We start from the raw sequence: 64,609 nt of genomic DNA on the forward strand, positions 1-64,609 counted from the left end.
GGGGTACATAGCGACCCCCTTTTGTTAATGTTTAAATTTGTGTTTTACGTTGTCTCATATGTTTTCCCCTATCCCTCTCCTTCCTCATGTGTTGCCCTTCTGTTCGACCCTACCCCCCCCCCCCCTCACCCTCCCAGGGGGAGACAGGAGGCACATACCCACCCCCTACACCAACTTGTAAATGGCGAACCTAACCTTTTGCTCTTATAACACTAAAGGCCTAAACAGCCCGCAGAAGAGAAGACAGCTTATATACCATCTCCATAGAAAAAGGGTGATGGTTGCCATGCTACAAGAGACCCATTTCAAAGCGGGGTGTGTGCCAACCTGCTCCTCCTCCTACTATCCCTCCTGGCTGCATGGCCCTGACCCCCTGAGAAAGGCGGGAGGAGTCTCCATCGCCTTACATAGGACCCTTCAGAGCCAGCAGATCGACTCATTGATCGACCCTGGAGGCAGGTATATTTTCCTTAAGCTAGAAATTTTAGGCACTGTAATCACTTTTGCCAATATCTACCTTCCAAACCAGAACCAAGTTCCAGCCACAACTAGAATACTGAAGGCCCTAACCAACTTCGCGGACGGGACGGGAGTGATCCTGGGCGGAGACCTCAACATGGTAATGGACCCAGTCTCGGACTCCTCTTCGGGTAAGTCCTCCGTCTCCCGATCGGCAACTAGGGCCCTCAAGAAACATTTAGACACACTACAGCTAGTAGATCTCTGGCGAATCTTGCACCCAGAGAAGCAGGACTTCACTTTCCACTCAGCAGCTCACAACTCCTACAGCAGGATAGACTACCTCCTGATATCACATAGTCTCCTGGATAGCGCCCCGTCCTGCTCCCACGGAGATATTCTGTGGTCAGATCATGCTCCTGTATATGGAGGCTTAGCGGGGTGGGGCCCTACTCCAAGATGCCAATCTTGGAGATTAAATGACAACCTCCTGAGGGACCCCACCTGCGTCGCGGCACTAAGAAAGGAGATAGAAACCTTTAAAGAGACGCATCGGCTAGACCAAACCCCTGCGCCAATAAAGTGGGAGGCACTTAAATGTACACTAAGAGGAGTGCTAATCTCCCAAGGCGCCAGACTTAAAAAAGAAAGATCCGCCACCCTCTCAGGCCTACTGGCATCCCTGAGGGCCAAAGAAGCTGACAATAAACGCCAACAAAGCGAAGTCTTGAGATCAGAGATCTCCTCTATCAGGCAACAAATTCTTGGGATCCTAGACCAAAGATCCCTGGCCCTCAGAGACAAGCTCAGAAGAGGGTCCTTTGAATATGGGGATAGATGTGGGAACCATTTGGCCAGAACCCTCCACCCCAGGGTGCCTCTCTCATATATACCCAAAATTCAATCCTCCAATGGCCACATAATACACAACACCAAAGGTATCCTAGAGGAATTTAATCCTATTACGATAAACTATACAACATAAATGCAGGCTCACAATTCCCGACATCACCCCCCTCGAGAGAAATAGATTCTTACTTATCCAACCACGCCCCCAAGAACCTGACGCCAGCGGAGGCAGACGAACTAGAACTAGACTTTTCTTCCCAAGAGCTACTTTGCATAATCCAAAATCTAAAGGCAAACAAAAGCCCAGGGCCAGATGGGTACACTGCTAGATTTTACAAATTATTTGCTGAAGAGCTCTCTCCAATAGCCGTAGAAGCTTTCAATGCAGTAAACAGAGGGCACCCGTTCCCCCAACAGGCGTTACAAGCTCACATCGCTATCATCCTTAAACAGGGCAAGGACCCCTCGGCCTGCGGAAGCTACAGACCAATATCCTTAATAAATGTCGATATAAAGATGTTCGCCAAGCTGATAGCAACTAGACTGCAAAATCATATCCCAAGGCTGATCCACTTGGAACAAGTCGGCTTTGTCCCGGGCAGAGAGTCACGAGACAACACCATCAAGACAATGTCCCTGATAGCCAGAGCCAAAGAATCAAAAGCCCCCTTATGTCTCTTGTCAATCGACGCCGAAAAGGCGTTCGACAGGGTGAGCTGGAACTTCCTCTCCGCCACCCTGGGGGCAATCGGACTAGGACCACGGATGCGCCAGTGGATCATGGCGCTCTATAAAGATCCCACGGCCAGGATCAGGGTAAATGGGACCCTGTCAGATCCGCTCAAAGTTAGCAACGGGACAAGACAGGGGTGCCCCCTCTCCCCCTTTTTATATATCCTGACCATGGAGACTTTAGCTAACGCCATCCGAAGTAATGATTCAATAAGAGGCATCAGGGTCGGCTCCGCCGAACACAAAATGGCACTATTTGCCGACGATTTGTTGCTGTACCTGTCCAACCCCCGAGTCAGTATGCCCGTTCTCTTAAAGGAATTTGAAAAGTTTGGGAGGGTTAATAACTATAAAATCAACGCGCAGAAATCAGAGGCCCTTAACGTCACATTTCCGCAGGCCGAGGTCTCCCACCTGAAAGCGGTGCTCCCGTTCCGCTGGGTCAGCTCGAACCTAAAATACCTGGGAGTTAACATTCCGACTGACCTATCACACTCATTCAAACTAAACTTCACCCCTTTTGCCGAAAACCTAGAGAGGGACCTGGGCAAATGGAGCCCCCTATACCTCTCCTGGAATGGCCGGGTAAACGCAATTAAAATGGACGTTCTGCCCAAATTCCTTTATCTATGCCAAACTATCCCGATAGGGCTCCCAAGAACCTTCCTGAAAAAAATCAGATCCTTGATTACCGACTTTGTTTGGAGGGGACGTAAACCGCGCATGCGATACTCGCTGCTGACGAGGAGTAAGGAAAGGGGAGGCCTGGGCCTACCGGACTTCTCCCTCTACCACAAGGCTAGCATTGCAAACTGTGTTCACGACATCATCAAAAATAGAAGATCTAGACTCTGGGTCGACATCGAACACGAGGGAGAAATAGATGGTCTGTACGGAGCCCCTTGGATCCCCCCTAAAGGGATAAAACATATCCCCAACATCTCTCCCTTCGGTCTACTCCTATTCCAAGCATGGGCGAGTTTCGCCCCGAGACACGGATTGGTCACTGTACCAGGCCCTCTAACCCCGCTACTGGCAAACCCCTCATTCGACGCAACTTTAAGGCAGAAGGGCCTGCTGGCTACCCCAGTAGACCCGATCCCCAGAGTGAGGGATGTAGTGTCCCAGACGGGCCTGAAACCCATGATCGAGATCCTAAACCAGAACCCACCCCAGCCAGGATTCTGGCTTCAGTATTTGCAACTGAGAGGATTTGTGAGCTCGCTGACACCAAAAGAAAACCTGATGGCGCCCCTAACGGCGTTTGAACAACTCTGTTTGTCAGACCTAAGCCAGAGGCACATGATTTCCACACTCTACAAGTTGCTACTGGATCGGGAGGCGGAGGAGGAGACTCCGAACTACAGAGGGGCATGGGAACGGGAACTAGGGGAGGACTTTGCTGATGAGGATTGGAATAAAATCTGGACCCTAACCCATAAGCTCTCCTCAGCAGGCAAAGTCCAAGATCTTAATTACAAAATAGTCTCTAGGTGGTATAGGACCCCCGACCACCTCCAAGGGATCTTCCCCCAGGTATCTCCCTTGTGCTGGAGATGCAGTGGGAGCAGAGGCACAATGACCCACATATGGTGGGAATGCCATCCAGTGGCCGACCTCTGGGAAAAGGTAACCAAACTCTATAACCATATCAACCACTCAGAGGTGACCATGTCTTCAAGAATGGCCCTGCTCTCACTGTTCCCAGGCAGCATAAGAACTGCTAAGTCAAGCATCTTAAAACACTTCATATTAGCAGTGAGGAGACTTATCCCGAGGTTCTGGCGATCCTCAACTGCCCCAACCAGGGGCATGTGGGTGGAGGAGCTCCATACCCTCATGAGATTTGACGAATTGGGGGCCGACGACCCGAAATCCTGGGAAACATACTATAGGACGTGGCAACCATGGGTCGCGTTTAGAGACTCAGACGACCTCAAATGCTGGATAGACTACGGATCAGTCGGCCAATCCTCCACTCGGGCTAGCGACTAGAGGTAACTCCGCCCGGGATTGTTGAAACTATGTGAATAAAATACTTTTGAACGAAAAAGAAACCACTATTAACCTATTTTCAGTGCTACTGCCTCAGATCGATCAGGCCTCACTGAGGATTGACCAAATCCACACAGCACTAGCTCGACCCCCAAATCCAGACCTCCCTAGGGATGTCATTCTCAAGTTGCACTACAGCGAGGTCAGAGACCAGCTTTTGGCGGCGGCTTCATATCTTTCACCATTACCGGGTAGGTCATCCTTGGTTCAACTGTATGCTGATATTGCTCCTTCTACGCTAGCGAAGCGGAGGTCCTTCAGGCCAGTCACACAAGCCTTGAGCTCGGCTAATATCAGATACAAGTGGGGATTCCCATTTGCACTTCTCTTCCAACATCATGGATGATCATACTCGGTGAGATTCCTGGAGGAGGCATATGGGATTCTAGAAAGGGCACAGATCCAGGTTAAGAGACCCCAGGAAGTTGGGCGTTCACGACGCCGTCCTAGACGAACTTGGATCACCCCGCGCCCCCTGCAAATCAGATCTTGACCATATAATCGGGGCCTGGGAGATAGCGAGCCCAATCCTTTATAAAAGTCGATCATATTTGGGCCTGCTCCTGTTTTTTGTTTCTGTCCTTTTCTTCTCTTTTTTCCTTTTTTAGAGGAGTAGGAGCTGATTAGAGAAAGACTGAGAGATGGGATCCAAAGGTGATAGCCATGCTATTAATGTTGGGCTTGGTCGGGGTGGGGGCGGGTCCTGTGGACCGATCTGCAGGGGCCGCCGCCATGCCGATCAAGAGTAATTGATTATGCCAATATGCGAGTTATTAAGTACTAGTCCAATGGTGGATTGATAGTTGCTGAGTAGTTCAATGATGGTCGGCTCCTTGAGTGGAAATACCAATTTCATTCTTGTTCGCAAGGGTCTTAGGACCAAGGTTACCAAAACATTTGTTCCAAATGTAGTTCCCCCTTGCACCAGGTGGGGGAGAGTTGCATCATTTATATGTTTGAAGGTTAATTTTTTTCTATTAAGGTTACAGGTCGTCAGGTACTCGACATGTCTGTTTGGAGGACAACAACAAGGAGGGCAGAGGGTTTCTGGAGAAGATACTAAAGCGCGCCTAGACCAGGCCACCTAATGGTATGTCTAATTTCACACAATGTGAGGGGGTTTAACTCCCCTAGTAAAAGGAAAATAGCTTTCCTGATGTACAGAAAACACAAACTGGATGTAATCTGCGTCCAAGAGACCCACTTTTCCCACAACTCCGCCCCCAGATACTTTACCCAAAATTACACTAGATATTATACGTTCACAGCCACTAAAAAACATAGAGGTGTTTTGACATTGTTACATAATTCATTCCCCCTCCAGGTAGAGCAGATAGAATGTGATCATGAAGGGAGATTATGCATTGTTTTGAGCAACCTACACGACCAACCAATAGCGATAGTCAATATGTATGCTCCCTCGGAAAACCCATGGCCCACACTGCGATTATTCTCTAGGAAGCTCATGCTATATCCACAACACAAGATGATTTGGGCGGGTAACTTTAATTTTCCCTTTAGCTCGACTCTAGACAGATCCAGTGACAACCCAGATAGATTTTTGGTGTCACAAAAAAGGGAATGGGATACTAAATTATCTCAGCTCGGGCTAGTGGACACTTGAAGGGAGCTTCACAGAAAAGAGAGGGGTTACACCTTTTTCTCGACGTCAAGCCAAACATACTCAAGAATTGATTATATTATGCTATCCACATCTCTTCTGCCCCTCCTAACGACCACTAGACATTACCCTTGTGTCTGGTCAGATCATGACCTTGTGTTGTGTGAGATAAATGATGACATGTCCACAGAAAATGTATTCAGATGGCGACTGAACGAGGCCCTAGTTCAGGATCCCATTATCTCAAATCAAATCTCTAGTCAGATCTCTGAGTTCTTTAGTCTTAACACTAGCCCAGAAGCGAAGCCTCAATGGGTATGGTTGTCCCATAAGGCATATATTCGGGAGCAGCTTATTCGGTTGTCTTCCCAGAAGAAAAAGGAAAAATCACAAGCTTTTCAGGCTCTGGAAAGAAGGTTATTCCTCCTGGAAAATTTTAATCAACGCACCCCTTCACGGGCTACAACCAAAGAGATCAGAGACACCAAGATGCAACTTAACGCCCTCCTGTCAGAAAAAGGAGAGTAAGCACTGCAATGGACTAAATATAAATATTATAAATACGCCAACAAACCAGATAGGTTATTAGTAGAGATGAGCGAGCACCAAAATGCTCGGGTGCTCTTTACTCGGGACGAAATTATCGCGATGCTCGAGGGTTCGTTTCGAGTAACGAACCCCATTGAAGTCAATGGGCGACCCGAGCATTTTTGTATTTCGCCGATGCTCGCTAAGGTTTTCATGTGTGAAAATCTGGGCAATTCAAGAAAGTGATGGGAACGACACAGCAACGGATAGGGCAGGCGAGGGGCTACATGTTGGGCTGCATCTCAAGTTCACAGGTCCCACTATTAAGCCACAATAGCGGCAAGAGTGGGCCCCCCCCCTCCCAAAAACTTTTACTTCTGAAAAGCCCTCATTAGCAATGCATACCTTAGCTAAGCACCACACTACCTCCAACAAAGCACAATCACTGCCTGCATGACACTCCGCTGCCACTTCTCCTGGGTTACATGCTGCCCCCCCCCACACGACCCAGTGTCCACAGCGCACACCAAACTGTCGCTGCCCAGCCTTTAGCTGCCCTCATGCCACGCCACCCTCATGTCTATTTATAAGTGCGTTTGCCATGAGGAGGAACCGCAGGCACACACTGCAGAGGGTTGGCACGGCTAGGCAGCGACCCTCTTTAAAAGGGGCGGGGCGATAGCCCACAATGCTGTACAGAGGCAATGAGAAATATAATCCTGTGCCACCGCCATCAGGAGCTGTACACGTGGGCATAGCAATGGGGAACCTATGTGCCACACACTATTCATTCTGTCAAGGTGTCTGCATGCCCCAGTCAGACCGGGCTTTTTAATTCATAGACACAGGCAGGTACAACTCCCTATTGTGAAGTCCCTGTGGACCGACAGCATGGGTGGCTCCCTGGAACCCACCGGCGGTACATAAAAATATCCAATTGCAGTGCCCATCACAGCTGAGGTAGTAATGTCGTGCTTAATAAAGGTGGGCTTCAGCCCACACTGCATGCCCCAGTCAGACTGGGGTTCTTTACAAGTGGACAGATGTAGGTTAAACTCCGTGTGCACCTACAGCATGGGTGGCTCCCTGGAACCCACCGGCGGTACATAAAAATATCCCATTGCATTGCCCAACACAGCTAAGGTAGTAATGTCGTGCTTAATACAGGTGGGCTTCGGCCCACACTGCATGCCCCAGTCAGACTGGGGTTCTTTACAAGTGGACAGATGTAGTAGCAACTCCCTGTGGACCCACAGCATGGGTGGGTGCCAGGAAGCCACCGGCGGTACATAAATATATCCCATTGCATTGCCCAACACAGCTGAGGTAGTAATGTCGTGCTTAATACAGGTGGGCTTCGGCCCACACTGCATGCCCCAGTCAGACTGGGGTTCTTTACAAGTGGACAGATGTAGGTTAAACTCAGTGTGCACCTACAGCATGGGTGGCTCCCTGGAACCCACCGGCGGTACATAAAAATATCCCATTGCATTGCCCAACACAGCTGAGGTAGTAATGTCGTGCTTAATACAGGTGGGCTTCGGCCCACACTGCATGCCCCAGTCAGACTGGTAATATGTACCTTAACAGTAACCTCGTTGGTGGTAATGTGGTGGTGACTGCGGACCTGGTAGCGCGGTTTTATGTAGTTGGTTTTCGGAATGTGGCCAGGATTAAGTGGGCCGTGGCGGGGGGATGGTGGTGGTGCTCTCTTGTTGTGTCGTTAAAGGTGAAATTCTTGGACTGCCACCAGACGGACCAATGCAAAGGTATTTGCCAAGTATGTTTTCATTGTTGGAGGAGGAGGGGGATGTTTTGGAGGCACTATGTGTCCTCTACACGTGTCCGTGGTTATATGCACCTTAACAGTAACAGCGTTGGTGGGAAATGGCCTCGCCGCCATCATGTCTTTGTGAAGCCTCTGTTTCCACACCCCAGTGACATACCATTAGCAGCGGTATAGGCAGAGCCCAGAATTATTAACATTTCAGCGGTACCATTAGGGACAGGCCCCACTAACATATCACTAGCAGCAGTATAGGGGGAGCGCAGTCTTAGTTCCATTTCAGTAATAGTAGCACTCAAGACAGGCCCCAGTAACAGTCCCATTGCAGCAGTTTAGGGAGATAACAGTCTCTTTCACATTTCAGTAGCTGCAGTATAGACAAGGCCCCAGTTACATTTATGTAGCTAAAGTGTAGGCCAACCCCACACACCTTTCTGTACCATGAGTGCAGGCGAAGAACATAGAAATTACTATGATTACACTGTAGGTGAGGGTCCAAAAAAATTGGTGTACCAACAGTAGTAATGTACCTCAGAAAAATTGCCCATGCCCAACCAAGAGGGCAGGTGAAACCCATTAATCGCTTTGGTTAATGTGGCTTAAGTGGTAACTAGGCCTGGAGGCAGCCCAGTTTAACGAAAAATTGGTTCAAGTTAAAGTTTCAACGCTTTTAAGAGCATTGAATCGTATAAAAATTGTTTAGAAAAATTATATGAGTGAGCCTTGTGGCCCTAAGAAAAATTGCCCGTTCGGCGTGCTTACGTGAGGTTTCAGGAGGAGGAGCAGGAGGAGGAGGAGGAATATTATACACAGATTGATGAAGCAGAAATGTCCCCGTTTTGGATGGTGAGAGAGAACGATGCTTCCATCCGCGGGTGCAGCCTACGTATTGCTTAGGTATCGCTGCTGTCCGCTGGTGGAGAAGAGAAGTCTGGGGAAATCCAGGCTTTGTTCATCTTGATGAGTGTTAGCCTGTCGGCACTGTCGGTTGACAGGCGGGTACGCTTATCTGTGATGATTCCCCCAGCCGCACTAAACACCCTCTCTGACAAGACGCTAGCCGCAGGACAAGCAAGCACCTCCAGGGCATACAGCGCGAGTTCAGGCCACGTGTCCAGCTTCGACACCCAGTAGTTGTAGGTGGCAGAGGCGTCACGGAGGACGGTCGTGCGATCGGCTACGTACTCCCTCACCATCCTTTTACAGTGCTCCCGCCGACTCAGCCTTGACTGGGCAGCGGTGACACAGTCTTGCTGGGGAGCCATAAAGCTGTCCAGGGCCTTAAAGACTGTTGCACTGCCTGTGCTGTACATGCTGCTCGATCTCCGCACCTCCCCTGCTACCTGGCCCTCGGAACTGCGCCTTCTGCCACTAGCGCTGTCGGATGGGAATTTTACCATCAGCTTGTCCGCCAGGGTCCTGTGGTATAGCAACACTCTCGAACCCCTTTCCTCTTCGGGAATGAGAGTGGAAAGGTTCTCCTTATACCGTGGGTCGAGCAGTGTGTACACCCAGTAATCCGTAGTGGCCAGAATGCGTGTAACGCGAGGGTCACGAGAAAGGCATCCTAACATGAAGTCAGCCATGTGTGCCAGGGTACCTGTACGCAACACATAGCTGTCTTCACTAGGAAGATCACTTTCAGGATCCTCCTCCTCCTCCTCAGGCCATACACGCTGAAAGGATGACAGGCAAGCAGCATGGGTACCGTCAGCAGTGGGCCAAGCTGTCTCTTCCCCCTCCTCCTCATCCTCCTCATGCTCCTCCTCCTCCTCCTGAACGCGCTGAGATATAGACAGGAGGGTGCTCTGACTATCCATCGACATACTTTCTTCCCCCGGCTCTGTTTCCGAGCGCAAAGCGTCTGCCTTTATGCTTTGCAGGGAACTTCTCAAGATGCATAGCAGAGGAATGGTGACGCTAATGATTGCAGCATCGCCGCTCACCACCTGGGTAGACTGCTCAAAGTTTCGAAGGACCTGGCAGATGTCTGCCAACCAGGCCCACTCTTCTAAAAATAATTGAGGAGGCTGACTCCCACTGCGCCGCCCATGTTGGAGTTGGTATTCCACTATAGCTCTACGCTGCTCATAGTGCCTGGCCAACATGTGGAGCGTAGAGTTCCACTGTGTGGGCACGTCGCACAGCAGTCGGTGCACTGGCAGATTAAACCGATGTTGCAGGGTCCGCAGGGTGGCAGCGTCCGTGTGGCACTTGCGGAAATGTGCGCAGAGCCGGCGCACCTTTACGAGCAGGTCTGACAAGCATGGGTAGCTTTTCAGAAAGCGCTGAACCACCAAATTAAAGATGTGGGCCAGGCATGGCACGTGCGTGAGGCTGCCGAGCTGCAGAGCCGCCACCAGGTTACGGCCGTTGTCACACACGACCATGCCCGGTTGGAGGCTCAGCGGCGCCAGCCAGCGGTCGGTCTGCTCTGTCAGACCCTGCAGCAGTTCGTGGGCCGTGTGCCTCTTATCTCCTAAGCTGAGTAGTTTCAGCACGGCCTGCTGACGCTTGCCCACCACTGTGCTGCCACGCCGCGCGACACCGACTGCTGGCGACGTGCTGCTGCTGCTGACACATCTTGATTGCGAGACAGAGGTTGCGTTGGAGGAGGAGGAGGGTGCTTTAGTGGAGGAAGCATACACCGCCGCAGATACCACCACCGAGCTGGGGCCTGCAATTCTGGGGGTGGGTAGGACGTGAGCGGTCCCAGGCTCTGACTCTGTCCCAGCCTCCACTAAATTCACCCAATGTGCCGTCAGGGAGATGTAGTGGCCCTGCCCGCCTGTGCTTGTCCACGTGTCCGTTGTTAAGTGGACCTTGGCAGTAACCGCGTTGGTGAGGGCGCGTACAATGTTGCGGGAAACGTGGTCATGCAGGGCTGGGACGGCACATCGGGAAAAGTAGTGGCGACTGGGAACTGAGTAGCGCGGGGCCGCCGCCGCCATCACACTTTTGAAGGACTCCGTTTCCACAACCCTATACGGCAGCATCTCAAGGCTGATAAATTTGGCTATGTGGACGGTTAACGCTTGAGCGTGCGGGTGCGTGGCGGCGTACTTGCGCTTGCGCTCAAACACTTGCGCTAGCGACGGCTGGACGGTGCGGTGCAAGACATTGCTGGATTGGGCCGAAGACAGCGGAGGTGAGGGTGTGGGTGCAGGCCAGGAGACGGTACTGCCTGTGTCCTGAGAGGGGGGTTGGATCTCAGTGGCAGGTTGGGGCACAGGGGGAGAGGCAGCGGTGCAAACCGGAGGCGGTGAACGGCCTTCGTCCCACCTTGTGGGGTGCTTGGCCATCATATGTCTGCGCATGCTGGTGGTGGTGAGGCTGTTGATGGTGGCTCCCCGGCTGATCTTGGCGCGACAAAGGTTGCACACCACTGTTCGTCGGTCGTCAGGCGTCTCTGTGAAAAACTGCCAGACCTTAGAGCACCTCGGCCTCTGCAGGGTGGCATGGCGCGAGGGTGCGCTTTGGGAAACAGTTGGTGGATTATTCGGTCTGGCCCTGCCTCTACCCCTGGACACCGCACTGCCTCTTGCAACCTGCCCTGCTGCTGCCCTTGCCTCCCCCTCTGAAGACCTGTCCTGAGTAGGCGTTGCACACCAGGTGGGGTCAGTCACCTCATCGTCCTGCTGCTCTTCCTCCGAATCCTCTGTGCGCTCCTCCCTCGCACTTACTGCCCTTACTACTACCTCACTGCAAGACAACTGTGTCTCATCGTCATCGTCCTCCTCACCCACTGAAAGGTCTTGAGACAGTTGCCGGAAGTCCCCAGCCTCATCCCCCGGACCACGGGAGCTTTCCAATGGTTGGGCATCAGGGACGATAAACTCCTCTGGTGGGAGAGGAACCACTGCTGCCCAATCTGAGCAGGGGCCCGAGAACAGTTCCTGGGAGTCTTCCCGCTCCTGAGCATGTGTCATTGTAGTGGAGTGAGGAGGCTGGGAGGAAGGAGGAGCAGCAGCCAGAGGATTCGGATTTGCAGCACTGGACGGCGCAGAACTGTGGGTGGATGATAGCTTGCTCGAAGCACTTTCTGCCATCCACGACAGGACCTGCTCACACTGCTCACTTTCTAATAAAGGTCTCCCGCGTGGACCCATTAATTGGGCGATGAATGTGGGGACGCCAGAAACGTGCCGCTCTCCTAATCGCGCAGCAGTCGGCTGCGATACACCTTGATCAGGAGCTCGGCCTGATCAAGGTCCTCGGCCACGTCCACGTCCTCTAGGCCTACCCCTCAGCATGCTGTATTACCAGTGATTTCCCAGGCAGGAAATAAATTGGCGCAAGCCTGCAGGCCAAATAGAATGTTTCCCTTTTTTTTTTAAAGGGAAGGCCCACTGACTATATTCAATCAGATAAGAAATGTGTTCCACAGAACTGCAGTGTTATATGAAGTGTAGCAGAGCGGTGATTTTTCCCAGGCAGGAAATAAATTGGCGCAAGCCTGCAGGCCAAATAGAATGTTTCCCTTTTTTTTTTAAAGGGAAGGCCCACTGACTATATTCAATCAGATAAGAACTGTGTTCCACAGAACTGCAGTGTTATATGAAGTGCAGCAGAGCGGTGATTTTTCCCAGGCAGGAAATAAATTGGCGCAAGCCTGCTGTTAAACGTAGCTGGCTGCGTATGATTTCTTTACGTTCTCCACCCACCACACACGTACCCAGAACGCTGAGGACTGTCAGAGGCAGGCCAAATAGAATGTTTCCCTTTTTTTTTAAAGAAAAGGCCCACTGACTATATTCAATCAATAATATATGTCTTCTGGCCCTGCCTACACAATTCTGTCCCTGGAGTATTACTGCAGGGCGTAATGCTCTGCACAGCCGATTTTGAAAAAAAAAAAAATGCAACACTGCTAACAGCAGCCTGCACAGTACTGCACACGGTTAAATGTGGCCCTAAGAAGGACCGTTGGGGTTCTTGAAGCCTACACTCACTCCTAACACTCTCCCTGCCTAACCACCACTTCTGTCCCTGTAGTATTACTGCAGGGCGCAATGCTCTGCACAGCCGATTTTGAAAAAAAAAAAATTGTGCAACACTGCTAACAGCAGCCTCCACACTACTGCACACGGATAGATGTGGCCCTAAGAAGGACCGTTGGGGTTCTTGAAGCCTACACTCACTCCTAACACTCTCCCTACAGCAGCTCCAACACAACAGCACTTTCCCTCAGCTAACTCACAACTAGAGATGAGCGAACGTACTCGGATAGGCACTACTCGTCCGAGTAATGTGCCTTATCCGAGTACCTCCCCGCTCATGCTGAAAGGTTCGGGAGCTGCCGCTGCTGACAGGTGAGTCGCAGCGGGGAGCGGGGCAGAGCGGGCGGGAGAGAAGGAGAGAAAGATCTCCCCTCCGTTCCTCCCCGCTCTCCCCTGCAGCTCCCCGCTCCGTGCCGGCACCCGAACCTTTCAGCACGAGCGGGGAGGTACTCGGATAAGGCACATTACTCGGACGAGTAGTGCCTATCCGAGTACGTTCGCTCATCTCTACTCACAACGCATCTGAGGCGAGCCGCGGGAGGGGCCGATTTTTATACTCGGGTGACATCTGATCTCGCCAGCCACTCACAGCAGGGGGGTGGTGTAGGGCTTGAACGTCACAGGGGGAAGTTGTAATGCCTTCCCTGTCTTTCAATTGGCCAGAAAAGCGCGCTAACATCTCAGAGATGAAAGTGAAAGTAACCCGAACACCGCGTGGTGCTCGTTAAGAGTAACGAGCATCCCGAACACCCTAATATTCGCCCGAGCATCAAGCTCGGACGAGTACGTTCGCTCATCTCTAGTTATTAGTGGCAAAATTGCGAGACACACAAAGGTTAAACTCAGTATTTAAAGGGGTTGTCCCGCGCCGAAACGGGTTTTTTTTTTTTTCAACCCCCCCCCCCGTTCGGCGCGAGACAACCCCGATGCAGGGACGTACAGACAGCTTACCGGAGCGCTTACCTTGATCCCCGCGCTCCGGTGACTTCTATACTTACCTGTGAAGATGGCCGCCGGGAACCTCTTGCTTCGTGGACCGCAGCTCTTCTGTGCGGTCCACTGCCGATTCCAGCCTCCTGATTGGCTGGAATCGGCACGTGACGGGGCGGAGCTACACGGAGCCGCTCTCTGGCACGAGCGGCTCCATAGAAGACTACAGAAGACCCGGACTGCGCAAGCGCGGCTAATTTGGCCATCGGAGGGCGAAAATTAGTCGGGCTCCATGGGAACGAGGACGCTAACAACGGAGCAGGTAAGTAAAAAACTTTTTATAACTTCTGTATGGCTCATAATTAATGCACAATGTATATTACAAAGTGCATTATTATGGCCATACAGAAGTGTATAGACCCACTTGCTGCCTCGGGACAACCCCTTTAAGCTATATACCCCCCATAATACCACTACTACCAACCCAAATAAGATTTACAACACATTTACCAACTTTCGTGCTTTTCTATACCAAGAACACAAGGGAGGCAGGGAAAGCCTAAGGAATGAGTTTATGGAGTCCCTCCCGATCCCCACCATTTCCCAAGAACAAAGGGAGTCCTTAAATGCAGACATCACTACAGAAGAAATAGCAGACACGATAGATAAACTGAAACTAGGGAAGGCCCCTGGGCCCAGACGGCTTCACAGCCATTTATTATCAAAAATACAAAGACATATTAATCAAACCCCTGCAAGGTATGTTCCAGACCCTGATGGATGGAAAAACTCCACCACAGGAATTTCTGAATTCTAACTTAACAGTGAAATCACAGAGGTGAGGAAAAAGAAAAAACACATATTCACTGAAAAAGCCAAAAATACAATACCTGAAGGTCTGCAAAGCAGACACGGTCGCCATAGGCACGATCGCCATAAGGCAGGCACAATCGCCGTAGGGCAGGCGCAATGGCCTTAAGCCCTGAAGATATGTAGTCAGCCAGACAATAATGTGTGGAGGAGCAGCTTGTTCCTGGCAGGCTAATATGCAGTCACCCACTCAACCCAGCCCAGAATGGGGAGGAGTGACTGCATTGTCTTATCAGGGTTAAAATTCTAAGTACAGCACCAATCAGGCCCACCCCACTTGCCCCGCTGCCGGCCGTAAAGAAGAGACACCACACAGGGATCTGGTATCATTCCTCACACGGGACATGGCTCTCGGCTGTGCCAACGTCGACGTCGCGCTTTATTACAGATTACATGAGATCTTATACCCTTTGTCCCATCCCCACCAGGGGGTGATGGGCTCATAACCATATATGGGAAGTCCGGATTTGCGGACTGAGACAGTGAAAATCATATAACAGTCATTATCTTGATACTGGCGCCTCTGGCTTACGTACAGAAAATCACGTATTCAATTAACTCCAGTACAAAGAATCACCCACTCAATTCTAAGAAGTCCGGATTTCGGCCTAAGACAGTGAAAGTTATGTACATTTGAACATCTTGATATCTTGTTTCTGGGAAAACGGCCAAGTACATGCGTCCTTCATGTCTGGTTCTTTTTTGCTGTGTTTCTAGAACATCTCTTGCAAAGCCTTGGGATATCTGATGTAAGGCGACATATAAGTTTTTTCTCTTATTTGGAATTGAATAAAACTTGCATATAGGTATAAAACATAAAAAACACATATGGCAATATATATATATACCCTCACAGTCTGGCTGACTACATATCTTCAGGGCTTAAGGCCATTGCGCCTGCCCTACGGCGATTGTGCCTGCCTTATGGCGATCGTGCCTATGGCGACCGTGTCTGCTTTGCAGACCTTCAGGTATTGTATTTTTGGCTTTTCACTAACTTAACAGTGATCCCCAAAGCTAACTCTTATTCTGAAGAATTATAGACCCATATCTCTTTGAATATAGATTATAAAACTATTCACTAGCATCTTAGCGACCCGTGTAAGTCAACTCCTAACTAATCCATTAAGATCAGGTGGGGTTCACTCCACATAGACAAGCCCCAGATAATATTAGGAAAGTTCTTAACATTATTGATCAGACACAGAAGAATAACGGCTCCTTAACCCTCCTAGCTTTAGATATTGAAAAGGCGTTTGACTCCTTATCCTGGAATTATTTGTTTTTTGTATTACAACAAATGGGATTTGGGGGGGCATTTGTATAGGCCCTTAGATCCTTCAACTCCTCTAAATCCACCCTCCTAAAACTCCCTACGACTAAGGAAACTCCTATCCCAATTAGGCGGGGAACCCGTCAAGGATGTCCCCTCTCTCCTGCGTCTTTCGCATTAGCAATGGAACCTTTAGCGATTGCAATACGACAAAACCCCAATATAAAGGGAGTTAACCTGGGGAAAGAGGAGTACAAATTAAGTTTATTTGCAGACGATCTTTTGCTCACCATCACCCAGCCGTTGACATCCTTGCCGAACCTGATGAGCCTACTTGATGAATGGGCGGCCCTTACGGCACTAAAAATAAATTCCGATAAATGTGACATTGCCAATGTAAATACACCACCTTCTGTTTCAAAATTAGTGGACTTAAATTTTGGCTTTCAACAACAGGCAAACTATATCCCATATTTGGGAGTTAACCTGACCACCTCTTTATCCACCCTATACAAATGAAATTATCCCTCCCTGATATGGAAACTCTCTTTAGAGCTGCTGAAATGGGATGACCCAATGTTATCCTGGGTAGAAGGATACATGTTGTTAAAATGAACTTTCTTCCACGAATACTATATCTCTTTCGAACCCTGCCCATTCCAATCCCAAGAGAAGCTCTAAATAATTTCCAAAAACGTATCTTTAGGTTTATCTGGGCCAATAAACACTCTAGAAAAGGAAATAATGTTATGTACTACCATAAGAGACAAGGGGGTCTCTCTGTACCTAATTTGAGGAAGTATTACTCAGCCGCTAGAACAGCACAATGGATTGAGACTTTGGCCGGAGACGGAGCCCAGCTGTGGGTGGATCTGGAAGCATCGAGTATAGCCTCACACACATTCCCAGACTTGATATGGTCTAATGGCCCTATGGTTGCTAACTTACATGGCTTGAGTCTATTTACATATTATTCACTATGTACCTGGAGGAACATCCGCTTTAAATATAAACTTTCAACTAATCCTTCTAGATTATTACCTCTGATTCCAAACGCACCATTTCCACCAAGCTTGGATCTGGTCCACTTCCAGTGGTGGAAATTTAATGAAGTAACTAGCCTCCACCACTTGATGGAGTGTTCCTATCCTCCTCCATCTGAAAATTATCGGGTCAATCAAGTTTTCCATTTTCTATGCTCACTCCAGCTACCTCAGGTTCTTCCAGATATAACTATGTTTGAGAGACTGTGTTTACGAGACCCTATGAAAAAGGGCACTTTGTCTTTTGGTGTATAGTATCCTGAACAACCCGACGGGAGATGGCAGACTACCTTATATGGCAAGATGGGAGAAAGACCTGGATATTAATATGTGAATAGAAAGGTAGGGCCATTGCTGCGAAACAGTATCTAAAGGCAGCCATAAGGTAACTTTAACCCATTCCCGCTGCAGGGCGTAAGTTTACGTCCTGGGAGCGGGGTACTTCCCGCAACAGGGCGTAAACTTACGTCCTGGAGATAGCGCGGGATCACATATGATCCAGCGCTATCCCGCAGCGGGAGCCGGCTGTCACTCACAGCCGGCGTCTCGCTGCAACAGCGGGGGGGGCATCAGAGATGCGCCCGCCACTGTTAACCCCTTCCCTGCCGCGATCTAAGTAGATCGCGGCAGGGAAAGAGTTCACAGCGGGAGCGCGGCTCCCTCTGTGTCTCCGGCCAGAACTCGCGATGTCATCGCGAGAGCCCGGCCTGTCACCATGGCAACAGGATGCCAGACACTGGCGTCCTGTATTGCCTATGCCTGAGATCGCTGTATGAGCGATAAGGCATGGGAGAGCAGTAGTTCTGCCATGCCTTATGACAGCGATCATCAGGGCAGTGGTTAAAGTCCCTCAGAGGGACACAAACAGTGTAAAAAAAAGAAAGATTTAAAAAATGAATTAAAAAAATGTAAAAAACATTTTTTATGCTTTTTCTCAGATTAGCATAAAAAAAGGTAAAAATAAAATAAAACCCCACATATTTGGTATTGTCGCGTCCGTAACGATGCATACAATAAGTTGCACATGCTTTTGACTGTGCACGGAAAAAAACGCTAAAAAAAAAGCTAAAAAACTGAGGCAAAATGCTCATTTTTAGCATTTTGCCTCACTAAAAACGCAATAAAAGTGATCAAAAAAGCCGTATGTACGCCAAAATGGTACCAATAAAATCTACAGCTCGTCTCGCAAGAAATAAGCCCTCATAGAGCTCTGTACATCAAAAAATAAAAAAGTTACGTGACTTTGAATGCAGCAATTTAGAATAGAAAAAAGATTTTTAAAAAAAAGGGTTTTTATTGCAGAAAAGTGGGAAAACCTAAAAAAAATGTTAGAATTTTGGTATCGTTGTAACCGTACCGGTCTGCAGAAAAAATGGAAAGTCTCATTTATGCTGCATGATTAACGGTGTAAAAAAAAAAATTAAAAAATCTATGGCAGAATTTATGCGTTTTCTCTCTCTGCTATCATTAAAAAAAAAAAAAAAATTTTACAATATAGTCTATGTACCCAAAATTTGCATCGATGAAAACTACAGTTCGCCATGCAAAAAACAAGCCCTCATACGGCCGCGTCGACGGAAAAATAAAAAAGTTATGGCTTTTGATAAACGGAGAAGAAAATCCGCCAAAAATTGTTGCGTCCTTAAGCCCAAAATAGGCCATGTCATGAAGGGGTTAATGGAAACCGCCTTAAAAATTTTGCATCGTACTCATTTGATACCGATGAGATTGCATAAAATTTACCCAACATCTTCACCCTTATGTTTTAGGGGTACAGAGGAGGGAATCCAGCTACACATTTGGTGGACGTGTCCAGAGGCAGCTAGGCTAGGAGATCGCCAACCAGGAGTCAGATACCGAGCACATAAATTAATTCAAAGTATTTGCATGGCGGCTAGAATTCATATCGCAGTCAGATAGAAACAACAAGATCTTTCCTTTCAAGATGTGATGAATAGAATTTCACAGATTGCGTTGTACAAAAGATTAAATGCTATAGGGTCGGATTCGTTAGAAAGTTTTGGGCAGGTATGGGGACCGTGGATAGAATTTGTAGATTTTCCTGGATTCAGACATATCCTCCAATCGACCTAAAGTGACTGGGTACACCAGTTAAATTAAAGATATGTTGAGTGAAGTGAGTCTGTCAACCTTATAAGAAAAGAACTCTGTAAGAACGACGACCTTGTTTGAGTTTGGTTAAATTTTTATTGTTATAAGTTATAAATTTAAATACAGTGGATATTTTAATCTCTGGATAAAATAAATAAAATCCGAAACTAATAAAGAAGAAGGAGATTACAAGAGAATAAGTATATCTAAACTATATGTATAAGTTTTTTAATATCATATTGAATACAAATTCAAATGTTAAGCCCCCTGCGAGGGGATTTTTGCTGTAAAAAGGGATATATTTATCAATATGTGCTTCTTTAATAAAAGTTATTTGAAACTAAAAATACAATCCTCGCAGAATCTGCTGCAGATTTCTGCAGCAGATTCAGCGCGGATTTGCTTTAAATGGTATTTTTTTCTTGCATGCGGATATCCCCACCTATAGATAGCAATTTGGTTGATCCGTGCGGTATCCGCACTAAAATGGAGCATGCTGCGTTTTTTTTCCGCGCGTGAAAAACGCAAATCGATTAAAATGCCATTTGGGGGTGCAAAATTCAACTTAATTGACTGCAGATGGCCAATGATATTCCTATGAGCAAAATTTCACCCGCGGAATCCGCAATTCAATTTTGCTATCGGACATAAGGCCTAAGGGTGGCTTCGCATACACGCGCACAAAAACACACGTCTATTACAAAATATGCATTCCCTATGGTGTGTTCACATGTCCATGTTTTATAGGTGTGTGCCTGTAAAGAAAGGATATGTGTGCACAATAGGGAATGCATGCATTGTCTTCAATGGAGCCTCGGCTGCTGCGGGTGGCTCCATTGAAGGCAATGATCTGCCAGCACCCCGTAATTGTTTTTCAGGGAAGGGCTTTACATATAAGCCCTTCCCTGAAAAACAAGAGTTTTAGTGTAAAAAAAAACAACTTACCTGTCCGCCGCTGCCGTGTCCCCGTGGGGATGAAAAACTAATCTGCCGCATGCGGCAGATGTTTCTTTCATCCCCATGAGGAAAAAGAATTCCCTGCTGCACCTGCCACATCTGTGACAGATGCAGTGAAGGAATTCCTTATCCCTGTGTGGATTAAAGAATTCCCTACCGCAGCTGTCCTGTAATTGTTTTTCAGGGAAGGGCTTTAAATATAAGCCCTTCTCTGAAAAACAAAGAAAAGTGGTGTTAAAAGTTTAAAAAAACATACTCACCTCCCTTTAGCTGCCGGGGGCTCAGCCGCCTCCTCTTAGCGCAGTCCCTGGCTCTTCTAAGCAGTTCTTTCAGCAAGCGGGGATTTAAAATCCCCACCTGCTGAAAGAGCTGCTAGTGATTGGCTGAGATGCTCAGCCAATCAGAAGCTGCTGTATGTAGATCGCGGCATATAAAGTGTTCATAGAGGGAGATGCCGGATACTAGTGACCCAGCTTGCCATGGCCTATGATCCCTATTGTAAGCGATAAGGAATTCCAGTACAGAAGTACTGCAATGTATTACAAAAGCGATCATAGCTGCCATGGTTCAAGTCCCCTACAGTGACATAAAAAAAAAAAAATCTTTCGCGATAAGCTGATGTGCTCTGCCATGTTACTTTCAGTGACATACCGCTGCCAAAGCTCTGAAAAGTTCCTCTAGTCACTGCAGCAAGTCCTCTCCTATTGACCAGGAAACTCATCTATGGAAAGAGGGAATAAGGCAGCCATAGTGAACTTGAGGTCCTGTGCTACGCACAAAGGGCAAAGTCACCTACAAGCTACACTTCCAGGCAGAGGGACAGGAATCATCCTATACGTGGCCTGGAAAGTAGAAATGAAATCCTACTGACAATTCCTTATTATAGAGATTTTCTAACGGGGAAGGAACCTGCTTGTTGAGCCACCTCGGAGAGTAAAAAAACACACTGATTCTAAGTGCTTTGGCTTGCTTAAAAGTGGAGGCTAATTGATTGATTAGTTAATTACTGCTTATTAACCTGTCTCCATTTGGTTGTACCTAGGAAATGTAACCCATTTGTGCTGCCGTAGGATGATCAGGAAATAGTTTTTTTTCATTGCCCCCCCTCCCCCACGAAAAAAATAATAAAAGTTATTCAATACAATATATGTAAAAATGTATGACCACCAGAATACTGGTGGAGCTGTCCACTGGTTGCCTCTCTGTGGGGTGACGTCACCCGACTGTATGCAGCGTTCTCCATGATCCCAGGACCTATCTCTCGGGCCAAAAAAGGCCTCCTAAGACATTTCATAATGGCCATGCGGCACATCATTTCTCAGAACTGGAGGAGGAAGGGGGCGATCCCGAGAGTTACCTGGGTTGAGGCGGTAGACTATATTAAATATATGGAGGAGCTAAGGAGTTCTGATCTAGAGATGGGTCCTGAGGCCGCCAATGCCACTTCCATTTGGGCGCCGTGGATAGACTTCAAGGGATCCTCCTCGCTCCCTAGGTGGCTGAAGGAGGGAGCCGTATAAGATGAAGAAGAATAGCAATAACAACAACCATAGCAAGTCGTAAAGATAGCTAAGGAGCTTGAATGGGTGGCTGCCCAAACTCTGAAAAAAGTCTGATTTTCCTGCACCGCACGTCAACTTTACCAGGTGACAGTACCTAAGTCACTGGTCTGAGGTTGGTAGGGTTCATTTTATCAGACCATTTCAGTATCCTTTTCCCGAAAACCTCTAGAGCCAAGACCTAATTTACGAGCAAGGGGAAAAAATAGTACAATGATACCACTTCTGTAGCAATATTAGGAATATATACCCCAACTGGAAAGGGTGAAAAATTGGCTTAAAACATAACTTTTATTTTAAATAAAAATAGGTGCTATTATTAATATTTAGAATAGAATTTATGTTCTATGGTAATTTTTAACCCTTTCCAGTTGGCTAAAACTGAATTTGTAATAAATGTAAGATTTTTAGGAATCAGTCTAGCTGACACTTTTAGGACCCTTTTCACTAAGGCCTGTAAGGTAAGTCCCATCTTGCCACACATCTCAAGGTGGTAGATCTCATTCCAGCAGACCATTTCAAGAACCACCTTTTCACTAAGAAAACTAGGGATGCAATCCATTTTGCCATAGCAGCAAGCAACAAGCAAAACAAACCAACTGCCCTAGCCTAGACAGGACAGAAAAAAACCACAAGGTGAAAATGGCTAGAGGGCCTTATTTTAGCTTCAAGATGCTGTAGGTCACATGTGTCAAACACAAGGCCCGCGGGCCGAATCCGGCCCGCTGCCTCGTGTTATGTGGCCCGCGGCGTGCCAACGCCGCTCACCACTGAAGCGATTACCAGCTGGGGTGCCACAGCTCCCCGCTGGTAATCGTGCTATCATTGCTGTTCCCAGCTCACACTGACGTCAGTGTGCAGCCAGGATCCCCCTCTCCAAGTCCCCTGCTCTTCAGTTCCGCAGGAGAGGACTCGGGGAGGAAGCATGCCGAGTGCACACACTGTTGTCAGAGTGTAGCCGGGATCAGCGCGAGCAGAAGGAGAGTGGCGCTGACTGCAGGGAGCAAGTAAGTATAAGGGTTGGGGGAGGGTTAATGCTACTGCTGGGGGAGGGGTTAATATTACTACTGCTGCTGGGGGGGGATGGGGTAATATTACTGCTGCTGTGGGGGGGGGGGGGGTAATTAATATTACTGCTGCTGGGGGGTTAATTAATATTACTGCTGCTGAGGGGGGGCTAATTATTACTGCTGCTGGGGGGGGGTTAATTAATATTACTGCTGCTGGGGGGGTTAATTAATATTACTGCTGCTGGGGGGGGTTAATTAATATTACTGCTGCTGGGGGGGGGATAATTAATATCACTGCTGCTGGGAGGGGTTAATTAATATCACTGCTGCTGAGGAGGGGTTAATTAATATTGCTGCTGGGGGGGTTAATTAATATCACTGCTGCTGGGGGGAGGGTTAGTATTACTGCTTCTGGGGGGGAACATATTTGGTATTTCAGCCGCACTTAAGCAGCGCTGCTGATTAGACCCACCTGATTGGCTCTTCGGCACCACGTGACTACACTGCGTGCACGCGGATTGCCTTAAGCAGCCGTGCACTACACACTACAGTTAAGCAGCCGTGCACTACACACTACACTTAAGCAACTGTGCACAGACCCCCCTTTAGGGTTAGGGTTAGCACTAACCCTAACCCTAAAGGGGGGTCTGTGCACAGCTGCTTAAGTGTAGTGTGTAGTGCACGGCTGCTTAAGTCAATCCGCGTGCACGCAGTGTAGTCACGTGGTGCCGAAGAGCCAATCAGGTGGCTCTAATCAGCAGCGCTGCTTAAGTGCGGCTGAAATACCAAATATGCTGGGGGGGAGGGGGTTAATATTACTGCTGCTGGGGGGGGGTTAATATTACTGCTGCTGGGGGGGGGTCATATTACTGCTGCTGGGGGGGTATAATTACTGCTGGGGATGATGTTGCTGAGGGGTTATTACTAGTGAGGGGGTATATATTACTGTGGGGGTTACTATTACTACTGGAGCCACTGTGGGGTACCCTGTTACTACTGGGGCCACTGTGGGGCTCGTTATTACTAATGGGGCCACTGTGGGGCTCGCTATTACTAATGAGGCCACTAAGGGGGTGAATATGGTTACTGGGGCCACTATGAGAGTCACTGTGACTACTGTGACCACTATAGGGGTCACTATTAGGGCTCGTTCACATGGGTGTAATCGTATTTCCATCACACAAATACGCTGCGTATTTGCAAAATTGAAAATCGCTTATGCCTGTATATTTGGACACACAAAAAACGCAGATGGGCGCACTGAAATGGTGAGCAAATATGCAGTGAATACAGAGGTTTCCTGCGCATTCACCACGTATTTGCGCGGCCCATTCACTTCAATAGCCTATCAGGGATACAACAAAATAGGTCATGCTGTGTGACAATATACATCATGTGAATGAAGTCATTGAAATCAATGGCTTCTATTCACTGCATATTATGTACGCAAATACACTTGTGTGAACGAGCCCTTACTATACTGTCGTACAGTCGGCCCTTTAAAGGTCACCATAAGCCCGATGTGGCCCTCGGGGAAAATGAGTTTGACACCCTTGCTGTAGATAATTAGTGCTTAATTTGCTTCAATAAAAACGTAATCTGTTGTACTAGGACATGCGGCATGTGCCATATTTAGAAAGTAAGAGAACCTTAATATATTTGTAGCCCAGATAGATCTGTCAAAAACTTCTGGGGTTTGATTCCTAGCAGTAGACGTAAAAATAATGGAGATTGCGTTTCAAACTTCCCTTTGCTATCAAAAGGAAAATATCTATCAATTTTCATACAGAACATGGATAATAGCAGAATGACTGTTACCTGGGAGTAAAGTGAAACAACTTCATAGAAGCCTGCCGTGATGAGATTCATCCATTCCTTGGTCACATTGTCAAGTACATTCTTCTCCTGTCTGGGTAAGGGCGGTTTCACAACTGATGCGCGGTTCTGCTTTCCTGCTTCTTTCGGGGAGCAAGAATGGGGAATCCCTGTGGCCGAACAGCGCTGAACAAAACCCATTGACTATAATGGGGTCCGTTGAGTTTTTGCTCAGCTGCTCGGATTTTAGAAGGCAGAAAAGGCGCTGTATGCAGCGCTCTTTCTTCCGGGATTTAGAGCCAAATCTGCGATGTACCCACCATCCGAAGGTTCCAACGCAGATGTGAAATCTCCCTAACTTACTGCTGCCTCCAGTAGTATCTATATTTGTACATTATTAGAATGCATTTAACCATTTAAAAGATCCTACGCAAATTATAAATTTTTATAATCATGAAAAGTCACAAAATATCAACTCCACTTACATGTTACGTTATGCAACCTGTTTTGTTGTGTCTTTATTCATCTGGATTTGTGGCAATACTGTATTGACTGCGTGGCTCCGAGCCAAAAAAGGCTGTGATATTATATCTGGCATACACCAGATTGATTTATCAACAATCCGTGTCTTGCTTTTCAAGCAATCACATTCTTACATCTCTCACATAATCCTCATGTGATACTGAGGATTTCAGAGCCATTAAATGATCACTTTCAATACTAACAAACCAAATGCATGAAGCTGCAAGGGAGAAAAGGATCATTCTGAGACATGGAACAACGGAGGCACCTAACCATGAAACTAGGTAAGATGGCTAATGAGTCTATTCTGTGGTCAATTCTGGGATTCATTTTAGAAACAATATGTCTGCTAATGACCTTGATTGTAAACATGTATACTCGGGTCTCGTGTATCATATTTGCTTACTATTAATTACATAGCTTGAAAATTATATTTGAACGTTTCATAAGTCATTGTCTTTGTTTTGTTATATAACGTTAGTTATATGCATACCGTTTCAAATCCTTACATTACAATCACACAGTATATTCTCCCTTTTTGTTATAATATGGGGGGAAAAAAACAAAAAAGCTAAATCTAAGAATTAGTGTCAGCACCAGGAAAACTTGAGAATATGTCAGTGCTCCTTTGACTTGAGGGACTTGTGGAGATCTGGGTAAACATGCTATATAGTCAAGACACCACATACATCTAGAGCCAACCCACCATCTATTATGAAACAAAATCTCTTATATTGATGTTATTATTTATTAATAGCACTTTACAGTTTAAGCACGTAAATATAAATGTAAGCTTTAAACTGCTGCAGGTTGTGACACATAGTATTTAGGCTACCTGAGACCACCTACAGAGTTAGTTTCAAGCTGAAGTTTAGCAGATGTTTCAGTTCTGATACCATTATTCATCACGACTATCCAATAGACACAAGCTCTGTAATTTCTCTGATTGTTTCTTTACATTACAGACGAAAGTCCCTTTTTAAAATAATTTCTGAAAGGCCCTGATCTAATGGAAGAAGTAATGTTTGCCAACATCTTGAATGGTAAGTCCTTCATTAATATTCATATTGAAGTATATATCCACTTAACCCCTTAAGAACCAGGATTTTTTGGTCCTAAAGAACCAGATACTTATTAGGGATTTTACTAATGAGATGGTTTTACTGCTCTATTTTTTTTTTCTTCAGCTGCCAAAATTATTTTTACTGCATCTTTTTCCTCCGGGACATGTAGGGTTATTTTTACTGACCTTTTTTCCGTTTTCTAGTTTTATTAAGGGTAAAAAGCTAAAAAAAAAAAAAAAACTTTCAAAAATGTCTAGTTGTTTATTTTTAAAATTAGTATATTTACGCAAATAAAGCACAGGAGTGGGTTCATCGTTTTGTTTTGAACGTTTTGATATATCATTTGAATAGTCTTGGATTACAGGGTGCATATGGTTTTCGTTTGTATCAGCAGTGAGTCATTTTATTTTTTAGATATATATTTTTAATTTTATTCTGTAATTTTTTTAAACATATTTTTGCAGCTATATTTTTTTCAAATCTGTGTCCCCATAACATAATATGGGACTTCTGGAGGTAATTCACATTGTCTTTTTTTTACACGTTTCCACTGCAGTTGGGGCATCCATAGGAGTCTCAGTTTCCAGGGAAAACATACCCCTGTAGTGACAGGAGTCAGCAGCAGAGCTGATCTGGGTTGCTGGGACCCTGCAGCTCTGCCTTGGCAGGGGGCACCCAGCTGTCACACTTCCACTTTTTCTCTTTATTACATAATGCTCATTGAGCGAAATGTAGCCTGTAAAGGAGAAGGCAGAAGTGGTTAAAGAATGCTTCTGCCTTCTCCCCTGGGTCCTCGGCTATGACCAACAGCCAGAGCCTGACCTGTTCCTGCTAGATTGCAGTAACCGGAGTTTTAATCCTATGCCATATTTTTACTATCGACTGGGATTAAAGCCCAGGACCAAGCGCCATAAATTTAATTTGTTAAGGATAGTTGCACACGGAGTTGTGTCTAAGAGGAGTTGTGTGAATTCTTCCTATGAAGAATTCAAAACTATAAAGCCAAACCAATAAAATCATATACGATATTCAAAAACATATCAATGTTCAGTTACATAAGGGTTATGAAATGAGTAACTATTTCAATGGATGTCAAATAATATTCTGAATGGTTTTAACCCCCTTTGTGAGGAAGCCTGTTTGCATCTTAGTGATGGAGCCAAATTTTGGAAATCTGATATGTGTCACTTTAACATAGAATAACTCCGTAAAGGTTTTGCATATCCAAGTGATTCTAGTATTGTTTTTCGCCATATATTGTACATAATTTAGGTGGTGAAAATAGACCGATAGAATTTATGCATATTTATTAAAAGCACCAAAATTGCGAAAATTTAAAAAAATTTATTATTTTTTCACATTTTCAATTGCAACATCTCAAATATCTGCAAATATACAGTACAATTTTTTGATAAGATATATATTTCCATCTGTTTTTTTTGTACAGCACACATATGAATGAAGACTTGTACCCCAAAATGGATAGCCCTGTATGTCCTGTGTTCAGAAACATACCCATTGTGGCCCTATCTTATGTCTCTATGCACAACAGGGCCCTAACCGAAAGAAGTAGTCGGTGGCTTTCAGAACGGACATTTTGCTTGAAGGTGTTTTAGGCCTCATTGTACGCTTGTAGAGCCCTTGAGCTACCAAAACAATGGAGAACCCCCACAAATGACCCCACTTGAAAACTAGACCCCTTACCGAATTGTTGTAGGGGTCTACTGCGTATTTTGACCCGACAGTTTTTGAATGAATCTAAGCAAAATAGCAGGAAAGAATTATGATTTTCATTTTTTTAGCAATTGTGTCATTTTAAAAACGTTTTTTTTTGTACAGCACACACATGAATGATGACTTTCACCCCAAAATGGATTCCCCTGTTTGTTCTGTGTTCAGAAACATACCCATTGTGGCCCTATCTTATGTCCATATGCACAACGAGGCCCAATTCTAAAGGAGCATTAAACTTCAACTGTTTTTTTTAACTTTGACATGATTACCATTATCCATTGAACAATGGCGATCTCGTGCCCGGGGATCGCTCACTGCAGCCCTCGGTCACTGCTCCAAGCTCTTGGCTACTTTTAGGATTTAGTACTTACAGAACATGTGGATAGGCTTATAATGGAGGGAACACCCGTTGGATTTCAGGGCACAACTGAATTAATTCCTGGCCCCATTGCTCACTTGTGCAGAAAAAAAACGGACTCCCTAAAAATAATCCCTCCCCTCCTCGCCCTTTTTGGCGTTCCCTAAATCTTAGATAAAACTAATAATGAAAACTGGGTGGTATGTCCGAAGACAGGGGTAATTACGGGGGCCTGGTTGGGATGGGCACATGGGGCAAAAAAAATGGGTATCCCTCCTCCTCCCATGCTTTTTGGGGGTATTTCTTGATCTCAGCGGCAGGGATGGGGTGTAAAAAGTGTCACTCTGTGAGGCTTCCTAAGCTTGCTGAGGTGCGGAGGTCGCACACAGAAGACGCTCAACAAGCTGCTCCTGGAACTGCAAGAAGGCAAGCATTCTCGGGGGCTTCTTGTAAATTATGTATTACAGGTAGTGGTCCAAATAATACCGTATGTGGAATTTGCTTGTGGAGGCCCGCAGCAGATCCCAGCTGTGAGCCCGGCCATGGCACTGCGCACAGCTGCATAATGTACTGCGCATAACTGCGTGCTAACACAGGTGGTCATGTGCAGTACACCTTTTTTTTTAGTTTGTATTTCCCGCACAGTCGCTTAGCAATGACGCAGATACCCACAGCACGTACACAATGTAGTTGCGTATGGGGTAGGAGTATATCTGCGACCATGGAGCACAATGGGCTCTATGTTGCGGCTATCAGTGGTAAAATAGAACATGCTGCGTGCTGTTGTCTGCGAGTGAATTACGTAATTCCAACCCACTAAAGTGAGCAGAATTGTGTAATCCAGTACATTCGATTGATCCTCTTATTACTGCGGATCAGATGTATGTGGATTCCTTATTTCTTATCCAGTCGTGTGAGACTGGCCAAAGGTAGATCGCTACCTTTTTATCATGTGACCGGGGACCGCACAACAAGGCCCCTGGTCACTGATCCAGGCTCTCGGCTACCGTTGGTAGTCGGGAGCAAAGAAATTTTAAATTTCCTAGGCCCTCCCCGACTCCTGCGAACGTGTCTGGCATTTTGCGCATGCGCAGAATTCAGGTAAGGTCCGTGGCGGAGGATTGCGTCGGGGTTCAAATACGGAGGCCTCCATTTCCTTTCACCGATCGCATCGTCAACTTTTTTTACTTTTACGTGATCACCATTATCCATTGGATAACGGCGATCCCTGTGACATCTCCATGCTCTCGACAACTTTGGTAGCCAAGAGCAGGAGCACTTTAAATTTCCTAGGCAATTCTTGACTTTTGTGCATGCGTCCACCCTTTTGCTGATGGGCACTTGCGCAGAAGCCAGGGTAAGGTCCACGGATAAAGATCCCATTGTGGGAGAAATCCGGGGACTTTAGTTATGTAATTTTATCTCCCCTTACAGATAACTTTTTAAACTTTTAAGTTTAACTTTTTTAAAATTTTACATAATCACTGTTAACCAATGGATAACAGTGATCATGTGAACGGGAACCGCATACAGCGGTCCCTGTCACATCTCCCTGCACTCGGCTATCTTTGACAGCCGGGTGCAGGGAGATTTTGAATTTGCCTTTGATTTGGCCTTCTGCAGGGGGTGGGGGTGAGGGGGATTTTCAGCTGCCCCCATGGATTGGATCCATGGGTGCAGCTGAAACGTTATCTATTTTAAACTGTACTTTTCCGTGATCACCGGTATCCATTGGAGAGTTATCACCGGGAGCCACTTTATGCGATTCCCGGTCACATGATCATTGTTATCCAATGCATAACGATGCTTATGTTAAGTAAAAAAAAAGGGTAAAAAAAAAAGAAAAGAAAAAGTTGTTTCATCTCCCCTCTTGGATCATATCCATGATGGGAGATGAAATTATGTACCTAAGGTGCGCGGATTTATCCGCGGACCTTACCACGGCTTCTGCACCCGTCGCCAAAAAGGCAGATGCATGTGCAAAAGCCGCAGATTGACGGGGCAATTTCAAGTCTCTCTAGCCAAGAGCCTGGAGATCTCATGGGGGGCTGTGGTACACAGTTCTTGGTCACATGATCGCCGTTATCCAATAGATAACGGCAATCATGTAAAAGTAAAAAAAGTTAAAGTTTTACCTCCCATCACAGATCCGAACCGTGAGCGGAGATGAAAGTACTTTACTAAGGCTTCTGGCGATGTCCTCTGACAAGATCCTTATCCGCGGACTCTTCACCAGCTTTGGCGCATGCGCCCATCGCCAAAATGGCAGACGCAAGCGCAGAGGCTGTGGAGGACCAGGGAAATTAAAAATCTCCTTTCTCCTGGCTACTAAGGGTAGCCAAGAGCCTGGAGCAGTGACCTAGGGCCGCGGTGAGCGATCCCCGGTCACGTGATCACCATTGTCCAATAGATAAGGGCAATCACGTAAAAGTTAAAAAACAGTTGAAGTTTAACGCTCCTTTCGATTTGGGCTTTGTTGTGCATATGAGCATAAGATAGGGTCACAATGGGTATGTTTCTGAACACAGAACATACAGGGGAATTCATTTTGGTGTGAAAGTTCTCATTCATTAGTGTGCTGTACAAAAAAAGGTGTTTTTAAAATGACACAATTGTCAAAAAACAAAAATCATAATTTTTTCCTTCTGTTTTGTTTATATTCATTCAAATACTGTGGGGTCAAAATACGCAGTGAACCCCTAGAAGAATTCGTTAAGGGGTCTAGTTTTCAAAATGGGGTCATTTGTGGGGGGTTGTTTTGGTTGCTCAAGGGCTCTACAAGTGTGCTATGTGGCCTAAATCACCTTCAAGCAAAATGTCTGTTCTGAAAGCTATGAGCTGCTCCTTTCGGTTTTGGCCCCGTTGTGCATACAGATATAAGATTAGGGGCACAAAGGATATGTTTCTGACACAGGATAAACATAGGTATCCATTGTGGGGTGCAAATCTGCATTTTCATGTGCACTGTAGAAAAAAATCCTGTCTTTCAAATGACATATTTGCAAAAATATGAAATATTTTTTCTCCTCTAAATTGCATTAATTCCTGAAAAGAAACTGTGGGGTCAAAATACTCATGACCCCCTCAGTTAATACATTCAAAAGTGTATTTTTAAAAATAGGGTCATTTGTTGGGGTATGTATCACTCTGACACCTATGAGCCTTTGCAATGTTGGCTTGGTGTAGGAAAACAAAATGTTCCTCAAAATGTTAATAACCAATGTTAAATCTGTACGTTTCCTTAAAGGTTAAAAAACTAAAGCTTTGCAATGTGCATCCAGAATAAAGTAAACAGATGGAAATATATATCGCATCAAAAATTTGTACAGTATGTTTGCACATATTTGACATATTGCAGTGGAAAATGTGAAAAAAAATTACAATTTTTTCCAAAATTTCCCAATTTTGGCGCTTTTAATAAATATACACAAATTCTATTGATCTATTTTTACCGCCTAAATGAAGTACAATATGTGGCAAAAAAACTATGTTAGAATCACTTGGATATGCAAAACTTTTACGGAGTTATTCTATGTTAAAGTGACACACGTCCAAAATTTGGCTTTGTCACTAAGACACAAACAGGCCTCGTCACTAAGGGCTTCATCTAGGTAATAACTTAGGGCTTTGAACTATTTTTCAGGCTAAAACATCTATACATAAAGAATATATTATTTTATAATAGGGGTCAGTATTGCTATATGTAAACAAGACCCATTCTTTGGTTTTCTTTTTTTTGTAATATGTAGAAAGCAAGCAAATTTCTCCCATTTTTGAATACTTTACCAACAATCACTAATGAAAGAATAGAAAATATATCCCATATGCTTACCTACGTTTGCAATAAATATTTCAACATATAGTTGGGATAGTGTCCCAGTCTCTTGGATCAGCAGGCCATGGGATCCCATCATATTGTTAGTAATGAACTGGCTGCTGGTACTTGCCTTCTTCCAAACAGTGATAGAGGCAAAAACCATTGATGCAGTAGGATAGTAAACAGAGACCATATCCACCAAGAAATTATTGTGTTATCCATCAGCCCTGTAGTTTCCTTTTTGTGGTAGACAACGACTGATAATGGGAAAGCTTAGGGTGCTTTTAGACGGAATAATTATCGTAAAAAACGTGAGCCAACGACTGAACATCGAACAAGAAACGTGCATTTCTTGCTCGTTGTTTATTTTGTGCAGCATAAAAATCATTGTTGGCTCGTTCATTCCTGGTTAAGTTTAAACACTAATCGTTCAACGTTTTACTCAACGATACTGAATGATTCTCGTTGAACAAGTCAACGTTGAATCTGTCTAAACAGGTTGTACGAGCCCGAAAAAGCTGGTGATGGTGTCAGAAGCTTGTTCCTTTGTGCAAACAGCAATCATGCCATCTTATAGTGCCCTTAGTTTTCCTATCTGAAGTCAAAGACAAATGTCCCACTTTTGATTTCATAGCAGAGGTCCAGAGTGGCTATATAGTTGCCATCCCTATATTGAATACCCTTATGACTCTGCAAGCATGCAAGTGGCCATGCTAGATAGAGTACTGGAGCTATGCACTTCTCTAAACTACTCATCCTCCTCTCTGTAACAGACATGAAGTCAGTGTATTCCTTTTTCTCCATCGTGAACTCTTGCAAAGATATAATATACTCTTCCTCCTTTTCTTGGACAAGGAGCAGACAAACCTCTTCTTTTAGTTCTTTTTACACAGATAACCGTGATAGGTTGCCCAACAGTAATTTGCATACAAGAAGTATCACTGAGTCGCACAAGTTACTCATGATCCATATTTTTGCAAAATAACATGCATTTACGAGTATATTGTGAAGTTATACTGTTTGATGCCATCAATTCTTCTTTATTATGATGTATTTGAAATTTTCTGAATTCCTATACTTACCTCTTAGGTGGCCTACCCACCAGTCATGAAATGCAATTGGTGTGGGATCAATGGTGGGAGAGGGGTTGTTAGGAGGCTACATCCTCCAAGAGAGTGTGAGGGTAAGCACAGTACTGCTTACCCTGCCTGCCTTGACACAGTCATAATGGCTACTTAGAGCTGCCACTAGGGGGAACTCACTGCATACAGATTTAAATAGCTCCCATTGAGTTAAGTGCTGTATTGCATGAATCCAAATGCAGTTAGCTCTCCCTAGTGGCAGTTACTCGCATTCAGAATTCTCTCATTCATCTATAAAGATATAATATGAAATCCACAGAGTGGCCTTTAAAGGGATTGTCCGAACTAAATGATCTTTATAAAAATGGGTCCCCTATATGGCAAACACAATAAAGCACCCTTGATAACTTCTCCTGGCTCCCTGCATATCTTACTCTCCTTGCTGACATAGTGTTTACAGTCAGTTAGCCTATGCCATCCCCTGAACAGGCTGCTGCAGCCAATGACAGAGCTCAGCAAAGCTTTCTGTGATCTGTCATTGGCTGCAGCAGTAGGTTTACGGGACATCATGTCTTGCTGGGATCGGGGGAGGTAAGTGAGCGCTTTATTATGTTTGCCATACAGGGAAGCCATTTTTATAAAGAACATTGATCTTTAAGTTTAATAAAGGCATAAAACACTTGGCACAGTTCTCAGTGGGTCCATGTCTGAGTTTTATTATGATTAGAGATGAGCGAACGTACTCGTCCGAGCTTGATGCTCGGGCGAATATTAGCGTGTTCGGGATGCTCGTTACTCATAACGAGCACCACGCGGTGTTCGGGTTACTTTCACTTTCATCTCTGAGACGTTAGCGCGCTTTTCTGGCCAATTGAAAGACAGGGAAGGCATTGCAACTTCCTCCTGTGTTGTTCCAGCCCTATACCACCCCCCTGCTGTGAGTGGCTGGGGAGATCAGATGTCACCCGAGTATAAAAATTTGCCCCTCCCGCGGCTCGCCTCAGATGCCTTGTGAGTTAGCTGAGGGAAAGTCCAGTTGTATTGGAGTTGCTGTAGGGAGAGTGTTTGTAGTGAGTGTAGGCTTCAAGAACCCCAACGGTCCTTCTTAGGGCCACATCTACCTGTGTGCAGGCTGCTGTTAGCAGTGGATATATATTTTTTCTTCTCAAAATCGGCTGTGCAGAGCATTGCACCCTGCATTAGGGACAGAAGTGGTGGTTAGGCAGGGAGAGTGTTAGGAGTGAGTGTAGGCTTCAAGAACCCCAACGGTCCTTTCTAGGGCCACATTTAACCGTGTGGAGTACTGTGCAGGCTGCTGTAAGCTGTGTTGCATATTTTTTTTTCTTCTCAAAATCGGCTGTGCAGAGCATTGCACCCTGCATTGATACTACAGGGACAGAATTGTGTAGGCAGGGCCACAACACAGTTATTATTCATTGAATAGACGCAGTGGGCCTTTCCTTTTTAAAAAAAAGGGAAAAAAGTATATTTGGCCTGCCTCTGACACTCCTAAGGGCTCTGGGTACGTGTGTGCTGCGTGGAGAACGTAAAAAAAATCAGACGCAACCAGCTACGTTTTACAGCAGGCTTGCGCCACTTTCTTTCCTGCCTGTGAAATTCCTTGCTCTGCCATAGTTAATAACTCTGCAACACTAAAGTTCTGTGACACATTTGCAGGGGCACAACACAGTTATTATTCATTGAATAGACGCAGTGAGCCTTTCCTTTTAAAAAAAAGTGAAAAAAGTATATTTGGCCTGCCTCTGACACTCCTCAGGGCTCTGGGTACGTGTGTGCTGCGCGGAGAACGTAAAAAAATCAGACGCAGCCAGCTACGTTTTACAGCAGGCTTGCGCCACTTTCTTTCCTGCCTGTGAAATTCCTTGCTCTGCTCTAGTTAATAACTCTGCAACACTAAAGTTCTGTGACACATTTGCAGGGGCACAACACAGTTATTAAACTTATTATTCATTGAATAGACGCAGTGGGCCTTTCCTTTTAAAAAAAAGGGAAAAAAGTATATTTGGCCTGCAGGCTTGCGCCAATTTCTTTCCTGCCTGGGAAATACCTGCTCTGCCATAGTTAATAACTCTGCAACACTGCAGTTCTGTGACACATTTGCAGGGGCACAACACAGTTATTATTCATTGAATAGACGCAGTGGGCCTTTCCTTTTAAAAAAAAGGGAAAAAAGTATATTTGGCCTGCAGGCTTGCGCCAATTTCTTTCCTGCCTGGGAAATCAAATCACTGGTAATACAGCATGCTGAGGGGTAGGGGTAGGCCTAGAGGACGTGGACGCGGCCGAGGACGCGGAGGCCCAAGTCAGGGTGTGGGCACAGGCCGAGCTCCTGATCCAGGTGTATCGCAGCCGACTGCTGCGCGATTAGGAGAGAGGCACGTTTCTGGCGTCCCGACATTCATCGCACAATTCATGGGTCCACGCGGGAGACCTTTATTAGAAAATAAGCAGTGTGAGCAGGTCCTGTCGTGGATGGCAGAAAGTGCTTCGAGCAACCTATCGTCCACCCACAGTTCTGCGCCGTCCACTGCTGCAAATCCGAATCCTCTGTCTGCTGCTCCTCCTTCCTCCCAGCCTCCTCACTCCACTCCAATGACACATGCTTAGCAGCGGGAAGACTCCCAGGAACTGTTCTCGGGCCCCTGCTCAGATTGGGCAGTAGTGGTTCCTCTCCCACCAGAGGAGTTTATCGTCACTGATGCACAACCATTGCAAAGTTCCCGGGGTCGGGGGGATGAGGCTGGGGACTTCCGCCAACTGTCTCAAGACCTTTCTGTGGGTGAGGAGGACGATGAGACACAGTTGTCTTGCAGTCAGGTAGTAGTGAGGGAAGTCCGAGGGAGGAGCGCACAGAGGATTCGGAGGAAGAGCAGCAGGACGATGAGGTGACTGACCCCACCTGGTTTGCAACGCCTACTCAGGAAAGGTCTTCAGAGGGGGAGGCAAGGGCAGCAGCGGGGCAGGTTGCAAGAGGCAGTGCGGTGGCCAGGGGTAGAGGCAGGGCCAGACCGAATAATCCACCAACTGTTTCCCAAAGCGCACCCTCGCGCCATGCCACCCTGCAGAGGCCAAGGTGCTCTAAGGTCTGGCAGTTTTTCACAGAGACGCCTGACGACCGACGAACAGTGGTGTGCAACCTTTGTCGCGCCAAGATCAGCCGGGGAGCCACCACCAACAGCCTCACCACCACCAGCATGCGCAGACATATGATGGCCAAGCACCCCACAAGGTGGGACGAAGGCCGTTCACCGCCTCCGGTTTGCACCGCTGCCTCTCCCCCTGTGCCCCAACCTGCCACTGAGATACAACCCCCCTCTCAGGACACAGGCACTACCGTCTCATGGCCTGCACCCACACCCTCACCTCCGCTGTCCTCGGCCCCATCCACCAGTGTCTGTCAGCGCACCGTCCAGCCGTCGCTAGCGCAACTGTTGGAGCGCAAGCGCAAGTACGCCGCCACGCACCCGCACGCTTAAGCGTTAACCGTCCACATAGCCAAATTTATCAGCCTTGAGATGCTGCCGTATAGGGTTGTGGAAACGGAGTCCTTCAAAAGTATGATGGAGGCGGCGGCCCCGCGCTACTCAGTTCCCAGTCGCCACTACTTTTCCCGATGTGCCGTCCCAGCCCTGCACGACCACGTCTCCTGCAACATTGTACGCGCCCTCACCAACGCGGTTACTGCCAAGGTCCACTTAACAACGGACACGTGGACAAGCACAGGCGGCCAGGGCCACTACATCTCCCTGACGGCACATTAGGTGAATTTAGTGGAGGCTGGGACAGAGTCAGAGCCTGGGACCGCTCACGTCCTACCCACCCCCAGAATTGCGGGCCCCAGCTCGGTGCTGGTATCTGCGGCGGTGTATGCTTCCTCCACTAAAGCACCCTCCTCCTCCTCCTCCTCCGCAACCTCTGTCTCGCAATCAAGATGTGTCAGCAGCAGCAGCACGTCGCCAGCAGTCGGTGTCGTGCGGCGTGGCAGCACAGCGGTGGGCAAGCGTCAGCAGGCCGTGCTGAAACTACTCAGCTTAGGAGATAAGAGGCACACGGCCCACGAACTGCTGCAGGGTCTGACAGAGCAGACCGACCGCTGGCTTGCGCCGCTGAGCCTCCAACCGGGCAAGGTCGTGTGTGACAACGGCCGTAACCTGGTGGCGGCTCTGCAGCTCGGCAGCCTCACGCACGTGCCATGCCTGGCCCACGTCTTTAATTTGGTGGTTCAGCGCTTTCTGAAAAGCTACCCACGCTTGTCAGACCTGCTCGTAAAGGTGCGCCGGCTCTGCGCACATTTCCGCAAGTCCCACACGGACGCTGCCACCCTGCGCACCCTGCAACATCGCTTTAATCTGCCAGTGCACCGACTGCTGTGCGACGTGCCCACACGGTGGAACTCTATGCTCCACATGTTGGCCAGGCTCTATGAGCAGCGTAGAGCTATAGTGGAATACCAACTCCAACATGGGCGGCGCAGTGGGAGTCAGCCTCCTCAATTATTTTCTGAAGAGTGGGCCTGGTTGGCAGACATATGCCAGGTCCTTGGAAACTTTGAGCAGTCTACCCAGGTGGTGAGCGGCGATGCTGCAATCATTAGCGTCACCATTCCTCTGCTATGCATCTTGAGAAGTTCCCTGCAAAGCATAAAGGCAGATGCTTTGCGCTCGGAAACGGAGGCGGGGGAAGACAGTATGTCGCTGGATAGTCAGAGCACCCTCCTGTCTATATCTCAGCGCATTCAGGAGGAGGAGGAGGAGCATGAGGAGGAGGGGGAAGAGACAGCTAGGCCCACTGCTGACGGTGCCCCTGCTGCTTGCCTGTCATCCTTTCAGCGTGTATGGCCTGAGGAGGAGGAGGAGGATCCTGAAAGTGATCTTCCTAGTGAAGACAGCCATGTGTTGCGTACAGGTACCCTGGCACACATGGCTGACTTCATGTTAGGATGCCTTTCTCGTGACCCTCGCGTTACACGCATTCTGGCCACTACGGATTACTGGGTGTACACACTGCTCGACCCACGCTATAAGGAGAACCTTCCCACTCTCATTCCCCAAGAGGAAAGGGGTTCGAGAGTGTTGCTATACCACAGGACCCTGGCGGACAAGCTGATGGTAAAATTCCCATCCGACAGCGCTAGTGGCAGAAGGCGCAGTTCCGAGGGCCAGGTAGCAGGGGAGGTGCGGAGATCGAGCAGCATGTACAGCCCAGGCAGTGCAACAGTCTTTAAGGGCCTGGACAGCTTTATGGCTCCCCACCAAGACTGTGTCACCGCTCCCCAGTCAAGGCTGAGTCGGCGGGAGCACTGTAAAAGGATGGTGAGGGAGTATGTAGCCGATCGCACGACCGTCCTCCGTGACGCCTCTGCCACCTACAACTACTGGGTGTCGAAGCTGGACACGTGGCCTGAACTAGCGCTGTATGCCCTGGAGGTGCTTGCTTGTCCTGCGGCTAGCGTCTTGTCGGAGAGGGTGTTTAGTGCGGCTGGGGGAATCATCACAGATAAGCGTACCTGCCTGTCAACCGACAGTGCCGACAGGCTAACACTCATCAAGATGAACAAAGCCTGGATTTCCCCAGACTTCTCTTCTCCACCAGCGGACAGCAGCGATACCTAAGCAATACGTAGGCTGCACCCGCGGATGGAAGCATCGTTCTCTCTCACCATCCAAAATGGGGACATTTCTGCTTCATCAATCTGTGTATAATATTCCTCCTCCTCCTCCTGCTCCTCCTCCTGAAACCTCACGTAATCACGCTGAACGGGCAATTTTTCTTAGGGCCACAAGGCTCACTCATATAATTTTTCTAAAATTTTTTTATACGCTTCAATGCTCTTAAAAGCGTTGGAACTTTAACTTGAAACAATTTTTCGTTAAACTGGGCTGCGCCAGGCCTAGTTACCACTTAAGCCACATTAACCAAAGCGATTAATGGGTTTCACCTGCCATCTTGGTTGGGCATGGCCAATTTTTACTGAGGTACATTAGTACTGTTGGTACACCAATTTTTTGGGCCCTCACCTACAGTGTAATCATAGCAATTTCTATGTTCTTCGCCTGCACTCATGGTACAGAAAGGTGTGTGGGGTTGGCCTACACTTTAGCTACATAAATGTAACTTGGGCCTTGGCTATACTGCAGCTACTGAAATGGAACTAAGACTGCGCTCCCATTATACTGCTGCTTCGGAATTGTTCCTGGGGCCTGTGTAGGCTGCTACTATTACTTAAATGGAACTAAGACTATGCTCCTCCTATACTGCTGCTTCGCAATTGTTACTGGGGCCTGTCTTGAGTGCTACTATTACTGAAATGGAACGAAGACTGCGCTCCCACTGTACTGCTGCTTCGGAATTGTTACTGGTGCCTGTCTTGAGTGCTACTATTACTGAAATGGAACGAAGACTGCGCTCCCACTATACTGCTGCTTCGGAATTGTTACTGGGGCCTGTCTTGAGTGCTACTATTACTGAAATGGAACGAATACTGTGCTCCCCCTATAATGCTGCTAGTGATATGTTAGTGGGGCCTGTCCTAATGCTACGGCTGAAATGTTACGAATTATGGGCTCTGCCTATACCGCTGCTAATGGTATGTCTCTGGGGTGTGGAAACAGAGGCTTCCCAAAGACATGATGGCGGCGAGGCCATTTCCCACCAACGCGGTTACTGTTAAGGTGCATATAACCACGGACACGTGGAGAGGACACATAGTGCCTCAAAAACATCCCCCGCCACGGCCCACTTAATCCTGGCCACATTCCGAAAACCAACAAAATAAAACCGCGCTACTAGGTCCGCAGTCACCACCACATTACCACCAACGCGGTTACTGTTAAGGTGCATATAACCACGGACATGTGGAGAGGACACATAGTGCCTCAAAAACATCCCCCTCCTCCTCCAACAATGAAAACATTCTTGGCAAATGCCTTTGCATTGGTTCGTCTGGTGGCAGTCCAAGAATTTCACCTTTACCGACACAACAAGAGAGCCCCCCCACCATCCCCCCGCCACGGCCCACTTAATCCTGGCCACATTCCAAAAACCAACAAAATAAAACCGCGCTACTAGGTCCGCAGTCACCACCACATTACCACCAACGCGGTTACTGTTAAGGTACATATTACCAGTCTGACTGGGGCATGCAGACACCTTGACAGAATGAATAGTGTGTGGCACATAGGTTCCCCATTGCTATGCCCACGTGTGCAGCTCCTGATGGCGGTGGCACAGGATTATATTTCTCATTGCTTCTGTACAGCATTGTGGGCTATCGCCCCACCACTTTTAAAGAGGGTCGCTGCCTAGCCGTGCCAACCCTCTGCAGTGTGTGCCTGCAGTTCCTCCTCATGGCAGACGCACTTATAAATAGACATGAGGGTGGTGTGGCATGAGGGCAGCTGAAGGCTGCGCAGGGACAGTTTGGTGTGCGCTGTGGACACTGAGTCGTGCAGGGGGGAGGGGGGTTGGGCAGCATGTAACCCAGGAGAAGTGGCAGCAGAGTGTCATGCAGGCAGTGATTGTGCTTTGTTGTAGGTAGTGTGGTGTTTAGCTAAGGTATGCCATGCTAATGAGGGCTTTTCAGAAGTAAAAGTTGTTGGGAGGGGGGGGCCCCACTCTTGCCGGTATTGTGGCTTAATAGTGGGACCTGTGAACTTGAGATGCAGCCCAACATGTAGCCCCTCGCCTGCCCTATCCGTTGCTGTGTCGTTCCCATCACTTTCTTGAATTGCCCAGATTTTCACACATGGAAACCTTAGCGAGCATCAGCGAAATACAAAAATGCTCGGGTCGCCCATTGACTTCAATGGGGTTCGTTATTCGAAACGAACCCTCGAGCATTGCGAAAATTTCGTCCCGAGTAACGAGCACCCGAGCATTTTGGTGCTCGCTCATCTCTAATTATGATATCCTATATTTTTTTTATGTGTACCCCTAATAAAAATATTTCCCAGAACTTTGTCACTCTGTATTGCCTACTGCTCATAAGGCATTTATTGCTGTTACATTTTTATAGAGAATCAGAATGTTTCTTCAGTTGATGAAAGCATCAGAAACAAAAGATTCTAAATGAGAATTTCCAGCTGCAGCGAATACATAAGTTCTGACCATGAACTATTCATAAAGCCCAACTCTTGAATTTTCAGTGCAGATGCTTTCAGAAAAGCCTTTACTGTCGTGTTATAAAATATATAGTTTTTATTTTTTTTCTAATCAGTTTGTTCCCTTTATATTTCTTCATACGCTTTTGTATTTCAGTACATGCACATTGTAAATGACCCCATTTGCTTCAGCTGTTTCCATGGAAATGACAGTTATAGACATTGCTGTCTTTCATATCAACTTTCATGGAAATCAAAGTTTTAAACTTTATACGATGGACTTCACCTGGAGACATCTACTCAGTTTATTAGGAAATGGTGCATTTTTAGGAATCTGCAAATAATGTTGTTGGGTATGGAGACTAACATTTAACTATAAAAAACATTCAAACTAAATAATGACACGTTTCACAATTCCGTGATAAAAATAACACATCTGGAACTCATTAGGCTAAATAGCAATTTAAATTGTGTCTCGTCCACAAAAAACATGACATGCAAGGGTAAAAAGTACTGTAAAATATGATAGTATGCGTGCAAAGAAGCCTCTTTTGTTCCGCAAAAGCGCAGCGCTCAGGTGCATGCAAAAACACATAAGACTGTGTGAAGCCGCCGTCAGTGCTTTAACAGACAAGCATGTAATGTAATACGCTCCCTCCTATGCAATTAGCATTAACACACCCACTATGATTTAAAAGGCTAAATTGCCTATCAAGTTGCCAGGGATCATTGTTTTACGCACCTCCTATAAACCTCAATGGGGTTTCTTGGTATGCAAACATGCACAAGATAGGGCGGGATCTATTTTTTTGCGCCCGCAAAAAAAATGGGCGCAATCAAAAAGATGTGAGAATGAACCCAAGGAACCGTATAATTACAGTGTATCACGCTTGTCTGTTTTAAGCTGGGTTTGCACGGGACAAATGTCGGGCAAACGATGCTCAACACTCGTCCCTGTGTGTCCTTGCTCCTGTGTTCCTGCACGAGAGCTAGAAGTGCTAGCTCACTCACAGAGCAGCCAGCAGGGGGGTTGGGAGGCTGCAGGAGATTTCTCTCCTCTCGCTCCCCCACCCCTCTCCATTGACCTAACATAGAGGATGTTCAGTACTGAACCCGTACGGGAGCTAATATCACTGGCTCATAGCAGGGAGGCTGCAGGAGACTTCACTTCTCGCCTTCCCCTGCTGCTCTCCATTGACTTAACATAGCGGCCATTCAATACTGAACGGCTGCTATTTACACTGAATGATGAGCGATCAGCTCATCGTCCATCATTTATGCAGCATAAACGATGGACGATGAGCTGATCGCTTATCGTTCAATGTAAATAGCAGCCGTTCAGTATTGAATGGCCGCTATGTTAAGTCAATGGAGAGCAGCAGGGGAAGGCGAGAAGTGAAGTCTCCTGCAGCCTCCCTGCTATGAGCCAGTGATATTAGCTCCCGTACAGGTGCACGGGAGCTAGTATATGCGGGGACGAGTGTTGGGCATCGCTTGCCCGACAGTCGTCCCGTCTAAAAGGGCCTTAAGCACTTAGTCTGGGGCTGAAAGATCCAGCCAATCAAAATGTACATTTCATTTGTAAGACCATCAACAGTCAATGCATTATGTTGGACTCAAGTAAAGACAATCAGCAGGCACTGTTGCAAGTTACAATGCTCATCTAAAAATAAATTAACATTGTAATTTGGGGAATTGTTTTAATAGGTTTATCTCTAGTTTATTACCAGATTGATCATTGAAGGAAACAGTCTCTATAAGGCTGGGTTCTCACAGGGCGGATTCTTGGCGGAAATCCAGTGGTCTGGCCACAACGAAAAACCGAGAGATTTCCGCCGGGAAAACCGCTGCTGCAAAACCCGCGGCAGCTTTAAAGCGGCCCGGCCGCTCGCTCTTCTGCTGCGGCCGGCGCTCCCATAGAGGAGAGCGCGGCCGCAGCGGGAAAAAAAATGGACATGCTGCGGTCGGCAAATCCGCGCCTCAGCCGCGGCTTCTGCGGGCTTAGCCGCAGCGGATTTTCCGTCCCGTATGGACGAGATTTCTGAGAAATCTCGTCCACATGGCTGGCTACTCCAGGGATTAGCGGCCGCAGGGGGATTCGCCGCAGCGAAATTCCTCACGGAATTTCCGCGGCAAATCCGCCCTGTGTGAACCCAGCCTGAGGCTTCCTTCACACATCCCTTTGTCCATCTACATTAAGACTTCATGGCAGAGCACACTCCCATACAGGCTCCATCAGGTGCCATATATATCGTGTTATTCTACCCTCCAAAACGCATTCATATTCATTCAGAATCAGACAATTCAAAGAAAAGGCATTATGCATCTGTGTAAAGTTTGAAGCACATGGGAAGTTCCTCATAGACCCCTTGCACTTTAATGGTAGCACTATAAGCATGTATTCACATGTGGTAGAATTGGTATAGAACACAAATTCATTGCACATATTGACCCCATGTAGTCCTACGGGGCGAGGGGGGGGGGGGGGGGGTGGAATCTACAACACATACATGGTTTAAATTCTAGCATGAATTTTGCAGCTATGAAAATACTTTCCAAAACATGTTGCAAATTTTGCATGCATAATTTCATCAAAAGACTTAAATGATATGTGAAATTCTGCACCAAAATCCATGACACAAATCTACAGCAAATACGCCACAAAATATGCAATGTAATTCCGCTTACAATTTTTCTGTTAAATAATTTTTGGGGATTTTATGGCATATATTTGCGCCATGTGTGAATCCACCCTTACATTTTCAGCTGTGATATGACATGACTATTGCCTATTTATCTACAAGGAACATTACTTTAAAGGCTCCTTCAGAGACCATATGTGCAAAAACGCTAGCCGCAGTGCAACCTATTTATGCATGAAAGAGGAACATTTGCAAACGTGTCTGCGCATATCACTGTACCTGCTCGTACGATACACATTTTCCGCGAATTAAAATGGCTTATTAGTCTAATGAGGTCCACATGTGTTCTTTTCCCTATGGTTTGTGGTTTTTCAGGCTCCCCCTTGTGTATTTGCGCACCTCTCATAGACTTCTATGAGGTATTTGCTTAGCAAAATGCAGTAAAATAGAGCAGGTCATACTTTTTTATGCAAATGCTGATGAGAACGAACCCATTGAAATCAATGGGCTCTATTCCCTGTGTTTAGCGCATGCAGATTTTGCGCACGCAAATACAGTCATGTGAAGAAGCCCTAAATCTCTAAAAATTGCAGTTGGTTCTCCTCTCACGTATGTTGTATACACTGCAGATTATTTGTATAGCGGATGTGTGGATGGAAAATCCTCAGTAGCAGCAAAGTGAATGAGATTTAAAACTAATCCACACGCTGTGTAAAAAAGCCACCACATAAATTATCCTGCCATTAATTTATGCTGTTGATTTCTTGCTTTTCAAGGTTGAATTTTGCCACAAATCTGCATTTACCAGATGCTGATTTCTCCACATATTCACCATTAACTATAGATTTTCCATTGCAGAAAATGCTTCACATGGAAATATTATTTTTTTGTTTTGCACTAAAATGTTTCTTTTTCAGGGAAGGGCTTATATGTAAAGCTCTTCCTGGAAAAAGAATGCAGAGGGCCAGCAGAGCATTGTTTTCGATGGAGCCGCTGGCAGCAGCCGCGGCTCCATTGACAACAAGCACACAGCTGTGTTCATGCGTGTTTTTACTCGTACCTAGGTGCGGACGTATTTACGCACCTAAGTACGCATAAAAACACGCTTATATTTAAAGCCTTTCCCTGAAATCAATTGCCGGCAGCAGAATCCTCTACCGCAGCTGACATGTGTGACAGCTGCGGTAGAGAATTGAAAAATTCCTCTGCTGCATCTGCCACAGATGTGGCAGATGTAGCAGCAGGGAATTCTTTTAACTAGCGGAGATGAAGGAAACATCTGCCACATGCCGATGTGTTCTTCATCCCCGTGGGGGACACAGCAGCAGCCGACAGGAAAGTCCTTTTTTTTTTTTTTACACTAAAATTTTTCATTTTCAGGGAAGAGCTTATATGTAAAGCCCTTCCGTGAAAAAGAATGCAGAGAGCCAGCAGACTATTGCTTTCAATGGAGCCGCCGGCAGCAGCCGTGGATCCATTGAAAACAATGGGTGCATTCCCTATGGTGCACGCATGTCCTGTCTTTGCAGGCACGCACCTGCAAAGTACGGACATGTGCACACTCCATAGGGAATGCATTGTTGCAAATAGAAGCGTGTTTTTGTGCGTGCATATATACGCACAAAAACACGCTTGTATGAACGCACCCTCAGGCCTCGGTCACACAGCGTTTTTTCGCGCGATTTGCGGATCGCATGACGGATGCGCATCTGCAAATCGCATGACCGCGGCTGATGATTTGCCGAAAAATCTGCAGCTAGCAGCGTTTTCGGCGAAACGGCCCAGCGCTGCCCGCTATCCTCTGCCACAGCTGTGGCATAGGAGAACGATGTTCGCCCATTGAATTCAATGGAGCCGGCAATACAGCCGGCTCCATTGAAAGCAATGGGCTGCCGGCGAGCGCGGGATGAATTTTCGGGAAGGGCTTAAAAATATAAGCCCTTCCCTGAAAACCATCCTAAAATGTGTAAAAATAAAAAATGAAAAGTATACTCACCTTTTTTCTGCAGCCGGAGTTCAGCCGAGTCTGGCTGTCAGTTCTCCTGAACTGCTCTGTGTAGTATTCAGCAGCCGGGGATTTAAAATCCCTGCCTGCTGAATGGGCTGCCTCTGATTGGTCACAGCCCTCACCAATCAGAGGCAGCTCTCACTCACCCATTCATGAATTCATGAATGGGTGAGTGAGTGCTGCCTCTGATTGGCTGAGCGCAGGGACCAATCAGAGGCACCTCTCAGCTGTCATTCAATAGCTGAGAGCTGCCTCTAAGTGGTCCCTGCACTCAGCCATTGAGCGCATATATAGAACACAACGAATCGCAGAACGCAGATAGGCGTGTTCTGCGAATCGTTGTGTCCTATAATTTATCGCACATCCGCATAAAAAGCGGATATGTGACCGATCCCATTGCGAAGCATTGGGTCTATATCTACGCGGATCGCATGCGCAAATCGCGGGAAAAAACGCCCGTGTGACCGAGGCCTCAGAAGTATTTTAGTGAGACTGTTCAAATCTTGTAAAGTGAGCCAGAACTTGACTTTATGTTGTTCAGGATCCAAAATTATCTAAATTTATTATAATAAATCACTAACTTTCATATTCAACAATAATAAAATCTTTTAGACCCAAGATTACTGTCAGGAATTAAAAGTTAATATTTTTCAGTGTCAGCATTTTATGTAACAGTTCTGGAATGACATTAGTTTAAACCTTCCAGTTTGTCAGTTTATTGGTTAGAGTCTAAATAGAGATGAGCAAGCGTACTCGCTAAGGCAAACTACTCGAGCGAGTAGTGCCTTATGCGAGTACCTGTCCGCTCGTCTCAAAAGATTTGGGTGCTGGCGGGGGATGGGTAGCGGTGGGGGAGAGCAGGGAGGAATGGGGGGGAGATCTCTCTCTCACTCTATACCCCCCGCTCACCCCTGCTCACTCCCGCAACTCACCACTCTCCCCCGCCAGCACCCGAATCTTTTGAGACGAGCTGGCAGGTACTCGCATAAGGCACTACTCGCTCGAGTAGTTTGCCTTAGCGAGTACGCTTGCTCATCTCTAAGTCTAAACCCTAAACCATCAAACGTTTTAATCTGTGTATTTTTTTCAGTGGGAGCTGCAATTACAAGCGCAGCCCCCATTGATTTCAATGAGAGCTGCGCCTGCAGCTATGAGCATTGGCCACTACGAAGGGATTGGAGCAGTGGCTTCCGCTCCTACCCTGATGTATCCCCGCTGTGACAGCAGGCACTGCCTGGAAAACCCCATTAAAGTGACCGTCTGGGCCTGGAGAAACAAAAATGGCCACACCAGCTATTCTGTCTACCTGATGCACATTGTGTATTAGTATGCATCATTAGGCTAAAGGCCCATTTAGACACAATGATTACCGCTCAAAATTCGCTCAAAAGCCATCTTTTCAGCGATAATCGTTGTGTGTAACTGCACTGACGACATGCAGTTTTCGTTATGCCGTCGCTCATCGTTGTCTGTCAGCATGCTGAAAGACAACTATGAGCCTTATCAGGGATTCACAGCGGGATACAGCTGATCCTATTGTTTCAGCTGTAGCCTGCTCCCTGATGACAGGCCGGGTATGAAGAATAGAGCGGTCCAGCTCTGTTCTCCATACCCGGCACAGAGCGCTCGGCTGTATAACAGCCGGGCGCTCCGAGCAGAGAACAGCTGGATGCAGAAGACAAGCGGGGCCACAACACTTGCTTCTGCATCCTCTGCTCGCAGCACTCGGCTGTATAACAGCCGGGCACTCCGAGTGGGGAACAGCTGGATGCAGAAGACAAGTTGGGGCCACCCCGCTTGTCTTCTGCATCCTCCGCTCGCAGTGCTCGGCTGTATAATAGCCGGGCGCTCCGAGCGGGGAACAGCTGGATGCAGAAGACAAGCGGGGTGTCCCCGCTTGTCTTCTGCATCCTCCGCTCGGAGCGTAAGGTGATTGCTTAATGTTTGAACGGTCATCTTGCGCTGTAAATGACACAACGATTATCACTCAAAAGACATCTTTTGAGTGATTATCGTTGTATCGAAATGGGCCTTATGACACTACATCTGCTTTGATTAACCAGTACTGTCCACACTAGCAATATTGGTCAGTCAGATCAGCATGTAGAGTCTTTGACTACAGATGCATACTACAGTGTTTCCCCAAAAATAAGAACTACCTTAAAATAAGCCGTACTAGGATTTTTACTATTTTCGGGGAGGCATGAAATTTAAGCCATACCTCGAAAATAAGCCCTATCCCGACTACATAAAAAGAAGAAATATATTACCTAGCAGCCATGGTCCGTGTCTCTCCCGCTGGTCTGTGAGGTAGCTTAGCTCCACCGCGTGTTTTGCACTCATCGGCCACCGACAGAACAACACTTGCTAGTTGCGTGATTCATAAATCTCACCTCCAGGAAGCAATAGCTCTGATCGGTTCAGCAAGCGCTGCATTGATTGGCTGAGAGTAGCCGTTGCTGTGATGGCCGTGACTGGTTCAGCGAGCGCTGCATTGATTGGCTGAGAGTAGTGCTCGACAAACCAATGTGATGGCTGTGACTGGTTCAGCAAGCGCTGCTTTCAGCCAATCACAGCCGTTGCGTTGGTTCAGCGAGCGCTGCATTGATTGGCTGAGAGTAGTGCTCACTGAACCAATCAGAGCCATCGCTTCCTGGAGGCGGGATTTATGAATCCCACCACTAGCAATGGTTGTTCGGTTGGCGGCTGAGGAGTGCAGGATGCTCTGCGGAACTATGGAACCTCGGAGACTAGCGAGAGGGGCCCAGGCTGTGCCAGCTAGGTAAATAAAATAAGCCATTGCCCAAAAAATAAGACCTAGTGCTTTTTTGGGGGGCAAAAATTAATATTATAGGGTCTTATTTTGGGGGAAACTCGGTATGCACAGTATGTATCAGGTAGTCAGAGAACTGATTCGACCATTATTGTTTCTCCAGGCCCATAGGGTCGCTTTAAGTAGATGTCTATGGGCCAATATTGTATCTCTGATTTCATACAAAGGTACCCAAGTTTTTATCACAGATTTAAAGGTATTGTATAAAGGCAAAAATATATTGTGGTATGTTCCAATGCATGGTAATAAACAGAACTGCAACTGCGGGGGATATCTGTGCCTCACAAAGGTATCATACTACATCCTCAAGTGCCCACAGAGTGATAATATAAAAACCTGTATGGACTCTGTGTGTCACCATATAGTGTTGTGAGCTCTTAATTCAATGAATTACATTACACTTGCCGAACGAGTTTATTTTTCTTGGTAGCCAAAATGTATAAAGCCTTGCTATGTTTAAAGCCAATCTAAAAAGTTGCAGCACAAGGTATGGCCTTGTGTCACATAATACATTTACAATTAGGGCTGCGAGCATACAGTAATTATTGTCTGTAATCATCCTTATTAAACTCATAATAATTTAGGTATGTTCATAATCCATCATGTGCTGATATATGTGGAAGGGAACAGCTGCTTCACTGTGAAATGTAACATAAATCTTCTCGCAAGGATTTTGCCTGTACTCATTATAATCCTCCTCACCATATATTATCATCACCAGTTCATTTAATTCTCTAAATACCAAGCGTAGTATAATGACATTGTCTATGCAATATATGAGAATATTCTTAATAGTCATGAGACACCAAATAACCTGGGTTGGGTTTGTAAGCATGACTTACACACACACATATATACACACACATACAGTATATATATATATATATATATATATATATATATATATATATATATATATATATATATATACACACACACACACATATATATATCTATATATATACATACACATACATACACACACTTAAATGTTTAAGATCGTCATATTACTTTTTTAATATTAGACAAAGATGACCAAAGTGAACACATAATGCTGTTTTTAAATGATAATTTCACTTATTGATGGAAAAATGCTGTTCAGCTCCACCAAGCCCTATTTCAAAATGTGATTGCTACTAAATCAATCACTTAACCAAATAAATTTGACATTTGGGTTAAATTTCACTAGCCACACTCAGACATTATTATTGCCAGATCTGTTGAATCTAAACTTCACTTAAGGCCTCATTCATGCTAGTGGTTAATTTTTTCAAAATGCATAAATGGGAGGGGGCCGTGACCAAAACGCAGCTGAATCTTCTCTTTTCCCGCCTGTTCACACTGCCAGGTGTCACGTGTGTGTGTGTATGTATATATATATATATATATATATATATATATACCGCCGTCCGGAATTCCATTGGCTAAACTCCCTCCCCCTTCCTTTGCTGGCAGCTCCTGGCAATAGAAGCTCCCGTAGCCTATGGGAGCTGCCGGCAGAGGAAGGGAAAAGGAAAGAGGGGGAGGGAGTTTAGCAGCACTAGCCGCTGCTAAAGTTCCTCCTCCCTCTTTTTGACGGCAGCTCCCATAGGCTTCCACAGGCTGATCGCAGCTAAAAGATAGGGCAAGACCTATTTTTTCCAGACGCATGTAAAATTGGCTGCGTATGTGCTATATTTTTGAGCCAGCCGATTTTACGTGGCTAAACATCGCCCATCCGAACGAATGTATTGAAATTCAATGCGTCACATAGTTGCAATTTTTGCCCAATGTTTTATCGCGGCAAATTAGCCGCATTAAAATGCTCGTGTGAATAGGACCTCAATGCAACCCATGTGGCAATAAAAATACAGCTAGAAGGTTTCAAATGATGCAGATGATGCCACATTGTAAAGACTTAGATTAAAACCAGAGCTACTTGGCAATTAGTGCCAGATAAAGATACAACATTGATATCTCCTAATAATAGGAATTCTTAACACCAAAAATGCTGTTACACTTAGGAGAGGCCTCTTCACTGAAAGCTATTTACCAGAAACAGTGTCATCTCAGGGGTATAGGAACTATAGTAGTATACCCCTGATGACGCCAGAATTCTGGTAAAATTAATTGGGGAGAGCTGGTCTTTAAGCACAAAGCCTCATGCAATTTATCCAGCTATGCTTATATCAGACTCAGTTTATCTGGCAGCATTTATCATACATGTTGGCAATTTATGCAGGGATCTAATCACTTGCTGAATCTTCAGTATATAGCAGAGTACTGCTGCATGGTAGCACGCATCCTGATATCTGTACATAATTAGTAAGGCCCGGATATTGTTTCTTTTAGGCCTTATTTAGACGACCGTATATCGGCTCGGTTTTCACGCCGAGCCGATATACAGTGTCCTTGTCTGCAGGGGAAGAGGATGGAAGAGCCAGGAGCAGGAACTGAGCTACCGCCCCTCTCCGCCCCTTGCCACTATTTGCAATAGGAGGGGGTGAGATGGGGGCGGAGCTAAGTCCCCCACAGCTCCCCGCCCGCCGCGGTCAGCCGAATCTTTTCTTACAATCGGGCACGTACTCGCTAAGGGCAATGCTCGCTCGAGCAATTGCCCTTAGCGAGTATGCTCGCTCATCTCTACTTAGTAAGTCAATCTTCATGCCCTGACATCTGGCTAAATATGCTAGAGATTAGTAGATAATTCAAACTGCCCTGATAACTAGCAGCAGGATGCACCAAACCATAGATGTCATTCTACATGGCCTGATATGTGGCCGAGTGAAAAAAAGCTTAAGGCAAATTTACAAGTAGCGATTATCGCTCAAAATTCGTTCAATCAACCAAAAACTGAGCGATAATCGTTACATTTAAACACAGGCATCATGCAGTTTTCGCTGGAATGATGATTTTAAGGTCAACTTAAAATCCATTGTTCAGCTAGTGAGAGATAAAGTATCTCTCAATAGACCGCACGCTGTTATCTCCACGGGAGGCGGCAGATAACATTGTAACATTGCCAGCAACCAGGAAGAAAACAATGCAGCTGTGTGCACAGCTGGGCGTATGATTAATCACACATTGGGATCTGCAAACAGCTCCTGGAGGCCCTTTTACATGCAAATGAAGATGATAAAGTGTTAATGGCCATTAACACTTTCTGTAAATAGATCACAAAATCTTTCAATCTTTCAGTCATTTGAAAGATTATCTTTGCATGTAAATGGGCCTTTAGTTGATCATTCTGACTGCCCTGAAAATCAGCAGCATAGATAGTCAAAGTGTCCTGTCTATTGGTAGCAGGTAAGTCTGATAATGAGCTTGCTGCAGAGAATCCCTGCTCTTAAATTCTTCAATGCCCGCCTCCAAGTGCTGGGGGATTGTCACCTATCAATCAATGCCTCTCCTAAGTGTAGCATAATTTTTGTTGGTAAGAATCCCTGTTATAAGGAGATATCGGAAGGACGAGTCCATACCTAGGCTCCCCCCTCATCAATGTTGTATCTTTATCAGGCACTAATTGCCAAATTACTCTGGTTTTTAATCTAAGTCAATATATTGCGAAGAAATTTTTGAGGTAATTAGGATTTTTTCTGCCTTCTCTGATTCCTACATTCTAAAGAGATTCAAATACAGATGTGAAAAAAATTCATTACAATCTACCAGTCTGGAAAAGGTTACAAAGCTATTGCTAAGGCTCTTGGATTCCAGTGAAGCACAGTGACAGCTATTATCAACAAATGGAACAGTGGTGAACCTTCCCATGGGTTTGTAATAAACAAGTCATACCAGATTAATCTAATTTCCTTCTATGACAGAATCACCGACGGGGTTAATCAGGGAAATGTGGTGGATATAGTATATCTTGACTTTAGTAAAGCATTTGACAAAGTATCTCATACCATACTTATTGAAAAAAATGACCAAATATGGGATTGACAAGGCAACTGTTAGGTGGATTCACAACTGGCTGAGTGATCGTACTCAAAGAGGGGTCATAAATGGCTGCACATCTAAGTGGGATAATGTATCAAGTGGGGTACCACAAGGCTCTGTCCTAGGCCCAGTGTTGTTCAACATTTTTATAAATGATCTGGAGAAGGCAATTGATGGGAAACTGATTAAATTTGCAGATGACACAAAGCTAGGAGGGATAGCTAACACTAGGGAAGAGAGAGAGTATTTAAAAAGATCTAGAAAAGCCTGAACACTGGCAGCGAATAACAGAATGGAGAAATGCTGTCCTATATCTGGGCAAGACAAATGAAAAAAGCATATACAGAATGGGAGGAATTGGGCTAAGCAGCAGCACATGTGAAAAAATACTTTGGTATACTAATAGATCATAGACTGAACATGAGTCAACAATGTGATGCAGCAGCCAAAAAGGCAAACACAATTCTGGGATGTATTAAGAGAAGTATAGAGTCCAAATCATGTGAGGTAATTATCCCCCTCTAATCTTCCTATATAGATCGCATCTGTAATTATTGTGTCCAGTTCTGGGCACCTCACTTTAAAAAGACATAGGCAAACTGGAGCAAGTTCAGAGAAGAGTTACCAAGATGGTAAGTGGTCTGCAAATGATGTGCTATGAGGAACGGTTAAAGGATCTGGGAATGTTTAGCTTGCAAAAAAGAAGGCTGAGGGGAGGCTTAATAGCAGCCTACAAATATCTAAAGGGCTGTCACAGTGCAAAGGGATCAGCCCTATTCTCATTTGCACAAATAAAGACTATAAGTAATGGGAGGAAACTGAAAGGGAGGCGACACAAATTAGATATTAGAAAAAACTTTCTGACAGTGAGGGCGATCAATGAGTGGAAGAAGTTACCACAGGAGGTGGCGAGTTCTTCTTCAATGAAAGTGTTCAAGCAAAGGCTGGACAAGTATCTGTCTGGGATGACTTAGTGAATCCTGCATTGAGCAGGGAGTTGGACCAGATGACCCTAGAGGTCCCTTCCAACTCTACCATTCTATGATTCTATGAGTGGTTGGCCTACCAAAATTTCATCAAGAACACATTGAGAACTCATTCAGGAGGTCACAAATGAACCCAGATGAACATCTTAAGAACTACAGGTCTAATTTGCTTCAGTTGAGGTCAACATGCACAATACTTTAACAGACACTGGGCAAAAATTGCATTTATGGGAGAGTTGCAAGCCGCAAACAACTGCTGACCAAAAAGAGCTTGAAGGCTTGAATCTTATTTGCCAAAACATTTAAATGAAAAAAAAATACATTTTTATGTTGTGCGGACTGATGAATCAAATATGGAATTGAACATGGGTCCAGTTACATCTGGCATAAAGCTAACTATGTGTTCCACATCATACCAACAGTCAAACATGGTGTGGTTATTGTGATGGTCTGGGGTTGCTTTGCTTCTGCAGGACCTGGATGACTTCTGATAATTGATGGAACTCTGAATTCTGCTTTCTATCAGAAAAAAGGAGAATGTCAACTAAAGCTCAAGCACAGTTCAGTAAAAGGATCCAAGGCACACAAGCAAATCTATCTCTAATGGTTCAAATGAAACATAATTAAAATTTTGGAGTGGCCGAGTCAAAGTCCTGACTTGAATCCCATTAAGATGTTCTGGCAAGACCTTCAACTGGCAGTTCATTCTCGAAAACCCATCAATGAGCTGTGATACCAAATAGCTGTGGCACCATTTTTTTAAGAAGCAGTTATGTTTTTCTAATCCTGTACAACTAATTAAAATGAATAGTAGTGTCAGGGCTCAAAACCAGTAACTCCTGTGCTCCAGGCAACAGCTCTCCCTGCTAAGCTATTCAGCCGTCTGGACTGCTTTTCCTGCTGAACTTAGTCATGATCCTGGCTTCCCTCCAACAACGCTACCTGCTTGCTCCCTTGTACCACAACTGATACAAACTGCTACTGACTCCTGGCTTCCCCTCAACAACACTACCTGCTTGCTCCCTTGTATCGCAACAGCTACCGCCCATTACTGACTTTTGGCCTTCCCCTGACTATGCTCTCGGACTGCACGGGTTACAACACCACAGGCTCCAACCCAGAACCAGACAGGTTACAAGTAGTATTGCACTATTCAGTAGTACCATAGTGAGGAATTAAAATTTGCATCTATTGCATAAAGCACATAAAGCAAAATATAATAGTCTGCGTCACTGGGTAGGAATATGAAAATGACAAATTTTGGTAAAAAATTACTTTCCATGTCATTTATTGCAAATCCTAGGACCATGGTTGCGTGGAAAACTGTTAATCTCTCAAAGCTTCCATAATTTTACCCAAGGAAGCTACATTGGAAGAGAGGAAATGTTTTTTATTTTCTTTATCAGCCTATGGCAGCACAGAAACAAATAGGTTAAGTCCCCTAGGTACAACCGGAGACAGATTACTAAGCAATGAATAACTTAAGTATCAATTAGCATGCTCCAATAAAAGGTAGGACCAAGACACGGACACATTGTATTTTTCTTTTCTCTAGGTGGATTACTCAGACAGATCACTCCATTTTGGACCTAATTTCTATTCTTATTTGCTTCCCAGGATGTATGCATGGGTTTCCTGTCCCTCAGCCTGAAGGTCATTTCTGCTGGCAGAGGAGGGAACCTGCCATTTGTATGTTGTTGGAGTTCAGTATCTAGCAGAATCTGTGTATACTGCTTTAATTGCAGATGCAACACTTTGCCCTCTATATTTACACAGGGATCGCGTAAGCGTAAATAGCACAGGGCTTTTTCATCAACTGGAAGTGCTTTCTTTTAACTTAAAGCCCCTCCACATTCTAAGTGTCACCGGAAATGGCACCAGATATGATGTAGACAGCATTATGGGACAGAGGTTGCACTACAGACGGTGTAAATAATGCAATGATACAGGTGGGTCACGTGACCGAAAGTAATGTAATCTGTATCATCAGACCACCTACTGATGATGCAGGTGAGTCATGTGACAGGCGGTATCACACCACTTAGGTGGGTCATGTGGGTCATGTGACGCAGTGATGCAAATTGATGCAATTTGCATTAGCACACTCTGCAAATGAGTCAGGTGGCCAGAAGTTATGCAATTTGCATGGTTAGAGAAGGGCGTCTTTGGTTATCAAGTGCTCTATTAAACAGGTCAGCCCTGTTCTCCCTGCACTTTGCTTGTCTGCTGTGCCCTCTGTCTGTTGATATGGGTCATGGCACTTTATGTTTGCAGTAGCTTAGTTTCCTATGTATCACTGCTCATTTATTCTCAGTTGTGCTAATTCTTATTTCTTTTCCTAGAATGTTGTCTGCAAGGGAGGAATGCAGGAAAAGAGCCAGGAAATCCAGACACAGGACTTGTAATGCCTGTCAATAGCCACTGTCTAATGATTTCCCCATTGATTGCACTTCCCCAGAGACTACTTATTATCACAGCGAGGCTAACAAATTCTTCTCATGGTTTAAGGAGCAGCTGTCAGAAATCCTTGAGGGAAAAAAAATCTGCTAGAGTACATAAGAGGTCTAGAAAATATGTGTATACTTTTCCTGTAACACTGAATACATCAGATTTTGCATCTTCAGAGGAGTTCTTATCAAGCAACTTAGATTCTGAAGACTCAGATGAATGAGTTAAGTTACTATGGGTCTTGTTAAGTGAACTATTCAGAGACCTAGAAGAAGGTGTTTCTAGAGAAGAGATACTTGAAAAAGTTCCACTTCTCAAATCTACAGCAGAATTTTTATATGATTCTCCTTTAGACGCTATAAACTGTTCTTTTTTCGTGGCATTGACTAATTCTGCAAGAAGATGCCGCTGGATAAAATAGCCAGACAATGTACTGTCAAAACATCATTTTTGCAGCCTTTCCATTTAATAAGAGTCACTTTTTGGTCCTCAACTTAAAAAAAATCCTTCAGAACCTAAATGAGTTTAAGGGGGAAAAGTTTCCTGAAGTAAAAAGAATTCAGGATATAGGCTCTCATGGAGCCAAAGGAAAAGATCTCAGGGGCTTAGATCTAATAAGAGATATTCTGACAGAAAAAAAGACAATACAAGAAAAGATGCAGGTACATCTTTCAAAAGGAAACAGCCAACCAAAAAACCCAGGATGCATGACACCAGGCAGGGGCGTAGCTAAAGGTTCATGGGCCTGGGTGCAAAAGTTTATCTTGGGGCCCCCCAACTTTTTTTTACCCCTTAACGCAGAGACGTAACTTGAAGCTCCTGGACCCCGATGCAAAACCTGTAACAGGACCCCCAACTATAATGCTTTATTTATAGTAATATGGAGAAGGCCTATATGGAGAAGAGAGGCCTTATGGGCCTCCTAAGGCTCCTGGGCCCGGGTGCAACCGCATCCCCTGCACCCCCTATAGTTACGCCAGTGATGCCAGGCCCCCACACCTTCCAGTGGGAGCCAGATTTAGGAGTTTTTCCATGATATGGTCAGTAACTGCCTCTAACTTTAGGGTGTCCTCTACCACAGCATAGTCACAGTGTTCAGTGATGAGAGGACTCCCCACGGGAATGAAAGAATCCCCTGGCACAGCTATCACAGCTGTGGCAGAGGATCGTGCTGTTCTCCAATTGCTTTTTAATAGGCTGGCGCTCCAGCCGCCCTATTGAAAGCAATGGGGTGCAGGCAACCCCCACAGTGATTTTCGGGGAAAGGCTTGAAATATAAGCCCTTCCCTGAAAATCATGCATAGCTGCTGTAAAAAATAAAAAATATATATATACACACATCACCTCTCTGCCACTGTCAGAGCTTTGGTGTGTCTTCTTGCTGGCTCCCCGACACTTTTCTGAAGCACTTTCTCCTGAATTCCATGAATGGCTGAGCGCTGCCTCTGATTGGCTGAACAATGTGACCAATCATAGGCAGCGCTCAGCTGTGATTCAATGAATGGCTGAACGTGGCCTGTGATTGGCTGAACGCTCAGTCAATCAGACCCAGCACTTTCTGGAGGCGGGGATTTTTAAATCCCCAACCAGGAGAAAGAGCTTCAGAACAGTGTCGGGGAGCCAGCGAGAAGACACTCCGAAGCCCTGACAGCAGCGAAGAGGTGATGTATATATTCTTTTATTTTTTACAGCAGCTAGAGATGATTTTCAGGGAAGGGGTTATATATTTCAAGCCCTTCCCCATAAATCAGGGTGGGGGTTGCGTGCATCCCATTACTTTCAATGCACGGTGCTGTGGTTACGCGCATTTTCAACATACGTGGAGGGCATTTTTTTCTGCCCATAGGCACGCAAAACAAAAAAACGCTTGTCTGACTGAGCTCTCAAAGTGCTTTAGGCAGAAATCATTCAAACATGCAAAAGTGAACGATAATCGTTCCATTTCAACACAAACTGAGAACGAATCGTTCACTTCTCATTTATTGTTCAGTTTCAGCTGGTATGAAAATTATCATCTGATCGTTCACTTCTCATTGCGTTTAAACTCTTATCATCCAGTGTTTCACTTAGGAATGTGAAGCACAGAATGAGAAGTGAATGAGAAGTTCACGATTCTCAATGATGATCCGCCTGTCTAAACAGGCCTAATGACCACAAACTATCTGGTGACATCATCAGCTTGTTCGCTCAAGTAAACGAGAATCGTGCAGCTCTCGTTGTGTGTAGAAGGGCCAACACTCCTTATTTAGATAGCTAAATGCGAATTGAGTATCTGACTTGCCATCAGCCATGCATCAGGGCTGCACGGCTCTCTGACATTTTTAGCATTATATTTATCGTGCTCTACTTCTAAAAAACAAATATGTGGCTTCTGATGAACCAGTCAGAAAAGTGGATGTAGGAAACACGTAGAACCAGGGAACTTAGCTAGTTTGAGTCTGGCAACTTTTTAATAAGTATAGAGCATTATTTCCGGTATCAGTTTAGGGTGCTGCTAGATACCCCGTTTCCCTGAAAATAAGACATACCCTGAAAATAAGACATAGCATGATTTTCCAGAATTTTTGAGGATGCAAAATGATTTTTCAGGCTTTTTGAGGATGCTTGAAATATAAGCCCTACTCCAAAATAAATCCCTGCTAACAGTTAATTAAAAAAGTCAATTTAAATAGTGTCCAGGCAGCTATACATGAAAAAAAGTTAAACCTTTTTGAACAAAAATTAATATAAGTGTCTTATTTTCGGGGAAACACGGTAGTCATATGCAGGATTCTCAACGAGAATCGTGCCGTCTAGTCATGTTCCCTGAGCGAGAACGAGCTAGTGATGAGACTTTCGACCCTTGTAATAGGGCCATTAATAATAGATTCTTTTTCAATGAGTGGGTCCTTGTGGTTTGTATAGAATCTATACTGCCTCAATGAGTGTATTTTCCATGTTACAAACAATACCAGTAATATCAACCCTATTACAAAGTAAGCATACCTTACCTACCAAACCTTCTCCAATTATCTGAGCATCTACATTTTTAAAGTCATGTAGTGAATGAGTTATATGTTTTCTTCTACATTATGCTTAACAAAGATTATGTTGTTTTTTTTCTTGTAGCTGTTCTTTTTATCCAGCCAGTGTATGCCATATGGGCTTGTTTCCGCTCCTGTCCATCAAGCTGTGTTTGTACTCGAGAACGAAACTGCTCCGTTTTATGTGATCGAATAGGACTCCTGGAGATCCCTAATGAATTTCCTTGTGAAGCTTCCTTTATTAACCTAGATAAAAACAATATCAAATTTCTTTCAGAACGTGCTTTTGGGACTTTGCCTTCGTTAAAATCTCTCTCACTGAGTCACAACAATATATCTTTCATTACTCCTGGAGCTTTCAAAGGATTGCCCAATCTGATTGAGCTCAAAATGGCCCATAATGAGTACATTCGATATCTTCACACTCGAACCTTTTTGGCTCTAAAGAAACTAATGAAATTGGACTTAGCTGACTGCAATTTGTTTAACATCCCTGATAGGTTATTCGTTGATCTTCCACTAGTACGTGAACTTATGTTTTTTCAAAACAACTTTCGGCGGATTCCAGGAGCTATCAGAGGAATGCTGAGCTTGACTCATGTTTACCTAGAAACTAACAGGATTGAGGCTGTGGCTTATAATTCTCTACAAGATATACCAAATCTAACCTATCTTAACCTCCAAGATAATAAAATAAATGTGATCCATGATAAGTCTTTTCAAGATTGTCAAAAAATGGAGTATCTTTTTCTTAACGACAACTTATTGAATGAGCTACCGGAAAACTCATTCAAAGGACTAAAGAAACTAAAGATGTTAAACTTGGGTGGGAACTACATACAGAATGTCTCAGCTGTTTGGTTTCAAGATTTAATTGAGCTAGAAGTCCTTTATCTAGACCGAAATAAGATAATCTACATTGAAGAAGAAGCTTTTGAAAACCTCACTAGCTTGGTATCCTTGCATCTAAATAGCAACAACTTATCCACTTTACCCTTTGAGGTCTTTAGACCGGTATATTTTATAGGAAGGCTATATCTTTTTAAGAATCCGTGGGAGTGTGACTGTAGAATTGAATGGCTAAAAGAGTGGATGGAGAGTTACAAGCTTGTTCGAGATATACCATGCTCATCACCATCATCATTGGCAGGCATTGACCTTGGCAGTGTTTTTTTTCTCAAGACCCCTGAAGGAATCTGCCTGGACCCAACAGAGCAAAATTTTACTTACTATATTCCCCTTCCAACAGAACGTCTCCAGTCTACCATGGAGTCAAAACTAAGCAGTCTGATCTCGAAATTACTTTTGCCCAAAGGAAATAATGAAGATCTTGGAAATGTGACAGATAGTTTTGATAACAGCACATATAGGAAAACTAGCAGGGCCTCTACAGCTTCATCAGCACAGAATGTAGCGTCCATGCTGTTTCTTGTTTATTTGACAATGATTACATTTTAAGCTGTTAAGAAGGATCTCATGAGTGCTATAAAAATGACAGCTTTATTTTTATAGTTCTAGCTTTTAAGTCAAACTTTTTAACTTACTAAGCCAACTAACTTACAAAATGCAAAAATATCTCTCGTGTGAGTTAAGTTATTCTAAACTATTTTGTTGAGAGATATAATCACATTTTTATTTTTAAACAATATTGACTATAGTAGAGAAAATGATGGGAATTATCTGTATTTAATGGACAACTGACATGTACTTCATCAGTAATAAATTTATAGCCATCAACATATAAGTGCAAATGTGCATTTACATGTGGCAGACTTGTTACAGATATGTCTGCAACAGAAAATCAGTTTCATTCATCTCAATGGGTTAAGTTTGGGTGTCAAATACATGGCTTTCAGCAAATCCTATTCAGATTAATGCAGCAGTCACAGAAATTTTTGCAAGAAATTCACTGATTGTCAATACACCCTTATAAGCATTAAGTTTTAGAAATTTGGAAAAGAGGAAAAGCTAAACATATAAATTTGTCTTGTACCACGTAGTTTTTTGGTTCATGTATATTGCAATAACTGTACTGTGTTCTCTCCAAGGAGCAATGGTTCTCCATCATAAAGTGCAGCATACTACAACTTTATTTTTAAACTCTCAGTGAGCTTTTGCATAAAATTAATGGCACATGGAGATAAAGGATGCTTTTACGCAGGACAATCTGTTGGGCAACAGATGCTTGACAGGCCATCCCATAATCTTGCCTATTTTTCTACACAAGAACGAACATCACTGAGTGTATGTAGACGAAGTAGGCTGGGGATTGTTCCCTCCATTCACAGTAAGCACTTAGTCGTTCATAAGTGAATGGCTGCCTGTTTACACGGACCATCGTTAAGTTTCATTCATCATTCAGTTTCTGCATGTATTTACACTGAACAATAATTGTTCAGAATCTCTCTGGACCTCAGGAATCTGAACGAAAATTGTCCTGTGTAAAAGCACTTAACCCTTTCCAATCCAATTTGTATCCTGGTTTTCTTAGGGGGCTTACTCTATTTCTGCCGTTATAAAACGGTTCTATCTGCTAGCTAAAGCCAGTACTACATGAGGTGACACGTTGGATAGGCTCTGACAGCAGAGAGGCTGGCAATATACAGTGAGACTACCCTGACGGACGTCTTCCAACATCGGAGCTGTACAGCCTTAAATCATAATGTCTTTAGACGTCAGACAGTGGATTGGAAAGGGTTAAAGTCTGGGCCAAAACAGGTTATGGGTTCTGTTATAGATACCTTCCACCCAGATTGCAATACTCTTGTGTGTATTTACATTTAGTCCATAGGTTAATACGTGGGTCCCTTAGGAAGGACAGGAGGAAAGATTAATTAGCTACTAAATATAATATACCTGCATTCGAAATGCTGTGTAAGAAAAAAAAAATAGAAAAAATACACAAATAAGCTATATTGTTTGAGAAGCCTTTACAACTACTTGGAATAAAACAGAGGGCAAGTCTAATTATATTTTTCATTTTTGTTGTCATAGCAGCATGTAAAATTTCTATTGCTTAAGGAAAGAGATATATTTCTATGAAATAATGGCATACAACCCTGAAACACATAGCAAAGTCCTGTTTACCAGTGATGGCTGGCCCAGTTTATATGAAGCTTTGTTTCTGTTCCCGATTCCACCTTCTTTCAGGGGACCTTTCTTCTAATGCTAAATTACTTGCAATGAGACTGGTTTAGAACTATATAGAAAAGCAAAGGGGAATTATATTGCAAATTACAATGTGATGTAGTTGTTATTACTGCTATGCCATGCATGGCTCCGGGATTGGATATGTCCCCGTAAGAGCAATCCACTGTTCAGCAGATCAAAGATTCTATGAAATGCTGCTCAAGCAACTGGCATAATAAGCGACTATAGGGCTCCATGACACTTGGAAGTAAGCCCATTCCTTCAACGCGAGTTCAGAATATGAAAAGCTTATAATAATTTTGATCTCCACTTTTCACAATATACATTTCCGTAAAGGGGTTGTGCCAACTTGCACAACCACTCTGAGATTGTGGAGCCCAGGGTGAACAGTTAAAAGCTCTGCATTCTGCTCCTGGCAATCAGCTGACATTGCTGGGGAAAGCCACAGCCAGCCAACCATTTCCCTTACAGGAAGGCCTTTTACATGGATGACTGTCTTGTAATACTGAACATCTTCCATTCTGGGTCATAGACAGGGGTCCCAAGAGGGGGACGCCACTCTATGGTGCTCATATGCCCTGATAGGGCATATGAATGGGAGTTGTGTATTTGCCACAACCCTTTTGCTACACAAAGCAAAGTCACAATACTACCGTATAATAATGTACACAGTAATGTCATACTTTGGAGATAACACACAGGATAGTGTCATAATAAAAGGATAGTTAACATAATAAATTTACAGCACAGGAATCATGCACACAATATAGGCATACTACACATGATAATGTCAGAGGAAAAGGATGCTTAAATACTCACTGCTGTCGCATCTGTGCAGCACAAGAGCACCACACCGAGCACAGATGCAGGGTGGCTTTCACACTGAAACGCCAAAAACACAAAGAATACTATGCTGAAACAGGCTATATCACTCCAGGCAAAATTAGATGGCGAAACATGTCCCTTACAAATCAGGTGAATGGGGAATCCCTGCCTAAAAGCAGGGTAGGCGTCCTGGTAAGGACAGACCCACCGTCTTCACCTAGGATCTGACTATCCCAGATAAGGCACCTGGAGAGATACTCTAAACACTCCAAAGAAACTGTATAATGACTAACAAAAGCAAAAGGAAAGAAAAAACGTCACTTAACTGAATGTAGAAGGCTCTACTACCTCCAACTGAACTGAAGAAAAGCTGCAAACAGAACTCGCGAATAGACATAAACAAAGACTGACAAAACGCCCCAAACATTCACCAAATATACCCGCATAAATAGATAGATGGATATACTACAGAACGTACAAGGTATTGGTGCATGTCTTGGCCATGACACTTAAGCCCACGACCTAAGACAAGGGTCCTAGTCTTATGGGCCCTAATTTACAAGACAACTTACCCATTAATCCTGCTGCACATGGGGTGGTTGTCCCCTGCTGGAACCCAGAGCCTGCCATGCCCAAGATGACAATGGTCCAAGCAGGAAAATACACAGTTTACCCAGGGATTGCATACCCCACTGAACACCATGCACCCTGAACAGGACTGTTCACACAACATGTCTGGCCACCTGTACAGACAAACAGAACAAGTCGCTGTTCACACCAATATGCACTGAACTTAGCTGTTCACCTTATGTCTGGCTACCTGCAGAAACACATAAAATTCGACACTGTTCATACCTACACAACAACATACATATTGCGAAACCAGCATCCTCTAGCCAGAGAGGCTGGTATGGATCTGCAGCGGACTATTGGGGATTGGCTGGCTGAGGAACAGCACACTCAGTCAGCTCAATTATCCCACACCTGTGAAGGTGTGCTCATGGAAACCTGGAGAACAACAGGTCCCAGCAGCACAACCTAACAAATGCACTTTAAGACAATTTGTGTTAATAATTTTAGGCAATGTGATAACTAGCAAAAGTGCAAATCACTTAACCTAAAATGACATTTTTCTGCTGGAAAATCAATCTAAACTGTTGACCACTGGGGATCCCTCTTCCTTCTAATTTGCTCTACTGCCTGTTGTTAAGTGAAGTTCATCTCTAGTGACAGAGACACTGCGATGGAACAGGGGAAGTGGATGTTGTCGCATGCTGTCCATAGAAGTCTACGAAGAGTGAGAAGAGGAAGCTGCAATAGGAGGGAGAGAATAACATATATGTGGCTACAGCTAATAGTAAGTGATTTACAATGAAATCACATCTACATTGCTTAGTCTTGCAGTACACTATTTTTCCATGATGCTGTTATTTATGCATGCTATAGAGAATTAAGGGCACAGAATATGCGTTCTTTTTCT

At 45.3% G+C, this 64,609-nt stretch overlaps 1 protein-coding gene across 1 annotated transcript; it reads left to right on the plus strand.

The window, feature by feature from the left end:
- Positions 1-26,041: 26,041 nt before the first annotated feature.
- NYX (nyctalopin) lies at positions 26,042-60,612 on the plus strand. Its single transcript, XM_066601572.1, has 2 exons — positions 26,042-26,164; positions 59,240-60,612. Exons 1-2 carry the CDS (start codon positions 26,131-26,133, stop codon positions 60,610-60,612), a joined length of 1,407 nt encoding a protein of 468 aa, XP_066457669.1. The 5' UTR covers positions 26,042-26,130.
- The last annotated feature ends 3,997 nt before the right edge of the window (positions 60,613-64,609 follow it).

The sequence above is a fragment of the Eleutherodactylus coqui genome, chromosome 4, assembly GCF_035609145.1.
Source record: "Eleutherodactylus coqui strain aEleCoq1 chromosome 4, aEleCoq1.hap1, whole genome shotgun sequence".
Classification (NCBI taxonomy): Eukaryota; Metazoa; Chordata; class Amphibia; order Anura; family Eleutherodactylidae; genus Eleutherodactylus; species Eleutherodactylus coqui.

Coding starts and splice junctions, on each gene's coding strand:
- NYX (XM_066601572.1), top strand. CDS start 26,131: ATGGAAGAAGTAATGTTTGCCAACATCTTGAATG. Junction 26,165..59,239: donor GTTTGCCAACATCTTGAATG/GTAAGTCCTTCA, acceptor TTTTTCTTGTAG/CTGTTCTTTTTATCCAGCCA.